This window comes from Quercus lobata, chromosome 11 (genome assembly GCF_001633185.2).
Source record: "Quercus lobata isolate SW786 chromosome 11, ValleyOak3.0 Primary Assembly, whole genome shotgun sequence".
In the NCBI taxonomy this organism is placed as follows: domain Eukaryota; kingdom Viridiplantae; phylum Streptophyta; class Magnoliopsida; order Fagales; family Fagaceae; genus Quercus; species Quercus lobata.
This window is the reverse complement of record NC_044914.1, coordinates 29,817,647-29,889,735: the sequence shown is the minus strand read 5'-3', so window position 1 is coordinate 29,889,735 and position 72,089 is coordinate 29,817,647. Positions and strand designations below refer to the sequence as shown.

Genomic DNA, 72,089 nt, shown 5'->3' with positions numbered 1-72,089 from the left:
AAATTGACGCAATCCTTCCCAACTTGATGCCTCGAGTTGGTTTTCATGAATTGATAAGTTGGAATTTTATTTTGAGTCTTGGAAACTATCAACTCATCTAATCCAACTTGACTCATTATATATATAAATTTAGTTTTATTACCCTTATTTTAATTTTTTTAGTTTGATTTAATTTCATATTTTGAGAAATTGTTTCGATGAATATGAAAATTTGGAATATATTATATAAATTGTAATAATTTATAGAAAGCAGTGTTTTTATTTATTTTTTTTATAAATAATTTCAATATACGGCGTCCGCTTTTAATAATACACTCTTTATTATTAGACCAAAACTCCAATAAGTTTTTGGTGTAAAAGATTGAATTCAAGATCTCTTATATAATCATCGATAAAAACTCAATTTTTTAGAAAACACCAAATATATATGCACAAACTGCATAGCCAAATTACCCAATCCAACCCAACCCAATATAATCCAACCCATGTGAGTTGGGTTGGGCTGAGTTCTACATATATGATAGGTTAGAAATTTCTCAACCCACCAAAATTGAGTTAAGTTGAAAAAAAATCTCCAACTTGACCCATACACATCCGTACCCCTCCGCAAATTACCGAAAGTCTTGTAAAAGACATATATGATTTGTCTTATCTCACTGTCTCAAAAATACATGTCAACAATGACATACTGCAGCAATTTTCATGACAATATATGATTAGGCTTTCATTAAAAGGATCACTCTTGAGTTCTTATTTCATTAAATTGGTTAGGGATAAGAATTTATTAATGTTGATTGTCATATGATTAATTTGCATATACCGTTTTCCTTTGGTAAGTGAAATCATATGGGGGAATTTCAACTATTTAAATGGGTTAGAACATATCTAATTGTCAAAGAAAGTTTGGTCATTTTGCAACATAATATTTGCTAAAGAGAGGACGAGTAGATGAAGGTTGAAGTTGACCTTAGGAATGGTTTGAGTCTCTGGATAGGTCAGGTACCTATAAAAACCTCTCCATTTTAAGGTTAAATTTTAGTTTTTAGGAATTTAATGGTGTTGATGCTGTCACACAATTTAAAATCCCATTCCACCAAATATGTACACCCGTGAATCCCTAAAAAAGTAAAATTTGACTATGGACCTAGACTATCTCCTTATCTCAAAAGCAAATGTAGAGGATTCTCCCCCTCACCTCTATTTAAAATGGATTTATTTTATGTTTAAATTAGATGTTATAAATTTAAAAGGATATTTAGTGTCACTTTGTACATGGTCAAATCCAAAAAATAAAATCCTTTTTTTTTTTGACAAAATCCAAAAAATATAAAATCTTAATAATAAAATATATCCTCTAAATTTCATTTGAAATGAAAAGTATGTTATTCTTGTTCAACTCACTTCTCAATAAGGTTGAACATTATTGCTAGGGAACCATATGTAACATCGTAATAAGAGAAGAAACGATAGATAATGACTTTATGGGCGTGCGCGTTTATATATATATATATATATATATATATATATATATATGTATGTATGTATGGGCTGAGTGTGGGCATTAAATCCTTAACTCATATTGTAACTTGGACAGATAAAACCATTATTCAACTCATGTTTTTTTTTAGAAGAATTATTTATTATCCAACTCATATAATGTACCTAACTATTGTGCTTCACTACCTTATCGCATTTTCTAACCAAACGGTCACTACTCACTAGGCGTTGACAATGTTGAGTACGAATAATAAATTGGACTAATATGGAACTACTTTGTTGAAAATTGAGTTTTCAAAGAATTTATTAGAGAATTTGGCAAATTGAGAGCATTGGACAAGACACTAAGCTGACACATAATTATTTTAATTATGACACCTATCATATTTGTGTCGTGATTACTTCCAAATCCAATACACAAAAACACTAAAAGAAAACCAAACTTTTAAAAATTACGGTCAATTTAAAAAGCATTTAGCCTAAAGCTAACTTTAGTTATATAATGCCTTTTTACTCCTATACAATATATTAAAATAATTAAATAATATAAATTATTTATTTATTTAAATAGCTATATTTGATTGTAAACTAATTAATACCACTAAGTTGAGTTTGGAATCACATGTGAAAAAAAGACTTAAAAGTTAAGACCCGTGTATTTTCCATCACTTTGGATCAAGCGTCAAAAGGTCATGGATTTGAGTTCTAAGTATTGAGCCATACTTCAAAATGCATCAATCGTGGTAATAGGGTTGAGTAGTAGCATGCCATGTTGACGCTGGTGGTACCCATAAATTTATCAAAAGACTCAAGTGGCAATGTATCATGGGGCATAAGGCAATGACTGCACATATGAGCCCCATGTTTTTCTTTCTCCCAAAAAGAAATCCCCATGTATTCTTAATGAGTTCAAGACCGAGTGGAGGGGGAGAAGGGGGGGGGGGGGGGCACACATTTGCTAGCTCCTTTAAGTTCCTGGGTGTGTCTGTTAGACATGGCAAAACGGGTCAGAATTTTCTGACCCAACCCGAAAAAAATACTTGACCTGAACTCGATTTTTTTTTACCCGAAACAAAAACGGGTTGACCCATGACCCGACCCGTGTTTTTTGCGGGTCAACCTGACCCGACTCAAACCCGAACCATTTTTTTAAAACTTTTTTTTCTTGGGTAAAAAAAATAGTGAAATTAAGACAATATTAGTTTAATTTTTTATAGTGAGCTTTAAGGAAACAATTGATACATTTACATAACTGCGTGCAAATTAATTGAAAGATAAATGGTTGAGCATTCTGTAATGAGTAAAGATTTTTAGATATCAAATAGCAAAGTACATGCCAAGATAATTTGGTTACAGTAAAGTTAAAAACAGATTTAAAATTGTAGACATGTGTGAGACACACACTCAAGTATGAAAATAGCATCAAATTAGCATAAATTATGAATGCTTAGACCTATTTTTTAACAATTTATGTTCAAAATAAACGGTTTTTCAATCAAAATAAATTATAATATTTCCTAGAGCGTCTCCTACTTAACAATGATATGATCTTTATAAAAGAGACCATGTATAAATAAGTAAGCAATTAAACTTTAATGTATATCTCAAATTGAAATAGAGTGCTAATCATAATTGATAATAGATTATAAAATTAATTTTCAAAATCGTAATTTTCTTATTTATTTTTATTCTTTATCAAATGAGTTATCCAATAAGTCATTTGTAATTTTTTTTTATATTTTTTTGGGAATGTTGATATTGTGTAAAAATAAAACTTGTGTATTTGTTTTATTTATCTTTGTGTTATTTTGTTTTAGATAGCAATGTTAGGATTTGTATAATTTTAAAATTATTGAATAAGTATTAATATGTTTAACTGAGTTCATTCTTGATATAAGTTGCGAATTCAAAATAATGCATTTTATATCAAGTAATATGTTGCATAACTTTTCAAATGGCAAATACATATTGTTTTCTTTATCATAAAAAAAAAAAAAAATTCATGTGAAAAATACGGGTCAACCCGATCTAGCCCGATCAGCAACTCAAACCCATTTTTAACCCGCTTAAAATGACCTGTTTAACCTGACCTAAACCCGACCTGACTCAACCTGCCTGTTTTGCCATGTCTAGTGTCCGTGTTAGTGATGCATAACATGCTTCGGAAAAGAACAAACAATTCGAAACAATGATGTTATCATTTCATGAGCAAATCCAAATTAAAAAGATAAGACTTAATTAATTAACAACCAATTTAACAAGTTATGGGAAAAGGTAATATAAATTATACATTTTCCTACCATTCTTCACTTCTATTGTCTCTTTGAAGGTTTTGAATGGTAGACACAAAATTTCAAAATTTCTTTCTTTTAGGTATGAGAATTGAAGAGAAATTAAAGTTGAGTAATATACCGATTTCGTAAAGGAGGCCGGAGAGCGCTGAACAACCAGGGCCTCCGGTGAGCCAAAGCACAAGAGGGTCTCTTACTGGGTTTCTTTGTGACTCAACGAAATAGTAGAATAGCTCTAAATCATCTATTTCCCCTACTGCAACATATCTATACATAATGCCATTGTCACAATTGTTACATTTCCAATTATACATACAACCATGGAAAATTAGAGGAAAAAAAGAAGACGACGACAAATGTGCTTCATGAAAATAGTGAAGAATTAATGTATAAACTCACCCAGTTTCCAGTTTGAATGGAAGTGTACCAGGATAGCCTGGTAAAGTGTCCAAGATCGTCTTCGAAGATGTTGCAATGCTTGAGAGAAGTAATACAAGAAGTACATGAAGACACATTAAACCAACATACTTGCCATTAATGCACGAAACTTTTAGAAATATCGATTCAGTTGCCATATTTGCTATGCCTTAATTAGTTGTGGTGGGTGATACGGAAAGCAAGAATGTGCCCAAAAAAATTGAAGGATATATGAATATTACTCATACCATTTGTTTCTAACAGATAATAGTGAATATCTTTGAAACTTAAAAAGAGGCGTTGATCATATCTGTTTGATAGGTACTCTTTCGTATTTGCCACGAAAAAATCATTTTTTTTCCCCCAAACCGTAGGTCCAAGTTATGAAGGTTTGTTAACATTTGCTCCATTGAAGTTGGAGTCAATTCATCAAACAACAGTGGAAAATAGTTTCTTACCTATAAAATTGCAGCTAACTTTCACTCCATTCAAAAATGAAAATCTTCATGAATTTTATGTTTAATACGTAGGTGAACTAATTGAGTAAGGTCAACAGTACTACATGCTTTGCTTTGACTTTCAGGCCATTAAAATTGATGAATGGATGTACATAGAAGAAATTCAATTACAACCAACTTTCAGTAGCCGCCAATAAAACGGGGTACGTACAACCTAACTTAAATATTGTTCCACGTGGTACACATTTCATTTGCTTCCTACTTTATTTATATATATATTTATATATATATATATATATATATTTTGTTACACTTAATAGAAATTACACCATTTTTACACTGTAGATATCTAAAAGATTTAATGGTTTTAAAAACATAGTTGATTATTTATCGATTTCCAACTCATTTACCTAAATAATAGCAATTTTTTTTTCTCTCCTTAATTATTCTTACCCTCCTAGCTTCCATTTCTTCTCCTTCTTCTTTTGGTAGAACTACTCTATTAAATTAGAAGCAAGTTCCCACTTTACATTTTAAAAAACAGACACAACCTTGTAATATTTTGAACAAGCAAATAGTCGAAACTATCCAAGGAAAAAAATTTGAAAGATCAGTTTATATATAGTTGACGCCACTACAAACAATCAAGTTCATGAATAAATACTAGTAGATATTGTTGCCAAAAGGCTAAATAAAAAAATTGTTTCATAATGCGATTATGAGTGAGTGAAAAACTATTGATATCTCCTTGCTAGGAAAATTTCATTGGTACCCTATTAAAACAAAAGCCGCGATATAGTTAAATGCCCTATCAAGCCACAAATTACTAAAGATGACATCTTTGCAATTCTTTTATTATATTTATTTATTTATTATTTTTTTATTTTGGGGTTAAGAAATAGTGTCAATAAGAAAACCTTTCAATCAGGGTACTACAAGGCTAAAATTGGAGGTTTTGGCTATGGCGAGGTGACCTTTAAGGCTTCAAAAGTTTCTTGAAAAAATGGCAGAATGACATTTAATGAGGTGGAAAAGAATAGTATCTCAACCATTAAAAAATAAAAAAAATATATGGAAAGTAATAAATAAGGAGCGAGAAAAAATGCTATTAATTAGGTAAATGAGTTGGTAAGGAATTAATATTTAATGGTGTTTTTTAAACCGTTAAATCTCTTAAAGATCTATGATGTAAAAAAGTGTAATTTTAATAGAGCTTATACTAAATGTAACTTGAACTCATCTCATATATATATATATATAACCTATAATTATTATTGATTTATTATTATTATGTACTATTACCAACGTGCATACCGGATTTCAAAGGTTCCAAAAAATTCTTATATTTTATATATATAAACTATATATCTGCATGGTTTTACCTATATTTAATGTAGATCCCTTTTTTTTTTTAATTTTTTTTTTTAATTCCCTCCTTTTTAAAGGATTTTTTAGGGAGTATATTGAATACACGAGTTAAAGTGTAAATTTCTTTATGGAAACAACTTTTTAAAAATAATTCATATGGAATACAGAAAGAGTAATGAAATCAAAATTAATTCTTATATTTCATTTTATATCATTTTGAATATTCAAATCTTTCTACTTCAAATAAAAAAATAATAAAAACTTTTATTTTATTTTATTTTTATTTTTTAAATTTCAATAGATTGAGAGAGGTCGAAATTGCACTCGAACTATCTGATTAATGGACGCATAGGTGTAAACGTAAGCACCCCACTTTGCAGCCAGAAGTCTATTCACAAATCAAAGGAAAACAGTAAATTTAAGTATGGAAGGGTAAAAACATCCTTTAAATCATTGGATGAGCAATAACTTAATTTTAAAATACATTAATGCTCATAATGCTTTGAACAACGCGTTGAATGCCAAAATTGGACCACCAGATCAATACACATCAACTTTAAACAGTTGATCAGATGCATTCTTATGAACTAGGGTTCAATACATGTGATTAGTATTAGTTACTTTTGATTGGTTTTAAAAAGAATGACTTGAATTAGTTAGATGTCAAAATCTCATTGGTTTAGACATGGATGAAATAAAATGCACCGGATAAATTCTATAGAAAAACATGGCTTTGAATTATTAAATAATTATATCGTAAAAAGAATGACTAATTGAAATATAAAAAACTTTTATTATCTCTAGAGGTAATCTATATATAAAATAATAGGTGAAGCAGAGAGAGTGTGAAATTGAATTCCATATATATAAAATAATAGGTGAAGCAGAGAGAGTGTGAAATTGAATTCCAAATTAGAATTCTAATTTTGTGCCATGTGTCTAGAATCTAAAATTAAAGTTGAATTTTGCATCATGTGGCTAAATGTATGTGGTCTCATTCTCATTAAAATCACTTCTATGTATCGAGTCAAGTGAGTTACTGTGCTAATTAAGTTTTTTCTTGATTTTGTAGTCAAACGCGAAAACCAAAGAGATTAATATCGGTGATAAGAACTTGGTTTGGGTACATTGCATAATTTCCAAAAAGATAGCAAAGCTAGAGTTTGCATCTTTTGTTATAAATTGCTTACAAAGTTTGCATCTTTACATTTGCACTGAGTTTCGGATTAAAGTGTTTTCTTCTTGGTTCTAACATTGAGTTTTGTTTATTATTCACTTACAAAGTTTGCATCTTTACATTTGTTATAAATTGCTAATATGTGATTAGATGCACATTATGCCTAAAATTCACTATCTTTATATTTGGCTTTTTGTTTAGGTTTGTCATCTATAAAATGAAGAAAGCACTGCTGTGGACCAATGGATGATACTTTTTGCAGGCTACAAAGGAACTTAGTGATCAATGGAATCTCACGCGAATTGGAGAGGACCCGGTTGTAGATGTCTGGATGGCAGATGTAAGTCACTATGTTTTTAAAATGTTCAATGAAGGTAAATGTTATGAATAATGTAAATTTTCCGGAGAGAGATTTATTATTCTATATTTATGCAAGTTTGGTTGCCTTCTTGGAGTGGATCACTCCACCCTGTCTTTCTACTGGAATTTTTTATTCAGATTGTTACAATTTAATTTGAAATTTTATTTGAATTTTCCTATTGTTGTTACTATTATATATTATCATTCCAATTGTTCAATTAGAATCTGAAATTGGAGTCCAATTTTACTATACACGTGTACAATCTAATCTATATATAAAATAATAGGTGAAGCAGAGAGAGTGTGAAATTGAATTCCAAATTAGAACTCTAATTTTGTGCCATGTGTCTAGAATCTGAAATTGAAGTTGAATTTTGCTGTCATGTGTAGAAGCCAATGAGATGAAATTAATAACACATTAAACACTCATGCTTTGGGAATCGGTAGTACCAATCTAAATCTATTGGACCTGCTTCGTGATAATACAACTATGAAGGATGTATAAAAACACGCACAAACCCCTCTCTCTATAAAAAGAGATTGGAGAGAATTTCTTTTATCAGCCGTGGAACTTCAGAGGTTTTTTTTTTTCACACAAATGACCATCATGTTACAAAATGACTTATCGTAAAACTACAAAATGAGTACAACTCTGAGGGTTTTTTTTTTTTTAATTTAAAATTTTTTAAGCTGAGAAAATTTCAATCACCAATAGAAATTGAAGATTCAAAAGCGTGAATGGATCTTTTGGATAAACATTGTCACCAAGGTTCATCTTTCTGTGTAAAATATATATACTGCTAAGTTTTGTTAATGAAATTTTCTGGTTAATAATATGAATTTAGACTTAACTGAGCCTTTTAAACATAAATAAACTCATGATTAATAATATATCTATTCCCGTGCGGTAGCACGGGGCTACATACTAGTTTGATCATAAAGTGGCTTGAAATATAGTTTTAAGTTCTTAATTATCCTTGAATCAATTAGAGAAGTGAGTTAAAATCGAGCAAAATTCAAAATTGGAGAAAAACCAAGATTTTAGTTGAAGTGCCAAACAACACTTTAACCTAGAATCAGAGTGTTTGAATGACATATAGGGAATAGAAAATGTGATCACTTTGAAGTGTTGAATGACACTTCTGCTCTGAAACCTCCGATCTTGAATTTTCGACAATATTTTTCGATTTAGATTCTTATCCAAATCACCAAGAGAATAAACATGAGTACAAATACTCTAGAGATCGATTAAAATTTAAATTTCCTAGACCATTTTTCTTTGTAAAATCAAGAGAAAAGGATTAAGAAAATCAATGAGTGAGAGAAGTGTATTTTTAATCACCGAATCTTCTTCCCTCATCAAACAAGCTTTCATAATCATTCCACCAAAACCCTAAACATTGAGAGTTAATTAATTGCCAGATTCAATTCCTAGAGCTCCAATCATTGAAGGCCATAATCAAATCCTCATGATGATGAAATACTGAAGACAATTCAAGAAATTTCCAATTACAAAACAGGAAGGTTTTGGGTTGCACACAATCAATCAAAAACAATAACATCAATAAACATAATTCTCTCTTTTAAGCAAGTGAAAGATTCATGGATTGATCCGGGAGAGGAAGGGTAACATTTGTTTCATATTTTCAAAATATAATTCCTAATCAAACTATTTGCAAGAGGAGATGAAGGCTTATAATTTCTCCTGGAATTTATTCAACTTTCACATTAATAAGTAAAATAGTACAACATAATATTCAATGCCATTTGAAGTGAAGGCTTATAATTTCTCCTCTGTTTGAAACTATATCACATCAATATGAATATACGATACCAATAAAAAAAGGCAAACAAAAATTGAATGGCAAAAATCATATTTGGAAGTCTTTCAAAATGTGGGTTCAACCCATTTGCTTGAATCGATTATATATGACTGGTTCTTTGGGTATGCATATGTAGCCTACCCTAAACATGAGTCTGAAAATTCACTTCAAGTTTCAGGGATTGTAATGGAGAAATTGGAGTGGCCACTTGATTTTATGGTCCAAGAATCGATTTTTGAAACCTTGGGCAAAAGTCCTAACCAAAATTTCAAAGTTTGAAGTTAGTTTTGATGGAAAGTTATTAGACACCTACCCTCTGCTGATTCGAAGATTAATATTCACTTTTATCACCTAACTATTTTCACTAATAAAAACTAATCAATATATATATATATATATATATGTAGGGGCTAGGGCCCAAAATAATGTATTGGGCCTTGGGCCTTGTCCGAGGACACTAACAAGTCCGAGGAGAGAAACACGACTTAAATGATCTACGTTACAAGTCTCATCAGTTGGAGACAAAGAGAAGAAGGTCTGAGGAGGAACTCCTCCTCGGACGCGACAAACGCAGACCAAGTGTATACTTAAGTAGTTGAAGTGCGCCTCCTGAACACGTGAGAGGGAAGAAAACTCAAAATATCTAAAGAAAAGCTGCCACCACCATATTAAATGCACTACAACTACTTTTCTGACCGCATTAATGTGGAGAAGACCCCTAAGCAGTGCTGTCTCGGCTGCCGCAACTCACAGAGGACTGAAATGGGTGTCTGATGGGATGGGTACTCAAGTAGTTATCCATGTGATCAACAAGTGTAAGGCTTAGATGATCAGGAAGGACCTATATAATGTGGAAGAGCCCCCATGAAGGGGAGGCAGAAAAAGAGAGTGAGAGAGAATACTATAGCATGCTAAACAATCCTAATATTGTGATATATATACGTCAAATTCTGGTCTCCTTGGATGAAAGGTCTTCTGGTCATATTAGCTTTTATTCGTGTTTGATTGATTCTTAACTCCATGTTAGCCGTTGTCCAACTCATCTAGACCTAGTTCTTTGACCCATACTCTACAAAATTCATTGAATTGGGCTTATTGGACCAGGATTCCATACATTTGGGCTTGGGCTCCAAACTTTGTCCCTACAATATATATATATATATATATATATGAAAGCAGAGAATATTATGGATTCAGAATAAAATAATACTTACTCCATGTCAAACTTTGATAAAATAATCCCATGTCAAACTTAACCCCTCGCTCACCCCAAGGATAAATGTTATGTTAATGGAAAATTGTATTGATGCAACATATTATTGATTAGTGAATGATATGATTTGATAAAATGGTATTTTTTTGGTTCCTAAGTTATTTGTTCTCATTTTTCTTTTCTTTTTAAAAATTTAAATATGCAGTGTAGTACCCTTCTCCAACTTCTTTATATTTATTTTCCTCTCACATTCTGTTTCAAAATTCTGTAATAAAATATTTTCTTTTAAATTTCATTGATTCTCAAATATTCTATGTTCTCATTCTTTTATTCATTATGGTTCATAGGAATGGTGGATGAGAATACCACATTTGTTAGGTAAGTTTAAGATTTGGTGTGATTCAAGTTTATAGTTGTTTTGTTAAGGTTTTTTTATTTATTCTTTTTTGTTTTTAGGAAAAAAAAACCCCGTTAGTTGTTTAACTTAGAATGATGTCTCCATTACGTGGGTAGCAACAAATTATATAGTTTCTCCATTATTTGAAGGTAAGCCCATAATCTATATTGAAAGCTCACTTAGTGTGTAAAACACTAGTGAATGTCTAGACCGCCAAATTTAAATTAACCAATACAAAGCTTATATTCAAACAATGTATGTGCAGAATGATAAATATAAGTTATACCTAAATATGCAAACTACTCTAAGCCATAATTTAATCACAACACAGTAGTAATTAAAAGCAAAGAGTAAGGGATAGAGAGAAGCAAACGTAAGATAACACTGGCACGTGTTATCGAAGAGGAAACCGAAGAACTCAGTGAAAAATCTTTCCGCCGCCCTTCAAGCGGTAAAATGATCCACTAGAAAATCAGTTGGGATACATGAATAGCAAGAGATCCTCCAAGCCAAATCAACCCGATGCACCTAAGCCCTTCAAGCTTCTTGCTCCAACAGGGTTACGCCTAACCTTGTCTTTTTTAGCTTACCGGATTCCGCAATTAGCCTATTGCATTAACCAAAATGAATTGGTTTTCTCTTGAATTGCTTCCTAAACACCAATAACCTTCTCACTGCTTTGAATGTGGTGAGGTAAGGATTTGGCTTAAGATCCTCTCATGGGTATAACAATGGAGAGGGTGAAAGTAGAGGAATTTGAAGAGTCAAATGTATAAGTTTGTGGATGAATCAATCTTGTTTTTTTTTGGGATTTCTCTCTCAAAATTCTCTCTAGAAGCTCTCTACATTTTGTAGGTATAAGAGTATTTTATAGTAGGGTATGAGAAGGAATGTGAAAAGTTATTTTTCAACAAAACAGGGTGCACTGGCGAGTCACTCGTGACTGGGATGAGTTGTGAGTTCCAGTCGCTAGATAACTATATGGCCAAACTGTACTTTTTGTTCTGTAGTAATCCAATTATTCTGACCCTTCAATTTCTGGAATGCTCCACACGTGTGACATATTCTGGCGAGTTACAACTCGCGAGTCAGTCGCAAGATCCAATCGCGAGTTGCCTCTTGATTGCACACACTTGATCAATTCTTCACAATCTCTCACACACAACCCTTAAATCATTCCCACCTAAATACAGGATATCTAAATGCTAAATTACAAGCAAATTTGGCATAGAATAAAGCCAACTCATAATTGAATAAATTCAACTTTACATATATTAACTTAGAATCTCTTTGTATGAGAACGTGTCTGCTTCTTGGTATTAAAAGTTTGTTAAATATGTTTTTATAGGTACACCTTTGTTAATTATTCATAAAATATGTTGAATCATTTCTAGCTCAACCAACAATGAAGTATCTTACTTTTTTATTTATTTATTTATTTTATTATACCATGGATCGACTTCATTTTATTATTTTTGCCTTAGTTTATGAAGAACTTTTCAAGTGTGGAAAAGTTCCCCCCCCCCCCCCCCCAACAAATGAGATTTGTTTTGGTTTGGGAGTCTAAACCTAAACTCGACAATGGGTTTAAAGCACGGCCCAAAGGCTATTGGTGAAACTTTTGAGAAATTCACCTTATTTATGCCTTGGGCCTAGGTTAGGACTGGCAAAGATTATGGGATGACACAAAACGTTTCCTACAGTAGACACATCAGCATAATAGAAAATGCCTACTGCAATAAAGAAATAGCCCAGTAGTAAAATATTCCAGCAGTAAAATAAGACAAAACAGAATAAACCTCTAGCTGTCAATTATTTCATAAATTAAAGAGAGTGTCTATATCTCCAAAATCATCATCTGAAGGATCCATTCAAAGAAAGTCCTCCATTATAAAAACATGAGGAAAAAACTCTATAGTAACAAATACATTATAGCCTTCAATAGTAAATGAATAAACAAATAGTACAGGGTCCATTATAGCAAATAATGGAGAAAGTTTAGTGTGACATAAAGGGAGAGAGAGAGAGATTCCAGTTAGCGCAGCAAGATCATTATTATGCTAGGATATACTCTTGAAGATAGTATATTTAGTGAGTAGTGAGGGTTATTTTGGTAGCATGAGTAGTGAGAGAGAGCATTTAGCAAAGCTACTGGGACTTTCTGCTGGGGGATGGATGAGAGCTTATGAGTAGAGGTGTGAGGGATATTTGTGAATTGTCCTCAACCAATGAGATTAGAGCATGTATTAGGCTAATGACCTTAGTTGTCTGCTGCTAGTATCAAAGCTTCCTAGGGCAGATTGTGTCACCCCAAGCCAGGTGTCAATCTTGGAGCTCTTTGTTGGAAACTTTGCTAGAGATCTCCTTGGTGCCCTCTAAACCACATTTCCCTAAGTTTCTTCATTAGGGTTCATGTGCTTGGTTTATGAACCAAAAAATATACATTTTTGGCATGCAAATGAGTTGTTTATAAGTGATTCCAGAAGCTTCTATGGTTTGTTCATGGTTGCCCCTTGTTCTTTGACCGATTGTGTTAGAGAAGAGAGAGAGCATGGCTGGCTTCAACCTCACAGCTTTATGTCTTGTCATCACAATTTTATGTCATATCAATAATCATGAAAATTAGCTTGCCAAGGAAGGGTGTAAGCTCAATTGGACACGTGTCCTTTTCTGATCTGATTTGACAAGTTGAAAGTGATGGTAGTGGGTCCCAATTGTCAACTTAGTCATGTTGAAACTTGACTTGTGGCTGGTCTAACCATTTTAGTTATTCAAGTGAGCTTTAATGTAGTTAGAGTTTCTTATGGAAAAAAATAAGCATAGTTCTCATAAATTTTGTAGAAGAAATAGTTTTGAAATATGGGTAATATGTCATAAGTAATTTATGTCTCCCATGAGTTAGGGAGTTTAGTATATCAAAATATGTTTTTGCCAAATAATAGTTTTGGGTTTTAAGCATAATATAATTCTTTTGCCAAATAATATTTGGGCTTTGGTAGAATAATTGTTTGCCCAATAGTTTTGGGTTTTTGATAGAAGATGTCAAAATAAAGTTGTCAAAATATTATTGAGCTTTTTGTAAATAGTTTTCAAAATAATATTGGGCTTTTTGTAAAAGTTGCTAAAATAATATTGGGCTTTTTGTAAATAGTTGTCAAAATAATATTTGGGTTTTTGTAAATAGTTGTCAAAATAGTATTGGGCTTTTTTATAAAATGTTGCCAAAATAATTGGGCTTTTTGTAAGAGTTGCCAAAATAGTATTGGGCTTTTTTTAAGAGTGTTGCCAAAATAATATTGGGCTTTTGTAATATTTTGAGATTTTGTAAAAATATTGCCGTGTAGCAATGGGTTATGTAAGAGTGTTGTGTAGCAACAGACTTTAGGATGCCATGTAGTAACGGACTTAGTAATAGTGCCATGTAGCAACGAATTTTAGAAGTGCCGTGTAGAAACAGGTTTTAGTAAGAGAGTTTTGTTGGGATTTTTGGGTTTTGCCCATAAGGTAAATGAGTTTGGGCTTTTATAGAGATGGTATAATTTTGTGGCCCAATTTGGTAACGGTATGATAAGTACTTGTGTAGGCCTAAGTTGGGTAATAATATGTGAGAAATATTGTGTAGGCCCAAAATAATTTATGGTGCTTGTATGAGAAATATTTGTGGGAGCCCAAGTTGGGTAATTATATGAGGAATATTTGTGAGAGCCCAAGTTGGGTAACATGTGGGAAATATTTGGGTAATATGTTGGAAATATTTGTGGGGGCACAAAATAGTTTATAGGCTTGTATGGGTATTTTATTGAGTGGGCCAATGAAATTAGGACCTGAAAAATTGTACCTCAATAGACCTTTAACATATAGACCAATTGAACCAAATTATCAGAAAATGGGATGTGCTTGGGTGAAGACATTTGATTGGTTAGCATCCAAATATTTGATCATTCTGCTATGGACTCATCTGCCCTAGACTATAGGATTTAAGTTGGCAGATAATACTTAGGCTTTATAAACCATGTCTTTTGTTTATTTTTCCATTAGGATGATGTCAAATAAAAACAAATTACTATATTTGCTAGATGTATGATGAAAGGCATCCAATTTTATTTTTAATTCTCATTTGATCTGTCATCCTTTCTTTCTACATAGATAAAAATCTCCTGTGGTGGAACTTAATGCTCTATAAAACATTGAAAGAGAATCGCAAGCAACATATGCAATTAGTGCTTCCTAAGTCCAACACATTCTTTTGAGTTTTTTTAGTTTAGTGACAATTAGTGCTGCCCTTATTTAACTTCAGGTGAATTGGTGCTTCCTTCTTCTTCTTTTTATTTTTATTTTTTTTATTATTGAAGTCATTTGCAATTTATGGAGTTGAGGATAAATGTTATGTTAATGGAAAAATGTATTGATGCAACATATAACTAATTTGTGAATGTCATTGGTATAGATTAAGCAATTATGATTGAAAATTCATTTGCAATTATTTTTTTTTTGAATGATAAACACTAAGAAGGTTTTACTTCATGTTATGACTTTTAATAAGTTTAACATTTTACTTAACATTCTCATATAATAGCTTACAAAGTTATCCACCCATCGTGTGGGTACTTTGCCAGTTAAATTAGTAAGAAGACCTTAGCCTTTAAAAAAAAAAACTATAAAAATCTCAAAAAAAGCCCAAAAGAAGAGTCTTTTTTATTTATTTATTTATTTTTATTTTTAAGTGAGAAGATAGAATGATTTATGCAATTTTGAAAGAAAACCGTCTCCTCAAGAAAGCAATCGTACGACCACTAGCGTACATTGCTCGTCCCTAATGGGGGGTGCCACTATGAATCTAGAACTCAGAATTGACTTGGGGACTGAGGAAAATTATAGCTAAAAAAAATCAGAACTTCAAAAGATTTGGAAAAGGCAGTTTCCACCCAGAACAATCTAGGCTTTTCTTGAACTAGGACTCTAGTCTATGGATTAGGCAGAACACCTCTTTACCATTGTGATATAATTTTGGACCAGTTTCCTCAAAAACTTTTGGGGGAATTGCTTTCTCAAGGATTTCCCTCTCCAATTGACACAATTTACATACTTAAATTAGAAAGATTAGTACTGCCGTTTATCCTCAAAAAAAAAAGAAAAAAAAAAAGAAAAAAAAAAAAGAGAGATTAATAAAACAAGAAAGGAAATTCAACTCCACACCAACTGAGCAACTCATGCGGGAATTTTAATAGTGTTCTAGTAAATAAGATTGGGTTATAGGTGTTGGCTTAATTGTTATTGAGGAGTATGGGTTTGAACACTTTCTATTTAAAGACAGAGAGGCTAATAGACACATTTTGTATAAAGTACAAGTAATATGAGTGTACTGTAAGTATTGGATATTGGGCCCAAGCCCAATGAGCTAAATATACTTACATAAAGGGAATTTGGAGTTTAGAGGATGTTCATGTTTATTCCCATGTGGAGAGTAGTTTTTGGTAATGACCCTCAACCACTAGATCACCTTTCAAGTTTCCACGATTTATAATGTTTGAAATCAAATTCCTTGTATATATTGTAGGAACAATGTAGGCTACATCTATAACAGGGTACTCTATTTTAAGGGCAGAGTACTCTGTTTATATCCATTAGCTAGAGCATTTCGAGGTTCAAGAAAAATAAGACCATGTTTGCTTTTTGACAAATCACTATATGGTTTAGTCCAAATCAGTGGTATATGTAGTTTGACACTAGCATGATATTAGGCACAATTACTCTAGGTCTAGAAGTGAGTATGATAGTTATGTGTATCACAATTCACAAGCTCTCCAATGAGATAGTTATAGTTATGTCTTCTTTTGCTGTATGTCGATGAGATGCTCATCGCAGCTAAGATCCTGATTGATATAAACGTGTCGAGGACTCTCTACTTTTAGTGGTGAGGTTGTGATGAAAGATTTTGGTGTTGATAAGAAATTTTTAGGAATTGAAATTCAAAGAGATCAAAAAACAGAGAAGTTACATTAAGAAAATACTAGTACTTCAGTATGAAGTGATCAAAGTCAGTGAGTACTATTTTAACTTTTAACAATTATGTGAGTAGGATGTTACTTTTTTTTTTTGGATGGTGAAAGGGCCATGCCTTTGACTAAAAATCAAATGCATAATGAGATAACCACCTATATTAGAGTAAGATTTCACCTTTAAGCCTTTCATAATTTAATATTCCTATATTTTTAAAAGTTGAAGTGCCTACTAAATATAGTAAAATTTACGACAATACTTATTGGTTGGTTCAGTCTTTTTATTACAAACAACACCAATTGTTTTCATCATCACAGTGGCCATACTTGCAATTTCTATCACCATCTGGCTGCTTACATATCAAATTGTTGCTAAGATTTGCAGCTACAACTTTTTTAGATCAGAGAGAATAGTAGGAAAGCCACCTATCCACCATGGCAAAACACTCTCTAGGCTTGTACTCTGGGGCTGTGTGACCCCCTCCCTACATGTACAATTAGAATAGGAAAATAAAAGGTCAACTTTAATTATTCTTGCATAACATAACATTAATGGAGAAGAAAAATAATCAGGGCGTATTTTTCATGCCTTAACCGTAGCAAAAGTCATATGGTATAAATTCTTCGTAAAGAACCTTGTGTACCTGTGTCATAATAATAAAGTAGCTTTATTTCATACAGGCAAAAAGATAAAATTTGACAATAGTGCTAAAGATATATTAATTCCAAATTTTAGATACCAACCCGGCAATTTGGCCCTCAACAAACCATGGCTGCCAATCATCTGTGATAGTCATATTGAGGGATCTGATCCATTCTTGGGTGCCAACATATGGAACACTCAGGTCTTGGTCTCCACTGTGTGAGAGGAGAAATACTTAGCATGAGGAGTTAAAAAAAATGTCGAACATAATGAGGCTCACATTATTATGTTCGACTCATTCTAACAAATTATGTCAGGCTTTTTGAATTTCAATTTTCAACAACAAGAGAATAACACATATTATTAGCTTCTCTTTAACATTTTGTGTCATGGTCCAAATGAATATTTTCACCATTCGAAAAAAGAATGAAAGAAGAAGAAGAAGAAGAAGATAAGTGAACCAAAAAGCTTAACTTTGATATAATTTCAACGAGACGCTTTAAATATAGGGAAAAAATAAAAGGAGAAAGGGATGTTGTGCATCATTGTCACCTGTAAATCAGAGATCGGTAGGCAGTATTTGTGAGATTTCGATGATACTCAATGGTACTTACAACATCATATGTGTAGGACAAAGTCTTATTACATCTAAACCAGCTCAATTTTGTTCCCTGCGTGTCATCATAACAATATGATGAAGTGATCCATTCGTTTTTGGATTTTGTTAACTATTAAGTGTAATGGTACAATCAGTGTACCTTCCGGATGCCAAGAGCATTTTGTACATTTTCATCATTAGCCCAAATGTATGAGAGCACATAATTATAAACCTGCAAAAGAAATTTTAGGAATTTACTAGACAGTAATGTAAAATTAGTCATGCATTTTAACATGAGATAGAGAAAAAGCAATTTACCCGGCACCATAAGGTAGGAGTTTGAGACCACGAAAGGAGTATATCCATAGGGTTTTCTTCAAAAATTGCTTGATCCCATCCTATTCCTTTTGATTTTGGGGAAATTACAGGACAATTTGGTTCCAGAATGTTGGCAGGATCAAGTTTTGAAATGCACTACAAGCACAGTCATTCAGCCAGTCACACTGAAAGTGAAAGATGAATATCATATGTTATTTAGATATACAGAAGTAGCGATTTTTCTTACATCTGTGTAAGCTTGAATATCTTTCAGACATTGCACATTTTCTGGATCTACCCTCACATACTCGCCATGACAACTTTCTTTGATTGACTGGAAATTTAAGACATAGCTGTTAGATTATTTGTTAGTCTTAATCGTCTAATGTTATCTTTGATGGAGGGTATACAAGTATGAGTAATGCAACATACACAACATTTTTCAATACCAACTTCTACTGAAGTGGTAAGTTTTTTTATTTTTATTTTACACCATTTCAATCTGCCACCACATCAGTTACATAAACATAATAAACTCCAATTTTGCATTTTGGGGGGAATTGAATTACCTCGTAGAGTTCATCAGATATAAGTGCCACACGATGAGCATACTCAATTTGTGTACTAACATCACTACGTCGATCTGTAACTGGGTTGCCAAGACAGTATCCCTGTTTTCAATTTAAACGAATCTTGATTTATTTGCTAGTAGAAACCAAAATCCAGAAGACATTTGAATGAATAAGATAGAACTAGCTCTTGTGATCCAAGTTGTGTGATAAAAATTGTTTACATTTAGCTTCATGAATGGCACATTTCCAACAGCGTTACCTGCAACGATGTAAGATAGATTAAAATTAAACTGACCTTTATGATAATAGAAAGGGGAAATGGATGCAAATAAGAAAAAAGTGTTAACTCTGATTGTTTTGAAGTTAACCACTCGTCCTATGCTTTCTCTGTAACCGAATTGGATTGGATTTGATACCAAAATTGGGTTATCATAAGTCATCACAAATTACCATTATGTATTTCTTGAACGACGATTGGAACAGTAATGCCTGAATATGAATCGCCACCAACATAGAGTACATTTGTCAAGAATTTTGGGTGATCCAATAGCCACTGTGACAGATCAAAAGTATTAGCTAGCATGTGCTTTTCACCCCTCAAGGAAAAAAAAAAAAGGGCTAGTATGTGCTTTAATTTTATATGAAAACTATGCAACGGGGGAGAAGGGTTAGTTCATGACTGGACCCTAGAAAACCTTGAACTCTGAAGGTGAAGATTTGGATTCCACCAAAATAATAATAATAATAATAACATAAGTACTAAAATTTTTATTGATAGAAAAAATTACAAAAAAAAAAACCTATTCTTAAATAAATCTGAATTAATTTTCTACCACATAAAGAGTTAATTTTGACCAAAATACTTTGAAAAACTCTTCAAAACAAGAAAATTAAATCATATTCTAGAAAATTTCGAAAATTACAACACAACAAAAAATAAAATTCTTTCAATGACTAGTATTTACGTCACAGGTTAGGAGAGCAATTGGGTGGATTTAAGTACAACAAAAGTAAAGTAATTGTCATAATAAAACCTGCCTGGGTAATCTTAAAAATTTATTTTCCATTTGCTAGAGAATTTCCCGTTTGATTATAAAGAGAGGTGAGCGAAACGAAAATTTTTCATTATTTTGTAGAATTTCACTCACCTTCCTCAAGAATTCATAGGTTTGTGCTGCTGATAATGTATCTGTCATATTGTAACCTTGGGAGGTTCTTGAATAGGAGAATCCTGTGCCAACAGGAGCATCCAAAAATATAATGCTAGCAACCTGGAAATAAATCAATAATCACTATGATTGAAGTGGAGCCGAAAGGAAGTCTTTACAATCGAAATCACCAGTTACATTGCAAAGAAACCGATTCCACCCATAAAAAAAATATAGGAGTATATGATGACATACCTTTGTCCATGAATATTGGTTCAATTGGAATGTTGGTTCATTCCCATCGAAATTTTCGTAATTAAATGACAGTGGACCTACATTACAGTGCAAATTATCAAAAAAAAAAAAAAAATTAGTCTACAGATTACAAATTTTTTTTGCTGATTAAGTTACTTTATATGAAGGTTATGAACATCGTTATTCAATTAGACACTGTTAATGAACATAATTCCACATCAAATAGTGAGGGTGAGAAAGCATTTTAGAATTATAGGCCATAGAAGTAGGCTAATAGTAGCTTAATACCATAAGGAATAAGAAAAAAACAAAAGGAGTGAGAACTGATAAGTCAAACCAATTTCATAAACCAGTCCCGAGAAGCCAGAACAACCAGGGCCTCCAGTAAGCCAAAGCAGCAGAGGGTCCTTCCTTGGATTCCTCTCAGATTCAATGAAGTAGTAAAATAGTTGCACATCATCTGCTTCACCCACCCCCACATATCTGAGAATTAACAGAGATGCTAAGCAAAACATATAAATCCAAGCATATATAAAACAGAGAGAGAGCTAGATAGAGAGGAAAGATGGCATTGCAATATGACTTACCCTGTTTCAAGTTTGAATGGAAGTTTACCAGGAAAGCCAGGTAGAGTCTCGACAATCGACTGGGACTGGGCCATGCACAACATAGAAAATGCAAGCAGCCAAAGCAAGGTGATGACAGTGGAGCTGAACATACTTTCAAACTTTTGCTGCCGTGCTGCCATGCCTAAAAGTTATCCATTCACATCATAAGAAAAAGTATTTATCAGAAGAATAATAGAGATCATTCTTTTCAGGTTTCTTGAGTTAAATTCATAAAATTTAAAGACATATGTGCAAGACAAAAACAAAGAAGATGTGAGTCATTTATTGAAATTCAGACACATTTAGTAAGTAGTTTTGAATATCCATGCTGAAGAAATGCATGTTACCTCTTTGGAACTTGATGAAGGGTGACTTTTTTCGACCACGAAACTTGGGAAACTAACAAATTTATACTTATAGTAGCGAATGAGATTTTGGATAAGCAATTAAGCAATTTATTTTTATTTTATTTTATTTTGAGTATAATTTTTTTAAAGGTTTTCATGTAATTGTAAATATTAAAGTTCATAATTTTATATAATATAATACTCCAATTTATTGTTCTCTTAATAGGAGGGATTGACCAAAGAGCCATGTACTTTAACCGACCCTACTTGGTGTCTAATTATAATTAAAAAAAAAAAGAAAAAGAAAAAGAAACGAAAGGAGGGCAATTCTATTGAGATTTGAATATGAGCCCCTAGTGTTCTTACGGGCTTATCTCTTACCTGTTAATTGAGAGATGTCTATTATACTATTTCTGGCGTGCATATTAATTTGTGCAAAAATTCTTATTTATTTTAGTTTAAAAACTTTTTTTCAATTTTATTTAATCATTTTTAAAAATACTTACATTGGATTATTTGTTCTAAATTCTATTTTATTAAAATATTAATTTTTCTTGATTTTTTAAATTGTTTTTGAAATGCACAACAACACTTGTGTATATTGGCACAAATAATGTAGTAAAAATGTATTTTACACAATAAATATATAGGTTGATGTGAGTAATTTTGGGGGTTAATTAGGTAATACTTGACATTTATACCATTTTACCATAATTTATGCTCAGAAAAAAACACTTCAAATCTCCAAATTGACCTATGAGTGGCCCTTTTTGTTCTTTTGTTCCATGATATATATTTTTTCAGTAAAAAAATGAAAAAGGAAACCTCCAAATTCTATCTACCTGACAAGTTGTTATGAATAAGTAAAAAAATAATAGTGGTAAACTTAAATAAGAGAACCAGAAAAAAATTACCAACTCAATTTTAAAGTTTTTCTTAACTATAATGAAAAAGTAATTATAGGTTTACATTTCAGTAACAATTTAAGTTTTAGTTAGCTTCTGCAAAAAAAAAAAAATAAATAAATAAAATTAATTAGCTTATAGCCTTATTTTTACTCCTAAAATATGTAGTCATGTACTGGACCATAATCATCTGACAAAACAGCAACATATGTGTCACACATCATGACATGAGGTCAAATCTGTCCAAATAAAGAATGATAGACCTTCCAGTCCTATCTCTATTCTATGGGTTTGTCCAAAAAAATTAGATACCATGGTCCTCTGTCACTGGTTCACCTTCCAGTTCCAGATTTCGAGTCACGTGCATGAACTGCTTCCTTTTCCAACTAAATGTCCGAAGCCTGAAGGGTAGAATGGAAATATGATGGTAGATTGCCCCATGTCCCTGACTGTTGCTAACTTGCTATCCAGGGCGGAGCCACATGTATGAGTTCGGTCTCTCCAAATATTTGAGCTATTTCAATAATACTCTTAAAAAATTGTCTAATTGATTTAGTAGTTATAAAGAATGTTTTTTTTTTTTTTCCTCACATTCATTTTTTATTGTAAAATATGTTCTTATGCTGTTAAATTTTTGGATCAATCATGTTTTTGAATATTTCATTAGTTCAATTGAATTTTTTTTTACTCACTTTGGTAGACAATTTGATAACTTAAATAAAAAATGAAAACTTTAAAAATTTACTATGAAGGATACTAAGTTATATGTATGTATGTGTTTGTGCATGTTTATGAAAATTTGTATAAGCTAACAAATTAGTATCATAAGTTGATCTCCTAACAAAAGTTTCTGGCTACGCCCCTAGTGCTATCAAATGTAATATCTTTCTCTATCTCTGGTAAACATATCTTGGAGCCACTTCTTTTTCTTTCTTTTTTTATGTGGTTTTTAAGTGATTGTTTATGTGATGTTGTTGCCATATCGCAGTCTAACCTTTATGAGAGTTGAATTTTGATGTTGTATTAGAGAGTTGGATAGTGATGGGTTATTTTGAAATTTGAATTCATATTAAGGGTTGTAGGTCTAAATTTACCTCTGACAAAGTTCGAAGAGCAATTTTGATAGCAATGATAATTATTGAATGTGAAGAATGTTGTAACTCAATTAGCTGGTGCATTTTGGTGTTTTTAACAAAGACATTTAAATTTAAATTTCCATCCCAAATTATCAAATTAAAAAAATAATAAAATATGGAAAATTACAGGTGCCATGTAATGCATTACTAAGCTAAGGTCAATTTCTATAACATATAAATCCAAGTCTTTAATATTTCGATGCTAAAACTAATGTAAATAAACTACCATCAATGATCTGCTATATAAAACAAACAAATAACTACCATTGATGGTTAAAACTGTACCAATGAACTTGCAATGAATTAAACTATAATGAAACAAGGACTTGCATCCATTAACGCACTAGGAAAATCATAAACCAAAACAGAGTAGTAAATGAATTAACCTTGGTCACTTATTAATGTTTTCAGGTTTTGCTCGAAGTAAAACTTTAAATATTGTGACTAGTTTTTGGTGAAAATCTAACTTCGTAGATTAGGGTTTAGGGTTTGGAAATGTCTCACTTAAGAGGACATTTTGGGAAATACGTGAGTTAATGATAAGAATAAGAAATCCTGGATAACTAAATTTCTAAATGACTAAGTTGAACTATTGAGCCTCGATTATCAACTATCAATAGTTGTAGTTATTTGGAAAAAATTGTTATTTGTTTTTTGTACTTGATCATTATTTGGATGTATTGGGAGTTTTAGGTTATGTGAAAGTGCCTCTACACCATCTTTGTTATTTGTGAGTGCTCCTATGAGTGAGTTAACATTGTAATATCTCTTTAATATAGTAAATTCATCCCCTTCTACCCATGGATATAGACTATTGCTGAACCAAGTAATAGAAATTTTGTTGAAGTAGATTTTTAAATTTCTTAAAACTTAGTTTAAAATTTCTTTGAAATTTTGGTAATAGAATGTTAATTTGAGTATAATTTTAATTTGTAGGATTTTTACCCAAATTAAATATTAACAATTAACAAGATAATAAATTTTAGTTGAAGTTAATTTTTTTTGCTAAATTAAACTATACTAACAGTTAAAAAAAATTAATTTGAAAACTAATGGAAATGTAGGAATACAAATCATCTATACCACATTTTGTGTTCAACTTTATGTTCCACCAATCACAACTTGTCATGTATTTATTTTTTTCCATTTTAAACTTTGGTTATTTTATAAGGAAATTTAAACAAATACATGGCAAGTTGTGATTGGTGGGACATAAAATGTGCACATTACATGAACCAAGGCACGTGAGAATGCTGACGTGATTGGATCTAGACCCTACACGTGGAATAGATGTGAGCAAAGGAAGGGAAATGTTGGCTGAAGAAGAGTATCTTTGGCTTGTGTCAATGGCTTGACCACCTTGGGGAAGAGTGAGATTTGCACCTGAACATGTGAATGCGTGTTCATGGCCTCAAAACAAGAAAACATAAAACAAACCCTAATTTAAACATGTGAAAAAGCAAACAAATAACAAGCATGTGAAACAGAATATTAAATCCACAAATATATGAAAAAAGATCTAAGACAGAAGTATTGCATGTGAAATTAGAAACGAAATCAGAAAAATTAGGGTTTCTAGGCAGGATCATGCGCATGCATGAACAAGCCCACGTGCGAATAATCAAGCATGCGTATGCAGCCAAAATTATGCGCACATGGGTTTCAGCCTAGAAAGCCTAGCAACACATAAACTAAATCAGAGCTTCAAAACGATAAACCTAACATCCTAACATGCTTCTAATATAAATCTAAACAACCTAAATTAAAACAAATATATCAAAGATAAAAAATAAAATAAAATCTACTCCTAAACATGCATTGGATCTAACAACAAACAAGAACAACACTTAACACATCAAAACATATTCATTAATGGACAAAACTTAGGTATAATACCTTAGGTGCTGTTCCTTAGGTTCCCATTTTAAGATTCAGCCATGTGGCTACTTAATTAGAAAATACGCTTCCTTCCTATGAGAAAAAATTCATATGGCAGAATGTTAAAAAAGGAACCTAAGGAACAACACCTAAGTATTATACCTAAGTCTTGCTGTTCATCAATATATCAAATCATTCAACTCTCCAATAAAAACATGAAAAGACACAACAAAACAAAATTAAACAAAGTAAAACATATTTCTAAGCATGCAGAACAAATAAATCAAATAAAAACAATAAGAACACAAGTTATAAAAGATCCAAATCAAGGAAAAGCCAAAGACTCACTTTGCTATGGAACACAAACTTGATTGATGTTTAACCGACCTCTCAGTGCCTACACAACAAGATCAAATGGCAATCAAAGGAATCAGATTATTTCAACAGTTCATAAGTGATCAAAAATTTAAAAAAAAAAAAAAATTGAAAATATTGTTTTGAAAAGGTTTTGAAAGGATTTAGAAAGTAGTTTCGGCCTTAAGACTACTAAAAAGAGGTTTTTAAGAACCAAAAAACGTTCATGGTGGCTGTGTGTGCAAAAAATTAGAGTTAGAAAAGTGTTTTGGGAAGTTTAAGTGAAAAATCAACTCTCTCTTGCTAGGGTTTGAGTTTGGGGGCATAAGGATATATTTATAGGTTTAAACTAGGGTTTTCAGGCTTATTTTTAGGGTTTTGGACATTCCAAAGGGTTTAGGGGCCGGGCCCCATCAAAGAGAGAAGCTTTCAGCCCTAAAACATGAATTTTTGGACCTCTGGAAAGCAGCCTGTGTACGTAGGTTTGGGGCTGTGTATGCATGCATACTCCCCGCGCACATGCATCCCCAGAAACCCTAATTTTGACAGCTCTAATGGCTTAACTTCAAATGGCCATAACTCACTCAATATTAATCAAAATTAGGAAAAATATATATTCAAATTGAAGCTTAGGATGTCTAATTTCCAATGAAATAAACCTCACTCAAAAATTCTTTATGGATCAAAAGTTATGGCCAAAACAGTGAATAAAGGTCATTTTTCAGCATCGTTTTCAGAGTGATTTGAGCACTTTTGAGTTGTGATTACTTCCAAACTATCAAAACAATCTCAATTACCTTTCATAGACATGTCAAGCTCATCATTGGGACCAGGGACTAAAGTTTATTAATCGGGTACAAAATGAGGTGTCTACAACACCTCCACAACCTGAAGGATCTCAAGCATCTCCCTACCTAGCTAGGGAGGATGTTGCAGCTTTTTTACTTGAGGCTAGAAAGGCGGAGAGTTCTACTTACATTGACACGAGACCTCCTTATCCTGAGGAGATGGCTAGGAAACCCTATCCCACTAACTACACACATCCTATCTTTCCTAAGTATAATGGTATGATTAGGAATGCTAGAGAGCATATTAGGAGGTATGTGGATGCTTTGACAGCTCACTTTCATGACCATGAGTTGAGACTTAGGGAGTTTTCCAACTCCCTAGAAGGTCAAGCCTTTACTTGGTATACTAGCCTTTTGCTAAGATCAGTTTTAAGCTGGAATGATATGGCTACCTAGTTCATGAAGAAGTTCTTTGCTTTAGATGAAAAGCTTTCTCTATCAATTCTATAACAAGAAAGGTAGAGGATATCTGGGGGGTTACTGGACTACATCTGTGCTATGATCCTTTGCTATAGCAAGAAAGGTAGAGGATCCTTTGCTATGATCCCAAAAAGAAGCAAAGATTGGTGGATATTTGTGTTGCTGGTATGTTGTATGAGTACCACCCTTATTTGGAGAACTTGTAGATAACAAGTTTCATAAGGCTAGTGGAAGCATCCAGGAGAACAAGCATGTCAGTGAGAAAGCCTTTCAAGAGCTCAACTACACAAGCCACGAGTGCTCCTAAACAATCTTGGAAGCGAGAGAGCAAAAAGATAGAAATAACTGTGGTATATGAGACAAAGAAGGTTACTAAAGGCAGGAAAAGGGAAATAAGTGGTATTCCTCCCCCTTTTTCTATCTCAACAGAAGAGCTGTACAGCATCCTAGAAGCTTGGGTGAAGGATGGTGTGATGGTCTTGCCCGAGTGCAAATGAGAGCCAACAGAGGAGGAAAAGCGAGGTGCACTTTATTGTAGGTATCATAGAAGGAATGACCACGATACCATGGATTACTACACTTTGTGAAACATCTTTCATGAAAAGGTGGTCAAAGGTGATTGGTCATCAAGAATAGGAAGTGTACAGACCGAAGGATACACAGACCCAAGGTAGTAATGACCTTTTTCATAGGCTATGAGAGCCCTATGGAAGATGAGGCTCGGAACATGGTTAATTGTAGTGTTGCACCCCTGCCATTGCTATGGGCGCAATGGTTATCTCCTAAGAAAGGAGAGTATGCCTTAGCTGAGTGGACTAAGGCGGAGAAAAGATGGAGTCGCCACCTAGAATAGGCTTAGGGACTATTTACTTAGTATCGTTATGTGGAAGGACTAATCTTACTACCAAAATATGTGTTCAGAGTTTAGGTACGATTTTGGGAAGGTGTTAGGAACCCAAAATCACCCGACTTGTGGGTCGGCTTCCACTTATTGTGTCTTACATCTTAATCTCATTAAAAGCTTATTTAACATTGCATTCTACACACACACACACACACACACACACACACACACACACACATACATCTAACAATTAACATGACATCAATCATTCCAAAACCCTAACATATATATATCATGTCATCATATCATCATAAAACCCTAGCATGTTCCTATCTCATTACATCCAAGACAACAAGTAAATCATGGAAGAAACAGAGGCATGACAAGATCAAATAAACATGTGATAGATATCCCTACATATCATTCAATCAGGGATATTCATATCCATCACCAAAGCACAAGATAAATGCATGTTCATATGAATGCATACCTTACCTCACTTACATTACTACATCTCATCACCTATGCATCAATGCATGGACATTTGAATGCATGTTCATGGCAAAAAAAAGAAAAAAAAATCATTAAAGAGAAACCCTAATCTAGCATGTTAAAGACAAACAAACAATCAAACAGAGAAACAAAGACTCAAAAACATAAAAGATGGTCAAAACAGAGGCATATTATGTAAAAGAAATAAAGAAACAAAAGTAGAAAAACTAAGATTAGGGTTTTTGGGCACGAGTATGCGTGTGCATACATAGGCCTGCGTATGTAGCCTAGTTATATGCGTATTCATACTTCGAAGTTGCGTACACATGCAAAAAGCATGCGCACATAGACACACCTTAAAACCCTAACCTAGAAACAAAAATGCAGAAAACAGAGCAAAAACAAAACTAAAGAAACTAACAACCTAACATGCTTTAAAACTAGGAAACTATGTAAACATGTACTAAACAAGCATATTATAACCAAAATAAACAAAAGAAACAAGGAAATGAAGATCAAAACAAATCAAAGAAAAGAAAAAGAGACTTAGAACATTACCTCAAAACAAAAGCTCCTAAACTTGATTTTGACCGTTCCCCTCAGTTAAATCTATTCACAATCAAATATTAGAGTGATTATTAATCTTAAAACTCAAAGATCAAGGCCAAAAAATTCCCCAATCATAAAATATTGACCTGAGGATGTTTTGTGAAAAACTTCCTCTTTGATTCACTATTTCTAGTGAATCTTGTGTTTTCCCTTCGGATTTTTTATGTCCTCTTGAAATATATCATGTAAGGCTTTATATAGTTGAAAAATGGGGGTTTGGAATGACTCCCAGACGTTGTGGGATTCATTCCAAATCTCAACTTTAATGAAAAAAAAACTTGCATTTCATAGCTTTTGGAACCCTAGCTACGTACATGGGTCTATGTGTGTATACGCATATATCAAGCTTGAATATGCATATGTGTGTATACATACAAAGCTCTAGGGTTTCTGTAGTCTTTTTTTCCAAAAATAGCTTTATTTTATTCATAAAAGAGTTATATTTTCTATAAAAACCTTCCTCAAGTCAATTTATAATCTAATCGGACCTAAAACTAACCTTGGGCTTTAGAATTTTACCGTTATTGGGGAATGGGGGCCCAGGTTGTAAGGGGTACAAAATGCGATGTCTACAGTTGCAAGATGAAGAAATGACATTGAGAATCCAACAGGATAATAAAGTTCCTTCCTTTCTTAAGAGAATAGGTCTTAGGCCATCAATTAGAAGGGAGGTAGCACAGGCCTTGACTTGAGTGGTGGAAAGAAGCCAGGGGTTGACTGCTTCCAAGGGAATCTTATTGCAGGTAACATATCAAGAAATCAGGGAATCGATGACCTTCTCTACTAAGAACTTAGCCAACCAAGCAGTTGATGGCGAAAGGCCATTGTATGTCATCACTTTCTTGGGAGCCTCTTAAATCAAGAGGACCTTAGTGGATACTGGTGCTTCCACCAATATCGTGCACCTTCTAACTTTGGATGCCTTATGTATCTTGCATAAAAGAATCATTCAAGAACCACTTCAAGTGGCAGGGATAGGGGCTTTGCAGTAATGCACTTTGGGACATGTGTCTTTAGATTTGAGGGTAGGACCCATTAGGGCACGTACTCTCATGCATGTAATGGATGGTGATACTTTGGGCCTTCCTTGGCTCAAAGTGCACAAAGCTACTGCTTTTACATATCACCAATTTGTAAAGGTTATTTGGAGAGGCAAACTTATGATCATTGAGGCTACCAATATGCCTGATGACAGAGCAGAACTCCACTATGCAAAGGCAGTTTTGTATCAGGAGTTTGAGCCTAAAAGAGAAAACAAGATTCTTCCTTTCAATGCCATTATCTTAGAAAGGGAGGAAGAAGATGATAGAGAAGTTGTAAAGCCCGAGAGACCTCCTAAGATAAGGAGGATCACCAAGCCTGATGGCAAGGTGGTATATAGTTCAAATGGTCAAAGGAAAGGGGTCAGGAGAATGGTGGGCCTAAGCCCTTTAGCCTTACTCGACAGCCAGAATTGGAGCATGTGGTTGAAGAATCTTTAAGAGAAGCCCTGATTGTTTGAACGACATTGTCAAGAACATCTAACTAGTGACATACAAGCTTAATGTTGGTCCCAAGGCCAAGCCTATGAAGCAGCTAGCTAGGAAGTACTGCTTGGATGTTGAAGAAAAGATCAAGGTTGAGGTGGACAAGCTCTTGAAAGCAAGGTTCATAGAGGAGATCAAGTTTCCAAAATGGTTAGTTGACATAGTTCCTGTGAAGAAGAAAGGCAGGTAGAAAAGGATATGTGTGAACTTTAGAGATCTTAACAAAGCCTGTCTTAAAAATGAATTCCCACTGCCCAACATTGACATTCTAGTGGATACAACTACTAGTCATGAACTCTTCTCCTTTATGGATGGTTATAGCGGTTACAACCAAATCTTCATGGAGCCAGCAGATGCTCAAAAGACCGCCTTTTGGACATCCTTTGGGAATTATTACTACAATATAATGTCTTTTGGGTTAAAGAACGCTGGTACTACCTATTAGAGAACCATGACCTTGATTTTTGCTAACATGTTACACAAGCAAGTGGAGGATTATGTCAATGATCTGGTGGTAAAAGCAAAGAACCTAGTTGATCATTTATTGCACCTAAGACAAGTTTTCGAAAGATGCAGGGAGTATAACCTGAGGATGAATCCTTTGAAGTGTGCCTTTGGGGTGTCCGAAAGATGCAGGGAGTATAACCTGAGGATGAATCCTTTGAAGTGTGCCTTTGGGGTGTCCTCAGGGAAGTTCCTAGGGTTCCTTGTCCACCAAAGAGAGATTAATTTAAATCTCACTAAAGCTAAGGCAATAGCTACACTCACCCAGCTAGCAACTTTGAAGGAGTTAAGGAGCTTCATGGGAAAAATGTCCTACCTGAGAAGTTTTATTCCATGGTTGGTTGAAATCTTAAAGCCTTTGGTTGAACAAAACAAGAAAGGGATCGCTTTTGTGTGGTGTGATTAATGTGAGAGGGCATTTAAGAAAATACAATCTATTCTGCCAGATTCTCATATCATGGTTGCTCTATCACCTGACAAGCCTCTTTTGTTATACATAGCCATCCTAATGTCATGCTATGATATCAAGTGCATAAGACTATCTACTATTAAGGGCCAAGTAGTGGCTGATTTGCTAGCCAACTTCCTAGGGACAAGTGATTTCTCACTTCCCCAACGGGAAGTTTTGGCGATAGAGGAGCAAGAATGATCTATGCACTTCAATGACTTATCTTCATTCCAAGGAGGGGGAATAGGAGTGGTGTTGAAGTCACTAGGGGAAGAACACATGTTTGCCAACAAGCTACCTTTCCCCTGTTCAAACAATGAAGTCCAAGTAGTGGGATTGGAGGTTGCCAAGAGACTTGGCATAAAAAAGTTAAAAGTATTTGGGGATTCCGAGTTAGTCATTAAGTAGATTGATGAAACTATGGGGTGAAGAATCCTAGCTTGGCCACCTACAAGGCCACAACACAGGAACTAATGAAACACTTCACCTCCATAGAATGCAAAGTGATTAACTGGAATAAGAACAAGTTGGCTAATTCACTGGCCACCCTAGCCACCAAGTCTGTGTTGAAGAAAGAGAAGATGACACTTTGGGTGAAGAAATAGCTCAGCCTGATCAAAGGCAGGTTTTGCCTCCTAGAAGATTGGCGAGAGCCCTTACTAAAGGCAATGATCCAAGGTAGGGACATTGAGTCAAGTTTGCCATCAAATGTGAATGACTTCCTCAAGATCAATTGGGACTTGTTTTTCAGAGGAGCAGAAGGGTTGCTAATGAAGTGTGTCTTAAGGCAAGAAGGATTAACATAACTACATAGGTTACACCACAATATTTGTGGGGTAAACCTAGATGTCAGCCTATACAGAAGATTGTAGAGGCTAGGGGTCTTTTGGTTAGAGATGACTAATGATGTCAAGGAAGAGGAAAGAGACTATTAAACCCCCAGATCAAGCAGAAGTGTTAAATGGCGAAGTACAAGAAGAAGATTGGTAGAATCTGTACTTGAGGTACCTTTTAAAAGGTGTACTGCTTGCTGATTGGTTGAAAAAGAAAAGGCTAAAGAAATATGCAACAAGATTCAAGGTGGTGGATGGGAAGTTGTTCAAGAGAAGCTTCCAAGGGAAATGGTTACTGTTCATTTCCAACATGGAGATAAAGGTGTTGGAAAAACCATGGTTTGTATCACATAAAAATCATATGCAGCAGAAAATTAACGGATCTTCTTCATTCGCAATTGATAACATGTACTATTTAAATTTCAGAATTTAAGAATAAGAGAGGATTCCTTGGTGTAGTGAAATTCAAAACCAAAAATTAGAAGTACTTTAGAACACTTTTAATCTTCACTCTTATTCCTTTTATACTCAAGAAGTGTGGTCTCTCAATCAGTTTATATGTATGTGTTCAAGGGAGAATAAGAGAGTGGCCCACACTCACATACACACCATTTCATTCAATATAAAATTTTGTATGTTTCTCTCCTTATATATAACTAATTATCTAATTGGGCTAGCCTTTTAGGCCATTTCAATTGGGCTTTACTATATGGCTTGGAGTGGGACCAAAAGGGACAAATAAGACTCTAGCTCTAATGGGTTTTGGGCCTTTCTGTCAACTCTTAACAAGCTCAAAATTACTATTAATTATATTTAATATCACTATATAAATATAATTGCACTCTAGGCTCTATTAATAAATTATATTCCAAGACTTTATTATACATTCAACCCCTTCATAAAATTATTTGTAGTTATACAAAGTCAAGAATGCTGACTGTCACTTTGAAGATTACTACATCTTAATCCTTGAGTATCCGGTTTAATTCTTTAAGTTATTTATCATATATTTATGAAATCCAATTTCATAAATATATACTATAGTAACTTCTTACTAAAATGGTTAGACCTAACACTCTGAATAACCAAACCCATTAAACTTATCTCAAGGGAATATTTTATATCTCCATTAAGAGATTATGAATTCCATCATGAGAATATGTGTTTGTTCAACATTAAATGTGGCTGCCCAACATACTGAGATTTTGATCGTAACTTTAGATCTCACCCTTGATATATCAAAGCAACCTACACTTCATAATCAAGTTCATTATTCTCTCAGGATTAAGAGTTCGTGTAAATAGAAGTCATGAAATTTATTATTCATTTGATAATCGTTAGTAGAATAATAAATCTCACAGTGATCCAGTTCAATATGTCTTAATACTTAAAACATATCAACTAGAAGTCTCCACTTTCATGACCAAGACAAATCATCTTAGTTGATATGTTATAGTCTTCACAGATGAAATGCCCAATTTCATCACTGACTACGAACTAAAATTCTTAGTTTATAAAGAACTTGTGATTTATATCTTTTGTGAATAAATCACATACTATGTATCTCATGGACTATATGATAATGTCCAAATATTCATGTTGCCATTATTTTAGATAATAATAAAACAAGTTTATTAATCACAACATAATGTCATACAATAGGATTTAAATGGCACATATCCTAACAAAAGGGTATTCTTTTGGATTTGCATGAGGGGGAGCTAGTAGGACACCCTTGTTGCAGAGAGTTATGGCAAATGGCTTTGCACCATGGATACTACTAGTCTACCATGCAAAGAGATACTTAGGATTTCACTAAGAAGTGTCAAGAATGTTATAGGCGAGGAGATGAGATACATATTAGCCACGAAAGCCTCTACCTAACTATGGCTCCATATCCTTTCCACAACTGGGGGCTGGATTTCATAGGTCCCAAAATCCCCCTTCTGAAGGATGCATATGGATCTTAGTAGCCACTGAGCTATTTACCAAGTGGGTGGAAGCTGTGGCCATAAAGAAAGCAATGGGAAGCTTAGTGGCTAAACTTCTAAGGGAAAATATAATATGTCGTTTTGGGGTACTAAATAGATTCATTTCTAATAATGGCACACCATTCTTAAACAAGGATGTGCGTTGTTTAACATAATGGTATTCCATAACTCACATGACATCAACACCTTATTATCCCAAAGGAAATGGCAGGCTGAGGCCTTCAACAAAAAGTTGCTAAAGATATTGGGAAAGATGACTAAGGAGAATGGAAAATGATGGAGAGAGGAACTTCCTACAGCTTAGTGGGCTCACAAAACAACCAAGTCACAAGTTACAGGAGCCTCACCCTTTTCCTTAGTTTATGGCATGTAAGTTGTCATCCCAATAGATTTTGTGAGGCCAGTAGTGAAATTAGCAAAGATAGCAGGATACCTAGAGAAGCCATCTTAGAGATTGTTAAAGAAAAGCATGACAACGCTACCTTTCATAACTACCTTTACTAGGCAAATATGAAGGTGAGGCATGAAGGCCAAGTTAAAGAAAGAAAGTTTCAAGTGGGAGAACTTGTTTGGAAAACAACCCCCTGAGTATGAGATGTGACTGGAACCATCACACACAAGTTTTCATCAAAATGGGAAGGACTTTACATTGTTGAAGAAGCATACCAAATAGGACATTATTGGTTGAAAGATCAGGTAGGTACAAAAACATATAGCCCCATTAGCGGAGCTCACCTTAAGAAGTACTATGTTAAATTTTTAACCTAATACTTTCTATTCCACATTATTTATACTACTATAAATAAAACCTTTTCCATTTAGTTACTTCGTCTTTCACTATTCATGATATGCATGCAATGTTCAATATCCTAACTGAATAAAAACATAATAGAGTTCATAATAGTTGGGTCTCCTATGACCATAAAATATTACAAACTTGAAAATTAAATAATGTCTGTAAGAGCACTAATATTCTCAAGAGAAAAATCCGGATGGCTCAGAGCACCTAACTTGCCTTCCAACTTTTCAATTTCCTTGTCCAAAAAACTTTGTTTTGCTACAACACCTTCTAGCTGAGTCTAAAAGGCAGAACTAGCTTCCTGCTTGGATGACAAATCCTCTTGCAGCTTGGCTATGGATTCCTAGAATTGGGTGAATAAAGTGTTGTGCGCCTCTATGGCCAACTTTTGTCTCCTTTGCTTTGTTGATACAAGAGGTTCTTTTAGCTCCCAATTGTTGAAGCGAGGACAAAGAAGAATTGGGTGAAGGTGTTACCTTCTTTATGGCCAACTTTTGTCAATTTGCTTTGTTGATACAAGAGGTTCTTTTAGCTCCCAATTGTTGAAGCGAGGACAAAGAAGCATAAACAAAAGGCCCTACCTTCTTTAGGTCCTTCAATACGATGACATGGCTCTTTAGCCACTTGACATTGAAACCCATGCTTTTAGCATCACCTAGTGTGGAAAGGAATTCATCAAATGAAAGAGTCAGACTATCCTCTTCACCATTATACTGTAGTTGGAATACTACAAACCCAATTTGCTCTAATATAAAGCTCCTAAAAGGTAGTATCTAGTTGTTAGTATCTTCCATCATCTCAGGATACTTTGAAAGTAGTTTGGAACACACTACTTTCAAAGGGGAAGAAAGCAATAAGAACAATAGATTGAGGTCTGCCTAGGTTCTTTTACTTTCTCGATCTTTGGAAGTTACTTTTGTAAAATCCTTTTTTTCTTAGGGATTGTTGGTGTACACCCAATTAGAATCCCCCTTTCAGCATCAGATCTTGTTTCCTCCTCAAAAACCATTTCCTGTACAAAGGCATGTTGTGCGAAAGGAGTGGCTTTTGCTTTGGTTTGAGTTTGAGGAACAACTTCTTTAACTTGTCAAAGGTCAAAAGAGAAAGAAGAAAAGAAAGCCACATACGCCATTGATCAAGAAAAACTTTACAAAAAAATAAGATAACGAAGGAAAGTACATACTCTTGGTTTCTTTATAGCAGGAACCTTGACGTTCTTCCCTTTTCTTTTGCTAGCTGAAGATTTGGCTTTGGTAGAGAGTTTCAAAGTCAAATCACCTTTGAAGATAGGTGGAATGTCCACACGTTGAGACTCACTCTCTCCAAAATTCTTGACACGCTTCCTAATACTAGACCATCATGCTTTAAACCTTGGTGAAGGTAATCCAACTCTAGATGGGGAGGCAAGAGGAACTTCGGAACCAGGCACCAACACCTTAATGAGATTCCTACTCTTGAAAGCTAATGATGCCACTATAGCAGGTAGGGCTAGAGTGGAGAAATGCTCCAGTACACTTTGGTCAAAACCAAATTGGTGAGCAAATCTCTAAGGTTGTAGGCTTGGGTTTCAAAGTCATCCTGAAAATGTGCCTAAAGAAGCAATGAGCATCTCTATAACAAGAAATAGTTTCATTTTTCAAGGAATGGAATAAAGATGGAAGTCCACTCTCGAGGGGGGAATAAGGTCTAGCTGTCCAATCAGTAGGGCCATCCAACACCTTGCAAAGGAAGCTATTGGAAGATACCACAAACTTATTCCAACCCCATGATTGTGGTAATCCTAGAGATGATGGCAAACTGGTCTTTAAGGAACTTAAAATTTTGGGGACAAGAGCATAATTTTTAAAGTGTTCACCCAGCTAGATTTGTAAGGATGCTACATGCACAAATGTTTCTACTTGGAATCTACCCTAAGAGTGTTGTAGGTCAAGGGTGAAACAATCTAAATAAGAATATAGAGTTCCTAAGAAATAAGGGGCAAAGGGGAAAGAATATCCTTTGGCCAACTTGACAATTATAGGGAAATGTCTACCTAGGATCTTTTCATGGGGATATCCTTCAAATAAATGATGGGATAGTAAGAAATTAACAAAAGCCTCGAGTTCATAAGGGCTAGAATTACCTTCTCTCACAACGAAGTTTGTGCCCTTCTTTAAAGAATCTGAGTTGGCTTCTTCATTCACACCATCAGCATACTCCCTCTAGAAGTATCTAATCCATCCCCAAAAGTTGGCCTTGGAACTTTTGTCACCACCAACACTAGTGTTTTCTGGCATTTCCTCACTAGGGGCTTTCCTTTTCCTCGCTGCCTTTAGAACTAGTTTCTTCAAAGTTTTCTTTACTACAACTTCAAGGAACTTTACAGCTTTGGCCTCATCAGGAGATAAGGAAATGTTAGCTACCACTCCATCACCAAATAGGGGGAGTCTTAATATCTCATAAACATCCTCAAGAGAGAGAGATTCTTGACACCCTATAAAGAAAGTGTGGGTAGTAGAATTCCATCGGTACAAAAGAGAGAGAGAGAGATGAGGCATTCACTATCCTTGCTAATGTCCAAGCCAGAAAACACCAATATAGTGTGCACTATCTATAAGATATCCATGAAAGGAGGGTGTGTTATCACTCTTAAACACCAACTTCTCCAGCCTTTGGAAACAGAGGTGTGAAATATCCTTTGTAAGTGCCAAGCCGAGGGATGTGCTTCAACTCCAAATCCATAGTTAGAAGACCATCAGGCTCTCCACATGCTATGTGGGGAGGATCTGTGGAGTAAGGAACAGACTTCCAATCAAAACTCTTATCGAACAACAGCCTATTGGTTTTGGGGGTTGAAGGTTTTGTGGCCTCTGAAGAACTGGATCTCAAATTGCTTTTGACACCCATGAGTTTTGTGCTTGTGAAAAATTCTAAGATTTGGGTTCGAAAAAGAAGAAGATAAGAAGAAAATGAGAAAAAAAGGGAGAGGAAAGCAGTTTCTTTCCTTTTATACCTTGGCCAATTATTCTTTTCCTTTTAAAAAGAGCCGTTCAAAGGTGAGACATCTTTTGAAAATTATTGACACGTGTTAGTAGGGGGAAATGTTTGATCCCTGACAAGTCAGTTAACAAAAAAACTGCCATTATAGAAATTGTGAAAAGGCATGACACATCACCAACAGGTTCCATTTTACACCTTTGCTTTGTATTTTGATTAACTGATATGTTTATGTGTTGTTTGTGTGTGCAGAAGCCTCTTTTTCACAAATTTAGTTTTCTTTTAAGTGCATTAACAAAAAGGAGGAACAGAAAAATAAACATATGAATTGTGCAAAGAATTTTTAGAACAAACTATATTGTTTTAATATATATTCAAAAAGGAAAAGGGGGTTGATATTTCCAAGAAGACTCTAATTTAGGGAGAGACTCGGATGCTTACAAGCCTCATTGTCCTTAAGTTACTTGCCTTCAAAATTGCAATCCTCTTCTTTTCATTTTGTAAACATGCCATATTATAGGCCATAGGTTGTAGTTTATTTTGTTTTGTTTGTTTGTTTGTTTTTTTTTTCTTAAAGTGTAGAAAAAGGGGTGATAGGCCATAAAGGCCAAATCAATATTTTGTAGACTCATTTGAAATGAATGGCTGATATTTCCCCAGTTGTATACTCTGTTTTTACATAACTTTTTATATTAATAAACATTATATCTTTGATTCCATAAGAAATAGCATATGGAACATAAATCAAGATAGTAGCCAATTGTGGAATATAGGGTTGGCTTTAAAAATGATGGCCCACAAAAAAGCCTGTAAAGCAAATTGAAAGGGCTTTATATATTAAAGCCCAAACTACTAGCTGTGTATATTTAACTGAGAGTAGGGAAAGGAATTAAACTATATATATATATATATATATATATATATATATATATACTAGTTGCTTACCCATGCGATGCACGGGAATAGCTATAAGATGAGTTTTTTTTTTTTTTTAAAAAAAACCATTATTTTTGAGTTGGAGTGTTAAGCAAAAATACATGAATTTTATTTTATTTTATTTTTATTTTAAAAATGATATTGAAAGAAATAGTAAAAAGGTTTATTAGTTGTACAGAAGAAAGAAATGTTTTATTTATTTGTTTTTTGAAAGAAGAAATAAGATGCAGAATGTTAAGTCTCTAACTTAGTCTGTGTTGTACATATAGGTATATATAGGATATGTTGTAATGTATACACCAAAAGGTAATTATTGAAAAGTCATAATCCTTCAAATTGGATATACCAAAAAAGATCAATAACTAAAATATAAATGGACCTTCTTATATTAGAAGGAAACTCTCACTCCTTTATTGCAATAACATACAAAGCCTAAGAGGCTTGAGAGAGTTGATATTGATTGAGTTCATGTTTCAAATTGCAAAAAATATTTGTAGATTTCATAAAGTTTTTTTGCCCCATGTAAAACATTTGATCATGGAAATTCTCTCCTATCAATTTTGTTAATTAACTCTTTAAACTATAAAACTTATACAACAAATGCAACAGAGATGCATTGGTACGGAAAATTTCTTATAAAAGTATTGTTTATACATAAAAGCTTTCTAATTTTACATGAACTATCATAATTTTAATAATAATTGTATAAAAAAAAAGTGAATATTCTACATTGTATGAATACTATATTCAAAAAATTATATAACATATTCCAAAGGTTGAAAAAGAGCACTTGAGTTAATTATTTCAATGATTGTTTTGGCTTTTTCCATCACACAATAGATAATAATGTGTCACCAAGGACAATAAAAGAGATGAAAAATAAGATTCATGCCTTCACAAAATCATTGCTAATTGATTTAGCAACAAACACAGCAATTCAAAAAAACTCTTCCAAACTATTGCTTTCAAGTCAATAACAATTTGCCAAGGACAATAAAAGAGATGAAAGATAAGATTCATGCCTTTACAAAATCATTGCTAAATGATTTAGCAACAAACATAACAGTTTTAAAGAAGAAACTCTTCCAAATTATTGCATTTAAGTCAAGAACAATTTGTTTGTGAAAGCAAAAAAACATGTACATAACAAATAAAATATTAAATACTTTGCTGCATATGCACATTACACAATAATCAACCATGAATGACTAACCTAACCTATGCACTTTTACTTACTATCTTTCCTTTTGCATATCCATTGTCCAGTTGATATTTGGCCCCAAAAGAAAACACCACCACCAACAAAAAAATAAATCAGCTGCAACTACCCCACATTGTTATAGATTTTTGGCTTCAGTCTTCTTGGAACCAAATCCCTCAGGCATAAGCACCATCAACCAAAGGCTTATTTAACATCAGTTTACTACAGCAGGCCACAACCTAGTTCCAAAGAAAAAAAAACAAATAGCAATCATAAGTACTAAGTACCAATGGTCTATCTTTTACTAAACGCTAACATAGTGATATTTTAAGGAAACATTTAAGCTTACTGAAATATGTAATAACAACTAACTAAAATTAAACCAAAAGAACCAAAGAAAATTGACGGTATAAAGAGTTCTATAGCCTAAAAATTATGGTAGAAAAAAATGATAGTAAACTCTCTACTCTAATGAAAGTAAGATAGAAATATTAAAGATGAAACAAATTAGCCTCTAATGATGAAGAAAATAAAAACATAGGGAAACATAAAGTAAAATTGTATCTAGACACAACTATTCGATGTATCTTACAGCATTAGACTCACATCCATCTGTCAGTTTGATCCAGTAACTCTTCTTGCAAAAAACCAAAGCGTCGTATCTGGTAAAGAACGTTAGAAATCTATGTTTAAACAAAAGGACAGATCACAAAGCATAGCAAAAGAAGAATGCACTATATGAAAGAGAGACTACAAAAAGAAGCTGAAGCAATCGTTGTAAGTGATTCGATCACAAAGCATAGGAAAAAAAAAATCATAACAGTTTTACAGTTTAGTTGAATACAAAATAAGAATTCATTGAATTAAAAAAAAAAATGAAGAAAAAAGCACATTAAAATATGCAATTTAGAGGCAAATCAAAACCAAACAGATCAATGGACAAAGTTTAATTCAAATTATGTGATAAATAGAGGGAAAATCAGGCTATCCTAACCTCTTAGTTTGATGTAGCAACTCTTCTTGCAAAATACCCATGTTGTACCTGTTAGGATTAGTGCCCTTAAATCCTATTGTTTGATGCTATATGTAATATTATGTATAACATGATGTATGACTTAATATTGTAATTAATAATGTTGTTTTATTATTATCTGAAATAATGGTAACATGAATATTCGGACATTATCATATAGTCTATGAGATGCATAGTATGTGGTTTATGTGAAAAGTCACAGAAGATATAAATCACAAGTTCTTTGTAAACTCAGAATATAGTTCGTAGTCAATGATAAAATTGGGCGTTTCATCTGCGAAGACTATAATATATCAACTAAGATAATTTGTCATGATCATGGAAGTGGTGACTTCTAGTTGATATGTTGATATGTTTTAAGAGTTAAGACATATTGAACTAGACCGCTGTGAGATTTATTATTCTCGTAACGACTGTCAATTGAATAATAAATCTCACGACTTATATTTACATGAACTCTTAATCCTGAGAGAATAATGGACCTGATCATAAAGTGTAGGTTGGTTTGATATATCAAGAGTGAGATCTAAAGTAACAGTCAAAATCTCAGTATGTTGGGTAACCACATTTAGTGTTGATAGAACATGTATTCTCAAGATGGAATTCATAGTCTCTTAACGGAGATACAAAATATTCCCTTGAGATAAATTTAATGGGTTTGTTATTCAGAGAGTTAGGCCTAACCACTTTAGTAAGAAATTACTGAAGTATATATTTATGAAATTGGATTTCATAAATATATGGTGAATAACTTAAAAGGATTAAATTGGGTACTCAAGGATTAAGATGTAGTACAAAGTGGTAGTCTACATTTATGACTTTGTATTACTATAAATATTTTATGAAGGGGTTGCCTGTACAATAAAGAAGGGGTTGCATGTATAATAAAGTCTTGGGATATAATTTTTAGATAAGACCTAGAGTGCAACTATATTTATATAGTGGTATTAAATATAGTTAATGGTAACTTTGGACTTGTCAAGAGTTGATAGAAAAGCCCAAGACCCATTGGAGCTAGTGTCTTATTGGTCCCTTTTGGTCCCATTCCAAGTCATATACTAGAGCCCAATTGGAAAGGCTCAAAAGGCTAGCCCAATTAGATAATCACTTATTAAGAGAGAAACATACAGATTTTTAAAACGAACAACTTGCATGAAATGGTGTATGTGAGTGTTGGACACTTTATAATTCTCTCTTGAACAAATTCACATTACTGATTGAGAGACCACACATCTTGGGCGTTGCATGTACAATAAATATTTTATGAAGGGGTTGCATGTATAATAAAGTCTTGGGATATAATTTTTAGATAAGACCTAGAGTGCAACTATATTTATATAGTGGTATTAAATATAGTTAATGGTAACTTTGGACTTGTCAAGAGTTGATAGAAAAGCCCAAGACCCATTGGAGCTAGTGTCTTATTGGTCCCTTTTGGTCCCATTCCAAGTCATATACTAGAGCCCAATTGGAAAGGCTCAAAAGGCTAGCCCAATTAGATAATCACTTATTAAGAGAGAAACATACAGATTTTTAAAACGAACAACTTGCATGAAATGGTGTATGTGAGTGTTGGACACTTTATAATTCTCTCTTGAACAAATTCACATTACTGATTGAGAGACCACACATCTTGGGCGTTAGTGGAATTAGGGAAAGTATTCCCAAGTGCTTACAATCTTTGTTTTGAAATTCATCACACCAAGGTACACTCTCTTGTTCTCATATTCTGAAATTTACATAGCACATGTTATCAATTTCGAATGAAGTAGATCCGTTAATTTTCTGCTTCGCATATCCATTTATCCATTAGTACCTGGCAAAGAACTTAGTATTCAACAAAATGGCAGGGTAAGAAGTTTTCTAAAGTCACATTAAAGAAAGATGAAAGAGAGACTACAACAAAGTGGAAGCAAACGTTGTAATATGGTTTGAGTTGCAAAGATATGAAAGATTTTTCCCATAACAAAGGTAATTTATCAGTCCCAAAAATTATTTAAGCATTAATGTGTAAACATACAACCATATTTAGTGAATTGTCCGCACAATGTTTAATATTTTGTTGGTTAGTTTTAACAATCTGTTGGCTATTTCCCATATGATGATGGCTAAGGATTTGGCTTCCATTAGCCAAGGATATATAAAATAAATACTTAAAGCAAGATTAACATCAAACAGCAACACTTTTTGGCACAAACTTGAACTGGAAAGTTTGTTTTCGTCTTATACATAAAGAATTTAAACAATCCAAGGTCAAATTTTACTTTTAACTACAATAAATCAAAGGATAAGTCCCAAATGTTACCAAAAGAAAAAACCAAACCAAAGCATCTGAAGAAAGAGAATCAAACAATCTGTTTTTTAAAAAGGGTAAAAGAAGAACCCTAGACAATTAAGCAAGGGAAAAAAATTAATATAGATATATTGAAGAAGACAAATTGTAATTCGAGTAGTATAAGCATCAGATTTTAAATTAAAATATACATATATTGAAGATTGACAATGCTAATTCAAATAGGAGAAGAAACAGTGAGATGAAGCAAACATCAAACACACATTAATTTCAATGCTCCCAAAAGAGAAAAATCAAATTTGACTAAAATATGCAAAACAGTGGTAGGAGTCTAGTGGTATTTCTCTTTGCGTCTCACTGAATATGGAACCTCTGTTGTCTCTCAGTGTATTTTGCTTGTTCTTATTGTTTTGTTTGTGTTTTATTTATATTGAAAAGGTTTAAAACCAAGCTATTCCTTTTCTTCAAACGGTATTTTAACTTTATCAAATTTTTTTTTTTTTAAAGCCCCACCACATTGCCACAATTCTACTCCCACGTTTAGATTAAAAAGAAACACTCCCACCCAAAAGACACACTCCAATTCCCACGTTTAGACTTAAGAAAAGAAAAGAGAAAAAATAAAATAAAAACCCAATCCCTAATTTAACTTGAATACCCCAAACTAAAGCATTCTTACCTAGATTCCTTAATCAAAATCAAATTTAATCCAAACACCTAAATCAATATCAATCTGACCAAAATAACCAAATCTAAATAACAATTAATCCATAAATTTTAACAATGAAAAAAGAAAAAGAAAAAAAAACTTTACTGAGTTTGATGGTGGTGTGAGATCAGACTTTGGTAGGCATACGGCCTAGTGAACTCCCCCTCTCTATCCTGGTCTTCTTTTCTTTTGGTTTGTACTAGAACAATTATCCCTCTTACGAAACCTAAATTATATTCAATTCCCAGATTTGAAAACGAAAAGGAAAAAAAACAAAAACAAAAACAATAACTTTACCGGTTATGGGTACACGACCTGTCTCTCTGATGGTGGCAGATTTTTCAAGTTCCGTGTGGTTGTAGTACCGACGGTCTAAGTTTGGCGAGCGACCCAAATTGCAGTAAACAAAAATCATAGTTATCGCAAGATTTAGGTTTTTACTTATAAAAGTTTATAAAAAATAAAAAAACAAAGAAAGCAAAAAAAGAAAACTCACTTTGTAACAGTTCATCGCCGGTTGGGGGAAGCAAGAATTTTGGTGGTCAAAGTCTGACACCGGTACTGGCCTGAGATGTCTCTAACTCTGCCTCTTTCTCCAGGTCTTATCGCCTCTCTATTTTTATCTCCGTGTAGCAATCTTTTTATTTATTTATTTATTTTTTTAAGCGGTTAGTTTCCTTTTATACCAATAGGGCTCTCAAACAGTGTTTTAACGTAATGAAAACAATGTCTCTCTAATTTATATAGGCAAATTGAACACAAACGTGAGTAAAAAATTCACGAAAACGGTTTGTTTAATCAGTCAATCCAATAGATACAATTTTTGGTGTTTTTAGACGTAATCGTGTCATTAAATTATCAAGCCACGTTGCGCAATAAGAAGTGGTCAACAAAAAGTCAAACGTTTCGGCTATTAGTTTTATATATATATATATATATATATATATATATATATAGTTGTTCCCTAGCCCTTTAGTTTTAGATCAAACCCTAACCCTTTATCTCTCTCTTGCTCTCTTTGTCTCATCCTAATGGAGGAAGAAGGATCAGTGATAATTTTTGGGGGTTATAGAGATGGAATACTCGACGAAAGAAATATGGAATGGTATTCCATTAAGGCCCCAGACCCAAACGCAGAGGCAGACTCAGAGGAAAAGCAAAAATTCGAATCCTTTTCGGTATTGAACTTCAATAATTGAAGCACATTTATAGAGAGTTCAGACGACTCTCAAACAGATTTTACACCTCTGTAATAAACTCAATTCAGTTTAAGTGCGATGTGAACTTTATGCAAATATCATTGGTTCCAGACTTTTGGTCAACAATTTATCATATAATAAGTGGCTTAAAGGAATATAAGGTTATAAGGGTGATAACTTGCCCTAATCTTCTTTAAAAATTATAATGAAATTTTAGTGAGTTGTGTGATGTGCTTTTATGTTAACACTTCATTTTCATTCCTTTGTGTGTGTTTGTTTCTTGAAAGAAAGAAGGTTGTAAGGGTGGACTAGATACTTGATGATTTGTTAGGTTTCCAAGAGTTGCTTTGAGCCGGTTGTTTAGGCATTTAGAGAGCTCAAAATGGAAATAAAACGCGATTTTGATGATACATTTGGCTAGGTGATATCTACGGGATTGCATTTTTAATTTCACAGATTTTCACTATTCAAGAAATTGCATTTGGCAGATTTTCACAATTCAGAAAATGTCAACATCATGCAATTTGCAAGATTGAGTTAACGCTAATTTTTTTTCAACACTTCATGCTTAATGATCAAAATACTAGCCTATCCCTTCCCCATATATATATATATATATATATATATATATATATATATATCCTCAGTCCCTGGTTTTCTATTCATTAGTTTCACGATATTTGGTTCTCTTTTCTCTGTTCTTGCTCAATTACTCTGCTCCGATTATCGTCATCGTTCTTAATCATGATTTTTGGGTAACCGTTCTCCATTACCCATCTATGAATTTATGATATTGATTTGGGCTAATAAGAGAATATTTTGCCATGTGATATTTAATAGCAAATGCTACTCTTTTATTTATTTATTTTTTTTTTTAATTGAGTTAGTTTTCTACTTGAAAGTTAGATGAGCAAACAATAATATGATGTATCTCACATATGCAATCTCTTACATAATGTTAGACCGTGAATTGTGTTATTTCACCTTAAAATCAATTGGTGATGAAGAAGAGATACTTAAGTCTTTTATGTCATTCAACATCGCTCTTAGGAAGCCAATTGTGGTTCCACCAACAATCTCTCTCATGATGATGCTCTCTCAACTCCAACCCATGACCTTGGTTCTAATACCACTTGTCAATTGTGAGCTGTGCCACTCCACATCAAAACTAATTAATGATGAGAAAAATACACTAAAGTCTTTTAGGGCATTTGACATTGCATCCGACCGATTTTTTTTAGAGTGATTGTAGGGAGTTGATTTGTGGTTTCCCAACACATAATGTGGATTTAAGTGTTGTAAGAGCCAAGTTGTGTATCCAGGATACAACATATTATATACCTTTTCCAAATAAATAGGCTTCGATGCATTCTTTGTGGCATGGAAGTTATAAATGATTTTACTCAGTTTATGCGGGTAATTATATCTCACCAGTCACCAGGTTCACCTCAAACAAGACGTTGCAGCGATATAGCACTATTATTGACATACACTTGGACATGCAGATTGTAAATTCTCCTAATAATTACTTCAAAATATAAAGGAGATCGCTCAAAGAGGGCAGCCGTTAGATAATTTGGAGCCACAATTATGTGCTATATAAGGTAATAAGCAAACCACATTTCCATCATGGCAAGAGTTTCCTTGGGCTTGTACTCTGGTGTCGTGTGACCCCCACCCTGCACAGGGAAAAATGACAATACATTTTACTTTGTTTTACTTGAGTTCGTCGTAAAAAAGAAACTTGCTAAAGCTGAGAGTGATTCTTGCCTTTACAGTTGCAAATGTCAAACTGTACTTTTTCTCTGAATATATTGTGACAAATCTGCAGAAAGCAATTATAATTAAGATCAATATGGTATTTGTACAGCACCGAGATCCCAAGACCCATATTGGCCCTTGGGCCCAGGCCCAACGGGAACAGCCCCATTGCCCTAAGCCCTTCTTGGATCTGCCTTAGCGCAAAAACCAATTTTGGGCCTTGAATTTTGATGTGTGCTCGGCATAAGCTTTCCCGAACAAGCGTATTGATCGTGCCCGGGTAAATCATGATATGCTCGGTAAACTGCATTACCGAGCACTATCAATTAAGCTGGAACCAAGTTCCAAGGCCATAATTGTTGCACTCCACTCTCACCTAAAAATCCATTTAAATCAGATAATACTGGACATTCAATAGCACTAACAGAGGCTGAAATCGTAATCTCACCACTAACCTTGGCTATAAATAGCAGAAGTTTGGAAGGAAGAGGGGGTTCAGAGAAATAGAGAGAAAACAGTCAAGTGAGAAAGTAGAAACTGAGTGTTGCTTTGAGTGTCTCTGCCGAGAACGACCCAAAATAGGAAATCCTCAAGCCCACTACAAATAAATTGTGAGCCCAAGTGATTTAAGGCCCAATAGCCTCATACCTGGTTCCCAGAATTGGCGCCCACCGTGGGGCTCTCCTACGAAGCTGTTGTTCGACTGAGACTCAAACAAGGGAAATGTCTGAGGAGCGTTCAGGAGGGCGCGCACCGAGCAGTTCCATAGGATCTTCTTGGGGATCGACGTGGAGGGAAAGAAGGCAGAAACGGCAGGAGGATAGGGAGCACCCCAGAAGAGAGGAAAGGTCTGGATTGGGAGAAGGGTCGGCCTAGATGCACCGAACGGTTTCAGGCATCTCGGCGCATCGGCAGTATGATGATAGAGACCAAGAGCTGGAGCGGTTGCGCAGATTGGTAATGGATTTGGAGCTGGAAGCAAGGGGTTGGCGCCAAGAAAGGAATCGCAACCCCCAACAAAGGAGAAATCGGGGCGAGGAGGGCTCCAGCCGATCTGGTACGCAACGATTCCGAGACCGATCACGCTCTCAAGAGTCACACCGGCACTCCCGGGAACCACGTCATCAGCGGGACCGTTCACGGTCGCATGGATACGGGGACCGAGGGTCAGAATCGCCGGAGGAACGGCAGCACCACAATGCTGCCATGGACGCCATGAGCCGAGCCTTACAGATGGCAGCTCGGTCTCCGTTCTCCAATGAAATTGAACAGGCTCCTATGCCGAGCAGATTCACACGACCGCCATTCAATTCCTACGAGGGGAAGACAGACCTCGTGGAGCATGTCAGTCATTATATCCACATGATGTCTTTGCATGTACACAATGATGCATTGATGTTTAAGGTATTCTCCTCTAGTCTCGGCTCAACGGCCTTGAGATGGTTCAATGGGTTACGGAAAGGCTCCATACATAGCTTCGCTGAGCTGATTCAAGAGTTCGGCAGTAGATTCGTGACATGCAGCCGAGTGCAACAGCCGGTTGACGCGCTTCTTTCCATGAAAATGAGGGTCGGAGAAACCCTTCGGAGTTATGCCAGCCGATACTGGAACTCTACAACGAGATTGGTGGAGGGAATGAGAAAATTGCGGCAAGCACCTTCAGGATGGGGCTATCCGAAGACTCTGAATTATGGGAGTCATTGATGAAAAGACCCCCCGAGGATATGAGGCAACTGATGAGACGCATAGAGGAGTACAAACGCCTGGAGGACGACCGGCTGCAGAGCAGGGGGAAAGCTCCACTAATTGGGAGATCTCGGCAAGTCATTATGCCGACAAAACCCAAAAAAGACTTCAGAATGCAGGAACCAGAGGTACGAGTCGAAGGGGTTAATGTGGCGTTTAAAGAACCCGTGCACAAAATCTTGGAGCGGATCAAGAACGAGTCATTCTTCAGGTGGCCAAAAAAAATGGGGGGTGACTCGTCTCGGAGGAACCAAAACCTATACTGCACATATCACAGAGACAAAGGACACACCACCGAGCAGTGTCGGGTATTAAAAGATCATCTCGGGCAGCTAGTAAAAGCAGGGTACCTGAAAGAGTTTGTAGTAGACTCCACTGACCGAGAAGCCGGACAGGGCGTCCAACAGAAAAGGAACCCCCTCCCGCCTCCACTGGGGGTAATCGAAGTCATCCATGCTGCACCAAGAGGAACGGCAGCAGCAAAAAGGGTATTAACAGTGGCTTGCACGGGAAGAGATTCAGCCGAGAAGAAGAAGAAAGTTGAACGGCTGACCATCTTGTTCGGAGAGGACGATTTGGAAGGAACGGTCCAACCTCATGACGATGCTTTGGTGGTAACGGTCCAGATAGGCAGGTTCCTAGTGAAGAGAGTAATGATCGACCAAGAGAGCAGGGCTGACATCATGTACCCGGACCTCTTCGAATGGCTCAGAATGAAGACCCAGGATTTGGCGAAGTATGACACTCCGCTGGTCTCATTTGACAAGAGAGTCGTAATTCCCGAGGGACAAATCTCTCTCACGGTGGACATGGAAAGCAAGGAAGTTATAGTTACCTTCATAGTAGTCCGATCATTCTCACCGTACACCGCAATCCTGGGAAGGCCGTGGATTCACGCCATGAAGGCTGTTCCGTCCACCCTCCATATGAAGGTAAAATTTCCCACTGAGTATGGAGTTGCCGAGGTGAGGGGGAACCAACAAGTGGCGAGGCAGTGTCTTGTCGCCGCGGTCAGATGGAAAAATGAACAGCTCGGACAAGCTGAACATGCCGAGAAAGAAACTTCATAGCAATTACAGAAGCCCCGAGGGGAAACGGGGGCGGACGTGGCCGAGGAGGTATTGAAGGTTAGAATTCTTCTAGATACTGACAGGTATTTCCAAATAGGTACAAGCATGAATGACCGGGAAATGATAGAGATGTTGTTGTTCCTTTTACTGAACGTAGATGTTTTCGCATGGAACCCATATGAAGTGCCCGGCGTAGATCCTGAGTTCATTGTCCACAAACTCAACGTGGACCCATCATTTCCCCCGAAGAAGCAGAAACTGAGAAGAGCATCAAAGGAACACGTCGACGCAGTAAACCTGGAGGTCCAGCGGCTGAAGGAGGCCGGAGTCATAAAGGAAATATTCTTCCCGAGATGGCTAGCGAACACTGTCGTAGTGAAGAAGAAGAACGGCAAGTGGAGAGTTTGTGTGGACTTCACAGACTTGAACAGGGCGTGTCCCAAAGACCCATTCCCAATGCCCAAGATTGATCAACTAGTAGACGCTACGTATGGGCACCCGAGGATGAGCTTCCTAGATGCCTTCCAGGGCTACCACCAGATTGCCTTGGCGCCCGAGGACCGAGAAAAGACAGCATTTATATCCCCGAATGCAAACTATCACTACGAGGTCATGCCGTTTGGATTGAAGAACGCCGGGGCCACGTACCAGCGAATGATGACGAGAATGTTCCGAGAAAAAATTGGATGCACGGTTGAAGTATATATTGACGACATGGTGGTAAAAAGCAGAAAAGAGTCACAGCATACGGAAGACCTCCGGGGAGTATTCGAGATACTACGACGGCACAAATTGCGCTTGAATGCCGAGAAGTGCACTTTCGGAGTGGGGGCTGGCAAGTTCCTGGGTTATCTGATCTCTACTCGGGGAATAGAGGCAAACCCCGACCAAATAGAGGCCGTGAACCGCCTCAAACCACCAAGCAATCCTAAGGAGGTGCAAGTGCTCACTGGAATGTTAGCCGCCCTAAACCGATTCATCTCCAAGTTTGCCGATCGCTGCCGGCCGTTTTATCAACTTCTGAAGAAGTGGAAGGGGTTTCGTTGGGACGAGGGATGTGATGAGGCTTTTAGAGAGTTGAAGGAATACTTGGCAAAGGCGCCGAGGTTGACGGCCCCGGAGCCCGGGGAGGATTTGTTTATGTACCTCTCAGTCACCGAGCATGCTGTAAGTGCTGTGTTACTAAGGGACCAAGGAGTACAAATGTCAGTGTATTACATAAGCAAAACCTTGGTAGATGCCGAGACAAGGTACCTGCCTTTGGAGAAGTTAGTTTTAGCCCTGGTGCATGCCACTAGGAAGTTGCCACATTACTTCCAGGCACATACAGTATTTGTCCTCACCGAGTATCCATTACAGTCACTGTTAAAGAGATCAGACTTCACAGGCCGAATTGCCAAATGGGGGACTCGGTTGGGATCGTTTGACATAAGATACCGACCTAGAAGCTCAGTGAAGGGACAGGTTCTCGCAGATTTCATCACAGAATTCACACCCAAGAATGATGGCAAGGTAATCTGTAGTGCAAAAATTCGCCCATGGAGGGTATTTATGGACGGCGCTTCAAATGCTCTAGGGGCCGGGGCTGGTATTGTCATAATCACCCCTAAGGGCATACGATTGGAACATTCCTTCAGATTGGGATTCAAAGCCTCGAACAATGAAGCAGATGTTGAGATTTACTCGGACTCTCGACTGGTTGTTTATCATATCGCGGGAGACTTTGAGGCTCGGGACTCTCGAATGAAAGCTTATCTGAGTGCGGCCCAGCAGATCATTGGTCAATTTGGAACGGTAAAGGTGTCCCAGGTAGCTCGGTCGCAAAACAAACACGCCGACTCACTTGCCACGTTAGCCTCATCGGCTACCGAAGACACGCCACGACTAGTCACAATAGACTTATAAGGGAGCCAAGTATCAGTGTGAAGAGTATCCCCGACCAAGCCAGAGTAGAGGTGGCGCAGGTAGCAGTGGCTAATCCGTGTTGGATGAACCCGATCATAGATTTCCTTGCCGAGGATAAAGTGCCGGAGGATGAAGACGAGGCCAATAAGATTTGTCGGGTGGCTCCCCAGTATTGGCTGTCTTCGGACCACAAATTGTACCGAAGGTCCTTTGTAGGCCCTTACCTTTTATGCTTACATCCCGAGAAAGTCAGAGAACTTCTGACCGAGCTACATGAGGGGGTATGTGGTGGCCATGTTGGGGGATGATCTTTAGCACACAGAGCAATGACCTAGGGGTTTTGGTGGCCACAGATGCAGAAGGATGCCGCTGAGTATGTTCAGAGCTGCGAACGGTGTCAAAAGCACGCCCCTTTGATCCATCAGCCTGCGGGCCGTCTAAATCCCGTGAGTAGCCCATGGCCGTTCGCATAATGGGGGCTTGACATCCTCGGACCATTCCCCCGAGCAACGGGGAACCGCCGTTTTGTATTGGTGGCTGTAGATTACTTCACAAAATGGGCGGAAGCTGAGGCCTTGGCCAATATCCGGGATACTGACGTGAAAAAGTTTGTATGGAAAAACATAGTCACAAGGTTTGGGGTGCCAAATTTGCTAGTAACAGACAATGGGCTACAGTTCGATAGCAAAGCTTTTCGGACCTTCTGCAGCGAACTCGGCATCAGGAACAAGTATTCAACCCCGGCTTACCCACAAAGCAACGGCCAAGCTGAGGCAGTGAACAAGACTATTTTGAACGGGTTCAAGAGAAGGTTGGAAGGGGCGAAGGGAAGATAGGCAGAAGAGCTACCCAGTGTATTATGGGCTTACCGCACGATCCCCAGAAGATCCACGGGGGAGACCCCGTTCTCTTTGACGTACGGAGCGGAGGCAGTGATACCAACCGAGGTGAGCTTATGCAGCGTACAGGTCACAGGGTTTGACCTCGTCCAGAACGCCGACCTGATGATGGAGTGTTTGGATTGGCTAGAAGAATGCAGGGAGGCCGCGGCCATACGGCTCGCCGAGTATCAGCAGAAACTAGCCCAAAGATACAACCGAAATGTAAAGGGGAGGGAATTCAGTGCCGGAGAACTGGTGCTAAGAAAAGTGGTGGGAAACATGCGAGACATAGTTGTAGGGAAGCTTGCTCAAACTTGGGAGGGACCGTACGGAGTTACCGCTATCGCCGGTGCAGGGGCCTACTACTTGGAAGACCTTGACGAGAGGCCACTTCCCCGGCCATGGAACGCCAACAACATAAAGAAGTTCTACGCGTGACCATCCGTGTAAGCCAGAACTTGTATTTTGCTAAAATCAAGATTATGATGAAGTTTTTTGTATATGCTGTTTTTGGTTCCATACTTGCACACCAAGAGAATTACAACTAAAATCTCTAAGGACAGAAACCTGGCCCTCGGCTCGATTGAAATCGCCGAGCAGGTGGAAACCTTACAACTAAAATCTCTAAGGACAGAAACCTAGCCCTCGGCTCGATTGAAATCACCGAGCAGGTGGAAACCTTACAACAAAAATCTCTAAGGACAGAAACCTGGCCCTCGGCTCGATTGAAATCGCCGAGCAGGTGGAAACCTTACAACTAAAATCTCTAAGGACAGAAACCTGGCCCTCGGCTCGATTAAAATCGCTGAGCAGGTGGAAACCTTACAACTAAAATCTCTAAGGACAGAAACCTGGCCCTCGGCTCGATTAAAATCGCCGAGCAGGTGGAAACCTTACAACTGAAACCTCTAAAGACAGAGACCTGACACTCGGCTCGATTAAAATCGTCGAGCAGGTTGAAACCTTATGACTAAAAACACAAAGGACAGAAACCTGGCTCTTGGTTAAGCTAAATTCACCGAGCAGGAGGAAAACCTTATCGCCACCAAGGAATAAAAGGGTAAAAAACAAAAACGTCACCCTCAATAGGATCACGATCACCGAACATACGGGAACCCTGACCCTTTACAAAAGCTAACTCCATTGGCGCTCTCGGATTTTCCAAAGCACCGCGCAATAGGTTTTGGGAGTATCATTCCATTAAATGGCCAAAACACTGGCATGATCCAAGTGAAACATGCAAATAAATAGAAATTCATTCAACGGATTAAAACGAAAGTCAAACAGAAAGCATTTTACCAATCAAACAAATAAAGGTAATTGTTTATGCACCACATCCCGATGACTTAGGCAAATAAACCATTAAGTTAGAAATATGATAAAAACAAGTAAAAACATAAAAGTACTGTAAGAAAATCAGCTGGAGGGTCGGGCCGGGTCCGTTACTTCTGGCTGGTCGGTCAGGGGGAAACGCAAGTCTTCACCGAGAAGTTCCTGCACAGTCGGGATGCTGGTGGCCTCCATGTCCTTTGGCTCGGCATGAGCGTCAATTTGTTCAACCAGCTCCCTCATGCTTGCCGTTTCCTCCTCGTCAATAGCAGCCGGGGTGTCCTGGATGGCAACAACAGGGCTCGGAAAGGGAATTTGGCCGGGGTCTCTCAGGTGCGAATCCTCGGGAACACCCAGTGCTTGGAGAGCGGCGAACCACCTAGCCTCAAAACCCAGGTTCCGAGCCTGAGCCACTACCGGCTTTGCAGACTTCTCGGCATCAGCGAAGCCTTCGTTATACCATTTTTGCTTCGCGGCCGCTAGGGCTGCCCTAAGGTCGGCTAACTCCTCGGCGTTGGCAGTATTGAGGCTGATGGCTTCAGCTAACTTGACCTTCATCCCATTCTGCTTGGCCAAGAGCTCCACACACCTCTTTTCGGCCAATGCCCTGTTCTTCTCCGCGGCAGCAGCCTTCTTCTCGACGGACTCAGCTACCTTGAGCTTTTCCTTCGCCGTTTTGGCCGCTGACTCCCGCGCTCCCTTTTCGCGCTCGACTTCCTCGGCGAGATCCCGTGTCCGGTTGGCTACTATGTGAACCAGTTGGGCAGCCTAGCAAGCACAAAAGTTAATAAAGAAGTAGACGTGTATGTATGGAAAAAAAAAAAAAAACGAATAAACTAAGTAATTACCGCAATGGCGTGCCACTCTAACCGGCGCCTCACAGACTCCTCAGATCCCTCCTCGAAGGCATGCACGTCCTCGGGGAGAAGAAGACCTTCGGCCAAAGTTTGGGCAATACGGCCACCCTCGCCCTTCTCCCACATCCGAACACAGGCGGTTGAAGGCAGCGGCTTGCCATCCAATAAGAACTTGGGCTTCCACGCTGGAGCCACTTGGGAGGAGGACGCAACCCCCGTACTAGCCTGGGTTGGCGGCTCACAGATAACGATTCGCTCTGTTGGTTGGGGAGGAGTCTGGATGGTGGCATCCCCAGGGCCCATGGAAGGTTGATCGGTTACTTTCTGTTTCTTACGGGCCCGTCCAGCCTGAGAAGAGGGTGGAAGCTGAGGCCCCTGACCCCGGCCTTGAGAAGGTGGGGGCTGGTTGGGTTGCTGTGCACCGGGCACGAAACGGTCAATGGTTATGACCTTCCTTGACACCATCCTTCCGTCGGGATGGATAGCTTCAACCGACAGGGCAGCTGCTTCAACCACTGGTTGCTGAGTCTCGGTCGGGGGATTCTCGGGCTGCGGCTGCTCTTGAACAAGGCCCTCTTGTTGGACAGCTTCGTGGGCTAACTCCCTAAGGTGCCGAGACACCCGTTCTGCGGACTCGTCTCGCAATGGGGCTAGCTCGTCCGAGCAGGTGAAGTGCTGTCCAAAATCTCTCGCCTCCCCGATTGTAAGCGTCAGCGGTAGGAAATTCGCATACCGGACGTCTATGTATGACAGCAGGGGATTGTCAACCAGAAGTGCCTGCTTAAAATTCTGCCACGTGGAGTAAACTGGCTCTATCCCAAGGATCAGGTGCGAAGCTCGGAGTTGTCCGTCCCAATGCACGAATATCTCGGAGCGAAGGATGAAGTTCAAATCCTTGGCATGGACGGTTCTAATGTCCGGAACAAACACTTTGCCGTCTGCAAAAGAACAGGTGTCATATCAGTATCTGATTATAAAGATTTATTCCATTAAAAGAAAAGGAAAAGCGGAGGAAAACAGTTAGATCAAGGGATTGGTACAAACCCACTTCACGCCGTGAAAGGGGGCAAGGGACGTCCCCGGCAAACCAATTGCCGCGCACCCGAACGAACTCCCCGGAGGAGTTCCTGTTCGAATTAGGCAGGCATGATATCAGCCGTACCCGATTATCTCGTGCCTTTAGGTAATAGTTGGTAGCTTTGTTCCCACAGAGTCTATACATATGGTTAATGTCATGGTAATTTAACTGTAAATCGAAGGTATGGTTCAACACACTGACGCAGCTAACTACCCGGTAAAAGTTGGGGGGCAGCTGGTTGGGACATAGCTCGTAGTACCTAAGTGTATCGGTCAAAAGGGGATCCACGGGGAACCTAACCCCGCCTTCTAAGATTGCCATCAGAGGAAAAAAGGCTGTACCAAATCCTCGGTGGAGAGCAATATCACTCTCGTGGCAATAAGCCACATCCACGTCATCGGGAATACTAAATGTGCTCCTAAAGGTGGCCAAGGCATCCGGGGACTCTAGAAGGTAAGAGTAACCCATCTATAACACCTAATGCTATGAAAGGGAACTTGAAGAAATAAGCTGAAGGAATAGAAAAAGGAAGAAAAACTTACTTTGGGTTCTAAGGAGTAAGAGAACACTAGGCAGGAGAGTAAGCACACAGAGAGTTGGTCGGCAGAGAGTAGGCGCGAAATATCAGAGGTGGAGGAAAAATGAGAGAATGTTCTATGGGGAACTATTTATAGAGTCAGAAAGGGGGGGGGGGCAAAGAAGCGTTTAATCAAGCAGTAAATGGGCACGATTTACGAACGACCCTGCGGATGCCAAACGTAACCAGTACGCGCGCCGCTTCGGTTCACGAAGCATCAGGCAATAATGACAACTGTACCTGGTGCCGTGAAACGGCGCGTCTTTTGAGATGAGCATTAATTAGGAACCATAACCACGATTCCCAGGCCATCAAAGTCTCCGAGGTCAAAAGGCTCGGCCAACTCCTTGATTCTTCCCGGCAACCGGGTATGAATCAAGGGGGGGCTAATGTACGGCACTGAGATCCCAAGACCCATATTGGCCCTTGGGCCTAGGCCCAACGGGAACAGCTCCATTGCCCTAAGCCCTTCTTGGATCTGCCTTAGTGCAAAAACCAATTTTGGGCCTTGAATTTTGATGTGTGCTCGGCATAAGCTTTCCCGAACAAGCGTATTAACCAAGCCCGGGTAAATCATGATATGCTCAGTAAACTGCATTACCGAGCATTATCAACTAAGCTGGAACCAAGTTCCAAGGCCATAATTATTGCACCCCACTCTCACCTAAAAATCCACTTAAATCAGATAATACTGGACCTTCAATAGCACTAACAGAGGCTGAAATCATAATCTCACCACTAACCTTGGCTATAAATAGCAGAAGTTTGGAAGGAAGAGGGGGTTCAGAGAAATAGAGAGAAAACAGTCAAGTGAGAAAGTAGAAACTGAGAGTTGCTTTGAGTGTCTCTGCCGAGAACGACCCAGAGTAGGAAATCCTCAAGTCCATTACAAATAAATTGTGAGCTCAAGTGATTTAAGGCCCAATAGCCTCATACCTGGTTCCCATAGTATCAAATTTATTAACGTGAATCTTTAAACAGGTAGGGTGCAAAAGTTATAGAAGTTAAAAAAAGAAACCAACCCTGCGACTTGACCATCAACAAACCAAGGTCTCCAACTATCTTCAACTACTAAACCCAGTGAGAATGTCCATTCTTGTGTGCCCACATAGGGAATAACCAAGTCATGATCACCACTATGAAAGTATAAGTACTTATTAGATATCGAAAGCTTAGAGAATTCAACAATAACTTATAATACATTTAATAGTCATACTTGGGCTTGTGTGAAACACTTAAAATACATATGATTTGGAGTACTCTAGTGCTTAAAAAAAATTGTAGTAAAAAAGTAAAAGTCACCTATATTAGGAAGCATTATTCTATACTAGTTACCTGTAAACCAAAGCTCGAAGGTCTTTCTTGGTGAGGTTTCTTTGATATTCAATACTAGTTATGATATCGTGTGCATAAGTTAAGCTCTTATTGCATCTCTCCCAGTCTGTTATTGTTCCCTGATTGTCATCTAAATAAAACTTAGTGAATCTGTAAAGAATTTAAATTCTATCTCAGTTATAATTAACATACCTCTCGGACGTGAAGAGCAGTTTGCACAGTTTTATCATTAGCCCAAATGTAGCAGAACAGATAGTTATAGTTCTGGAAGAAAAAAAATACCCGTTAGTGTAATTAATCTCTTTTGCTTAAAGATAGTTGAATTTGTGCACGACATGTGTGTTTGTATGAGAGAGAGAGAGATCAGACCCGACACCATGGTCCCGGAGCTTGAGGTGTTGAAGTGAGGATATCAATGTAACTCTCGCTGAGAGAGCTCGAACCCCACAATTTTGTTGGTTTTGGAGAGAGTGCACTACACTTGGGTTCCAATATATTGGGTTGTTGTACTTTGCTGATGCACTACAAATTCCATTGGTAAAATTTTCTCTTTCTCCACTTAAACTTGAGGCCATGGCATATATAAATGTAAAGCAAGAAATGCTATTAATCTTACTTACCTCAGTAACTCTTTGAAGATCGTCTATGCATGCTGCATTGCTTGGATCTGGACGCATATATTCGCCCTTGCAGTTTGTTTTAGTTGACTATAAACAAAGATAATATTTTTGTAGCCAAAGATGAAATGAATTACAACTTATCCGAAAAGTCGTGTGAAAACATCATGGAATCCAAATATGTTGTCAAAAACGTAAAATATAACGTCTAGAGGAAAATTTGGGTGAACTCCTATGTTTGCTGCATTGGTTTGTCCAAACAATATTGACTTTGTTAGACTGTTAGCATACAAGCCTAACCAGTTTAAGCATATTGTACTTTACTTATAGTACACTCTTTCTCAGTCATTACATGAACATGGTAACAGAGTCTAAGCTCTCAAAAAACTCTCTACTACCTCTATAGCATTCTGCCCATATCAAACAACATTGTCATCAATCCAAATTGCCAACACCGTTTGGTTCTATAAAAAATCTAAACTGATCATTCGATTCTTTCTATTGATTCAAGAAACAAACCACTAAAATCACAAGATCAAAGAACAACGAGGCCAACCACATTAGAAAACAGCCCAAAACACTGCCACATATGCCCCCATAGGCCAAAAAAAGGTTTTGGATTGCATAAAACAAACACTCCATATTAATTAAAAATTCTACTCTAACCTAATCTATGTGTATGTGTGTGAAGTATACTGAAAAATACAGGGGAAAAAGGTAAACTGAAAACATTACTAAAGAGTTCACCTTATAAAGCTCATCGGATATAAGTGCTGTTTGGTGTGCAAATTTTACCCTTGAATTCAGGTCATATTTCACATCTGTAAATGGGTTGCCTAACACATATCCCTGTGTTCAATTCGAAGAAATTTAAGCCCAGCCGCGATGAAAATAATACAAATAAATAGATAAACGCTCAAAACCATATGTAAGTAATGCATTGATGATGAACATAATTTTATTAAAGGTAACCCAAACGATTCAACTAAAATTACTTACTTTGAGATTCATCAGTGGCTGTAGTCCAATTTCGTTGCCTACAGCATGGTGGTAAGACTAAACATTAGGCAAATGCCACAACTAGATACAAAAGAATATCATGTTTCCTGTGCTCAACAATCTGGTTATTATGATCAATCGTTATATATGAATGAGTTCCTTCTAGCAAGATGATATCAACCACAACCAAATTTTAGCTTCAATGTTTTGGCATTGGATGGATCCTTGTTAGACTAATTGATGTTAATCACATGTTTTTTTTTTTTTCCTCCATTTTATTATATTTGACATATCTGAAAAGCACTTTTAAATTATTTTGAAACATTTTCCTACTCTTTCCAAATTTAATATAAATTCCAGGAAAAAAAATTGAAAAAGAAATAAACAAAATAAGTTACCCTTCCATATTTCTTGAACAATGATAGGAAGAACTATGCCTGTGTAAGAATCGCCAGAAACATAGAGTGGATTTGAGAGGAAAGTGGAGTGAGTCATGAGCCACTGCACCATGATAAGAAACGAATTCTTGCAATTAAGTATGCATTATGATAAAATTAATACATGGTACTACTCATTAGTCAATGACATGGGTTAGAAATTGTGATTGGGGGGTGATCTTTCAATGACCAAACTGTTTTCTCATTTGGCATGAGTCTTCTTACCTTCCTCAGAAATTGATTAGTTTGTGCTGCTGATAATGTATCACCAGTGTTGTATCCTTCTGAATTGTTTGCATAAGAGAATCCAGTACCAACAGGCGCATCCAAAAATATTATGTTGGCAACCTAAAATAAAATGTTCCATACTACTTTTCCATAAATTTGTCTAACGGGGAAGTCATGCCATCAAAATTAGTTATATAAATTTCCATCAAATTCTCATACCTTTGTCCATGAGTAGGGGTTCAAAAGGAATCGTGGTTTATTCCCACTGGAATTTGCATAGTTGAATGATAATGGACCTACACAGAAACAGAGGAATTAAGGTGATCTGTGAAAATGAGGGCTGTTTGGCAGTGTAACTAGAACAATAGTTTTCAATATTTAAACAACATTACACGTATTTTCACACATTTTTTCATTCACACGTATTTTCAAAAAATACAAATAATATTACTAGAACAACGTTACCAAACACCCCGAAATGTGCTTTGTCACAAATTTGGAAATCACCTATTATTCAATTACATATTTTTCAAAGAAATATATTGTAATTTGTAAGTGCAAGGTCATCTCATGAAACATTTCTTGTTTGATTCAACTTATTAAAAAAAAAAAGTATTAAAACTATTAAGTATTAATGAATAACTCAAAACTTTTGGGCCCCCCATGTAAGCCTTTTTTGCTTAATAATTCTTTTGTTAAAATTTAACAAAATAGCACTATATGAAACTTTTATGGGAAAATAGCATTTTCTAAATCTCATCTTGTCAAACGATTTCCCTAAACAACATGCTAATCTAGCTAAACTAATGTGAACGTTTTAATTTTTAATTTTTAATTTTTTTTTGGTAGATTACATTTTAAAATTTTTATCCACTCGATCTTGTCTCTTAAATAGACAAGTTTCACTTAAAATGCGAAACACAAACTTGGATGGTCACAATGGATTGGGATTTAGGACTTCATGGAAGTGTTTGACTCTCTTGGCAATGCTGCAACCAAAATTGCAAAAAAATAAATAATAATAATAATAAACCCAATCGACATTGAGTCCCATCACCCTTAAAACCTTTGCATCACACTCTTGAAACTATCAAAACCAACCTAATCCAACAAACCTAATAAAACCCATAAGTCGAAGCACTAAAAAAAATCGTCACTAACTTATTCACAGACTACTTGATTAATTTATTATTTTCTTATATATAGTAAAACTATGATTAAAATTTGTTACCTTCTTAAATTTTGCTACAAAAGAATTTTTTTTATATTATCAATTAATAACACAATAATTTAATATTATATTAATTTATCTACAAATTTATATAATCCTATTTCAAATATATATATATATATATATATATGTGGGGCCCAAACGATTTACGGGCCGGGCCCATTTACCTGGGGAAAATCCAAAGGCCCAAGCCGAGGAGGGTTATGGCCCAAACTCGACCAAATAGCCTATGGACATCGCCGAGGACGGCTCAGTCCTCGGCAGACCCAAAGTTCCCCCTCTGAAAGGAGGGCAGAAACGATATAGGATCGAAACCAGGACAAAAGATCTAAAATATCCAGGGAAAGCTGCTGTTATTGCCATTTAATGCTCTGAACCTGACAGAGCCGCATTCTTTGGCTTTTACAACCATCCCCAACGACTTTGGGGGATAGGCTGATGGGACAAGTATCAATTTTGGAAAGATTGACCCTATACGTGGACGAAGGACAATGAACGCAGGCGAATATAAAAGGAAAAAGAAGTAACCTAAAAGGGGGGTTGGGAAAAATGGCCAGAAACCAGGGCCTCCCAGCCCACCTCCAGGAGAAAGACTCCAGGGGTGTAGGAAAGTTTAAGTTCATACGAACACCGCGAAAAACCCACCGCCTATCGAACCAGGCCTAGCCTTCCAAACCCACGCTCTACAAATGATATTGTTAGGGGTCTTTTCACGTGCGAACCCGACACTGTTACGGTCCGTCACGAATCGCGTCCTTACAATATATATATATAAACTTACCTATAAAAATATATTAATATTATACATAATTAAATGAAGTCTAATGTTCAAGAACAAAGTATTATGTATGATCTTGATTTGTTTGACATTCAATCCTAAATTTGAACTTAAGGGTTGATTTAGTTTTGGCTGTTTTTGCTAAATATTGAGGTTGGAATCATCATTGTCATATCATGAATCTATTTTGAAATATTACAGCAGCGGGACCTCAAGAGTCAAAAGTCAACTACTACCAACCAAATTAGCTACCCGACTGACTACCTTCACCTACCTCTTTTCTTTGCCTACCATTCATTCTTAGTTGCTTTCCATGATCCAATGGGTAGATGGCTAAAATGGGCCCTATGAAGAGGGCCGATACTAAGTGTCACGAACTGGTTCACGGTGTAGTTTATTATTATGTGGAAATGGGCCCACAAAGTTACATAAAATGGGCCGACCAAGGTGTCCCGAACTTGTTCACATTGTATTACACTCTGTGACTTGTGTTGTGTGTGACGCTAAGAGAGAAGGGAGCGTCTTCAAAAAGAGGATACTGACAGACCTCTCTAAAACATAATCTTAATTTTTTTACCATTTTTCTAAAAGACCAAATTAATATAATAAGATAAAATAACAGTATTTATGCTTCAAAATAAGCAATAATAGGGAAAAATAAAACGCCCATCAACCTTGATTTCTAGTTATCAAGAATTTTTAATGACACTTGTTCTACGTCAAATTCTTCAGTTCGTGATTTTGTTTTCCTCAACTTCTTATTATATTACTTCCAAATGATTTCAAGAGGTCTTTTCTCTGAAACACTAATAGTTTTTATTTATTATAGTTTCTTAGTACTAATGTTTAGTCACCCAAAAATACTCCCAAATTTTGGGTAATTACACTTATAAGTTATAAACCTTTCGAGATAAAAATGTAAAAAGTAAAAAAGTTTACAAAATGGACGAGAAAGAGAGAAGTAATATACCAATTTCATATACAAGGGCAGAAAATCCAGAACAACCCGGGCCTCCGGTGAGCCAAAGCATGAGAGGGTCATCCTTAGGACTCCTTCCGGACTCGATGAAGTAATAAAATAGCTGCACCTCATCCATTTCACCCGCTCCAATGTACCTTAATTAACTCAAATATAAAGCAGGACTATTACTGTCACACTCCACAATGATTAATATCATAATCTCTTTTATTTATTTATTACATTTTTTTGGGGGTCTAACTCTAAGATAACGACTAAGTAGACACGTGATTTATTTATTTATTTATTTTTGAGTTTGGTTAAAATTACTTACTATTACCCAAACCCTCTTCCCCTTCCCTTCAAGTACTTAGGGTCCGTTTGGTTGGAGAAGTGAAAAAGTGAAAAGATAAAAAATGTAGAAGGAATTGAAAAGTGGGTGGGAGGATAGAAGAAATTTCGGATATATTTGGTAACTATTTTTTTCCTTTATTTTCTTTTTCCAAAAACAATTTACTATCTTTGAAACTAAAAAACTTGTTTGAAAACTCAAAATAGACAGAAAATAAAAACTATTCTTAAAACTCAATTTATTAAGGAAACTAAAAACATACAAAATACTGTTTTTAGTTTCTAATTTTCAAAAGTCAATAAAAATATACATTTAATTTAATGAATCTATCTCATTTAATGAGTTAGCATTAGAGTTCAAATCCTAGTAACAACATATTTTAGTATTTTCAATTTTTTTCTTCAAAAAACTATCTTTTTAATTTCAACTAACCAAACATGTTTTTTTTTTTTTTCAAAAATACAAGAAGATTGTTTTTTCTTTATATTTCCAAAAACAGTTTTTAAAAAAAAAAAAAAAAAAACTGTTATCAAACATACCTTATTTTTTTCCCATTTGTATTTGGTTGGGAGGATAGAATAGTGAAGAGATGAAAAATCTATTTGTTTGATTGAGGAAAAAAAAAAAGATGAAAAATGAAGTTGGTATAAATTTACAATTATATCCTCATTAAATAAAACAAAAAAGTAACACATTTTTTTTTTATAAAAAAACTATGTATACTTCATTTTTTTTTTTTTTTTTTAATAGCACAAGCCAAAGGAAGATGACCACCCCAAAAAAAAAAAAACTACTAAGAAGTACAAGAAAAGCCAAAAAAAAAAAAAAAAAGCTAAGAACAACATTTTGGGGAGCTCAAACATTGAGCTTTTCTCCCCCCAGTTTTCTTCCCATTTTGGAGAGAAAACATTTTGGTAGGCTCAATGAGAAAATATCCGGGCTCTACTACTTTTTTTTCCTCTCACCCTCCCAACCAAACACCCACTAAAAATACTCTCTCCACTTTTCTCTCCTCAATTTTTCATCATTTCTAAAATCCCTCCGAACAAACATACCCTTAAAGAGGTGCCACTGCCAATAGGCCAATTCAGCGATTGGCAAACACATGAAATCTTGATAATGAACCAACATTACACAAACAATACATAAAAGTTTAGAACTAACCCAGTTTCAAGTTTGAAAGGGAGCTCGCCAGCAAAGCCAGGTAGAGTCTTGATGATTGACTGAGATGCAACTAAGTTGGAGAGAAACAAGAAAACGAGTAGACACAACCACATTGTGCAAGTGTAGGTGCTGGACTTGAAGATGTATTTTAGTCGCTGGACATCAGCAAGTGGAGATGATGATGGTGCCATATTTCTTGCTTTTTCGTGCTAAACCCAAACTAGTGGAGCGGATTGAAGCCTCTGTTTCTCCGAAAGTAGTTCATTTATATAGCGCATTTTAAAATCAGTGATCGAAAAAACATGCAATATCATGTGTTGTTGGGACTTGTATCTAATTAAAAACAAGAAAGAATGGTAGCTAGCTAGGTTAATATATAAAAACGAAAACAAAATTAAGAAACAGTTGTGGATAGGACTGGTGATTGAAAATTTGAAATACCTTTTTGGTGAACATGAAATGACGTTGAGGGGTGCATTTCAAACAGAATATGCTTCACCATCCCATTGGCTTTTATGCAGCAGCTGCTCTATGAATTTTTTTTAGGATGATTACTAAAACTCTTAAATGATACAAAATCTAGTAAGAGATAATTTGAATTTTTTTTAGGATAATTACTAAAACTCTTAAATGATACAAAATCTAGTAAGAGATAATTTGAATATATTGACGTCACCAAAAAAGCACGCAAATACTTGAAACATTACAATTTGTTTGTATTAACAAAGAGAAAAAGAAAAAGAAAATTAGACTAATAAGAGATAAAATTGAAATTGAAAATTAAGAGATGAGAATATAAGTGAAAGAGAGTTTGAAATGATAATAGAGAAAAAGAAAAAATGGAGAGAGAGAGAGAAACGAATGATATTTGTTATGACTGTGAGTCAGACCACTAAAGAGAGGAAAATTGTTGCAACTCTAAAGTCAAAGAGGGTACAACTATCAACAACGCCAAAGAGAACTCACAACTACAGTATTTCTCTTAGTACATTTTTAAAGGAAAAAATGAAATTAGAAATTATTTTGATGTAATAAGTTGAACAAGATATAAATTTGAATTACTAGGGATTTTTTTTTTTAATAAACTCTTTGTTGAATAATTTTTTTACTTGTTTTTTTTTTTTTTTTTTTGGGGTTATTTGGGCTATTTTTATTATTGTTATTTAAATCCTTTTTTTTTTTTTTTTTTTTTGGTTTAAGAGGTTAAGAATTATGTTTGGAGGGCCAAAATTATTTTTGGAGTAATGCTACATTCACAATATTTACAACAAATCTTATACAACAAGCTATTATTAGAGAATAAAAAAGTAATATCAGCAATGGGTCCAAATTAGAATACCACATAAGATTTTTTGTAAAATTATTATGAAAATGTTATGGATGTAGCATTATTCTTCTTTTTGTTGAACTTAAAATCTTGCTATTCTCAAGAGTATTCAATATTTTTAATTAAGTGGTCAAAATAAGATAATTTAGTATATAATTGTTTTTTTTTTTCAAGTATATTTACATACACACACACACACATATCAACCTAACATCAGATTTTGATTTCATTAAGAAAATCCAAGTTGCTCTAGTTGCATCATCAACAATAGTCAAAAAATATTTGAAGCCATCTAAGGTAGGTGTGGAATATGGTCCTCAAACATCCATATGGAGTAAATCAAAAGTAGAATTGCTAAGATTATTATTGAAAGGAAAAGGCAAACGTTTTTGTTTAGCCAAAGGACAAATTCCACAAGTACTATTACAAGAATTTTGTAGAAAATGAAAAATATGACTTAGAGCTTGCAATCTAGAATCTAATGGATGGCCTAATCTGGTATGCCAAAGAGACGAAAGAGTACTGTTTGATGTTGCAGCTGAGAAAGAGTTGAAGACTGTGCTTAATTTGTGACTGGCCAAAAAATCAACAAGAGAGTTTGGAGAAGTATGTTGAATGCTACCAGACTGTAATAGGTACAAACCATCAGTTGCTTGTCCCACTCCAATCGTTCTTTAAGAAGTAAGGTACTGGACAAAACAAAAGTTAGAGAGGAAAACAAGGCGACATGGTTGTGATTTAGTGATGGTACTAACAAAAAGAAAGTTAAAAGTGAATGATGGCACACATAAAACATTATGAAGAAGAAGATAGAGTAATAGTAGACAAGTTATGGAGGCAGTTTCTCCATGGGGCTGTTCAACTATGGACTGAGCAATAGCAGTAATAGTAGACAAGAGACTCACTGAACAAATAATGTGGTCAGTTGCTCTAGTATCAATGACCTAAGTGTCAGAACTATAGGCCCTTATGTTCACAATTTTTGCAGAAAAAACAGAATAGGAAAGGTCTATACTTGACATTGCAGTGGTAGGAGAAGATACTACATTTGCTAAGGATGCATCCTTTCCTTGAACAATAGAGACCAGAGGAGAACAAGGATTGATCAGTGCAAGAAGCTACTGACACTGCTCTGGAGTGAAAATGAGTTACTTGTACTTGTGCAAGGCATCAATTCATGTGACTGAATGGCTGACACCTGATGAGCCATTGAAGGCTTGTTCTTGAATTTGAAGCCAGGAGGGACACCATGCAACCTATAACACTTGTCTATTGTATGACCAGTTTTACCACAGTGGGTTCAAACTAGTTTGTCTTTACCCTTGCCACCATTAGCATTGCTACCAAGATTAGCACCAAGATTAGCATATCTTAGCAACTAAAGCAATTGACTCAACCTTTACACCAAATGAATTTGTAATGGATCTCTACATTTCCTTTTGAATCAACAAAGAATAAACTTTTCTAATGGATGGAAGAGGATCCATGAGTGAGACTTGTGTCCTAACATGTGAAAAGGAGTCATTCAATCCCATCAAAAACTTCATCATTGATTCTCGGACTTGCAAATCACTAAGCCTTTTGTTCACATTGCACACACACTTCCTATATGTACATGAAGGAAATGGGTTGTAATTTTGCAACTGATCCCAAAGCACTTTTAACTAAGTAAAGAAATCAGTCATAGAAACTTCACCTTGATGAAGCTTTGCAATTTCCTTTTGAAGATTGTAGATCCTTAGCCCATTGCTTTGAGCAAATCGATTCCTTAGATTGTTTTAGATCTCTAAAGTTATGTCTTCATAGATGATGCTTGCTTCAAGTTTTGGTGAGACTGAATTGGTTAGCCAAGTTCCAACCATATTGTCACACTTGATCTAAGCTTGAACAGCTGAGGGAGAAGACACCAATGGAGATGATAAGGTACAAGAAGCATCAATGAATCCCAATTTATTCTTGGTGAGTAAAGCTTTCCTCATAGCTTGAGCCCATGCCGAGTAATTCTCTCCACCAATCAAAGGTTGTGTAATGAGAACTGTACTTTGGCTTTCTGCATGATACAAGAACAAGGGATCATCCATTGGTGAATCCTGTGAGGACGAAGATGATACATTCTCTCCAACAAGAGCATTTGAAGTTGTAGTGGAAGCCATTGTTAGCAAGAAAGAATTTTCTTAGAGAAAAGAAAGAGTTTTCTCAGAGAAAATTGAGAGGAAGTATATACCCTAGACAAAATTTGGGAATTTGCTCTAATACCAAATCAAAAAATTGGAAAATACTTCTCAAATCTCATTAAGAATCGAGCTGTACAACTTATATACTATACAAAGCAAAAGAAAGAAAGTAACTGCTAAGAGAAACTAACTAACTAACCTCTACACGTGTGAACGGAATCCTAACCAACTATCTCATGTGTTGCAACTAACATATCAAATAATAAATACAAAAGCTACATGTAGTTTGTCTTCTTAAGCTACTATTGTCTTCTTCAAGTTTAATTCTGCAGGTTCTTCAAGTCTTAATTCAGCAAGTTCTCTTGTTCCTGTTTTTGTCAAGTCCTGCTCTAATTCTTGATAAACCTCTTCATGCTTCTTATGCTTCTTCTCTTTATTCTGATATTATAGACTATACAAATGTGCACAATGATTTAGTCTACCATGTAGGATTTATATTGTTAGTATAATGTGAACTTATAAATTACCCATAAAATTAAATGAAACTATGATCGTTCATAAAAATTTAGAAAAAAAATGAAACTATGATCACAAAATATGCTCACCCAGTTTCTAGTTTGAAAGGAAGATCACTGGAAAAGCCCAAGAGGCTATTGATGATCCACTGTGATGCAACCAAGTTGATTACAGCCAAGAAACAAACTATGCACAACCACATTGTGCTCATGCATGCTGCTATTGAAAATGGTTTGGTTTGTTTATTTAAACCTTGTTTAATATAAGTCTATAACCTAACAGCAGGTACCAATGGGTCAAAGGGCCCTCTGCCTCTATCCAACTTGTGCTTAATTTATTTATTTATTTATAGACCATGTACATGTGAATCATGGCAATGATTAGGGGCCTAATTTATTAGCAATTACACTTCAAGGTCAATTTTGAGATATCTCCCCAACTTATTATTAGAATACAAATTCTCTATCTCACTTAGTCCATGGATTTTTAAAATTTAGGTAGAGCATAGTCTTATAAGTTATAACTTCATTTGTGTGAGTGTTTAGCATCAAAATGTTTGGTTTTAGTTAGTCTTAAATCGATGACAATGGGGGCCATATTTCAATAGATTAATGGTGAGAATAGAATTTATTAGTATTTTTATGAATATGGATCATACATAAATTCTCTTGATTAGTTTATTGAAAATTCATAAAGACCTCAAAATTAAGAACTAAAACTGTGTTGATGTTATTGTTTTTTTTTAGGTAAAAGATAGAAATATTATTGATATGAACCAAAGTACAAGTAAGAATAAACCCTATTCAAGCACAACGAAAACAGGGGAAGAGAAAAAACAACTAACACAAGCCTAAAAATTATCATGTTGTATTGAAGGGACACAGCAACATTGAAGTCCTGATACCATTTGTGCACCAAGAAAAAACCAATGTCTCAGGTGTGCCTTTGTGCTGCCATAAAATTCTGGTACTCTTACAAGAACCTGAGAGCCCCATTCAAAATTGATTTGGGATGAATTTGGATCCTTTCAAAGTAGTACTTATTCCTCGCATTCCAAATTGCCCAAGATGTCACCGCCCACCTTTCCAAGTCTAGCATAGATAGTCTGTCCACCAACATCCAAAAGGCAGGAAAAAATCACAGCAGTTGTTTGGGCACTTTTGAATTCCACCATAGCAGAGTGCCCAAACATTTCTTACAAGAGGACACTCCCACAACAGGTGTCCTACTAATTTGGGTTGCTGGCAGCACAGTTCACAATGGGGATCCACCTGCACTCTTCGCCTATGTAGATTTTCCCCGGTTGGTAGGAGGTTGGAGCATGCACGCCAAAGAAACATTCAAACCTTAGAAGGCACATTTAGTCTCCAGAGCTTCCTCCATAGGGGCTAGTTAGTGCTTGCTATTGAGTGTTCTATCAGTGTGGGCTCCTTCATTCTAATAGCCACCTAATAAGCAGATTTCACCGAGAAAGTTTGTTACTTAGTCTCCTTCCATATTAAGACATCCCAAGCCGTAATTTGTCGCAAAGGAATGGACATAATCTCCATGCGTGTCCTGTGTGCAAAGTGATTAAATATTTTCTCTTTATCCCATTGCACCTTGTCTCTTGATAAGGATAAAAATAATTCTTATTCATTCTAAGACATAAGTTAACGGCTAAAGCGACAGGGCATAAGCTGACGGTTGTAGTTAAACCTGTCGGCTTCCATTGATAGGTGCCGACGAAGGGAGATTTGGTAGGGGCACTGTGGGGAGTCCGCAAGGCATGCCCAAGGGCTGACACCATCAATAGGCTAACACCATTAAAGCTGAAAGAGATGGAATAAGTTGACGACTTTGATGTAGAATTGTTTGCTGCCCACGATTGCCTATGTAAGGAAATGTCTTGCCCTCCACGTTTGATGCTACTCAAAAGGATTCCTATAAGGAAAGGATCCCACCAAATATGCCCAAGAAGACTCCTATAAGGAAAAGACTTCTACACCAAGGAAGAGATGTTAACCCTTTACTACTATAAAAATCCCAATGCCCTCACTAGCCAAGGTACGCATAATTCACCCCTCTCTAGCACTCTAGAGTTGTAAGAAGTTCTAACTTGACCTTCAGAGGGTATTTGGCCGGCACCACACCGGTGCTCTCTGCAAGGACTTCTCTTTTGTGTTGCGCATGTGCTATTTCGAGTGTACAAGTATCTGTGGCTCACTGGTAACTTATTTGGCATCATCAGTTAGTGCCGTCTGTGGGAAAGAAGAATTTGTAAGTCATAGCAAACGCTTCCCGGACAAAGAGTTGCATGATACTTACTCGATCAATGGCGACCACCAACAACGTTCACGAAGACGAGCCGCAACCATCTGCTCTCAAGAGACAATTGCAGACTCTAACTGCGGCAGTGGAATGCCTCATCAAGCAAAACCAGATTTTGGAAGAACAACTACGCCGGAAGGCAGGACACGGTGATCAGGAAGAGGACCAGGAGGGTACCAGTGCCGAACGACGAGACCGAGAGTGACCGGAGGGTAGTAACGCCCCAAGCAGACCGGAGTGACAAAATGTAAGCCTCCCATCCCTCACAGATGTGACTCCGCCGCATGTTGCCGCAGAGATACAGGCTATAAAGGAACTGATGGAAGTTGTGATGAATGCCCTCAAGGGACGAGTGTCCAGCGATCTTGACGATCTCATTAACCGAACTGACTCACTGTTCACCGCCTCCGTCAATTCCTTCCCCCTACCGCATAAGTTTCGCATGCTACAAATAGATAGTTACGACGAAGTCAAGGACCCTCTAGATCACCTAGAGACCTTCAAGACCTTGATGCACCTTCAAGGAGTAGCTGATGAAATCATGTGTAGGGCCTTCCCTACAACGATGAAGGGTGCAGCAAGAATTTGGTTCAGCCGTTTGACGCCCGGCTCCATCAGCACTTTCAAGGAGCTAAGCACTCAGTTTACCACGCACTTCATTGAGGGACACAGGTATAAAAAGTCTACGGCTTGCTTGATAAGCATCAAGTAGCGAGAGGACAAGACGCTGAGATCCTACATATCCCGCTTCAATAAGGAAGCACTCTCGATCGACGAAGCCAACGACAGGATACTTGTAGTGGCATTCACGAATGGGCTGCGGAAGGGAAAATTTTTGTTCTCCCTATACAAGAACGACCCGAAGACTATGTTAGAAGTACTTTACAGGGCCACCAAGTACATGAATGCTAAAGACGCGTTGTTGGCTCGAAAGGAAAAGCCTAGGAAAAGGGAGAGACAGGAAGACACGCGGCAAGACCAAGGGCGGAAGAAGGCAAGAACAGGAGACCGAAGGGATGAAAGATGCTCCAAGCCC

The 72,089-nt window shown here is 36.2% G+C and overlaps 3 protein-coding genes and 1 long non-coding RNA gene across 9 annotated transcripts in view; all 4 read right to left on the bottom strand.

Annotated features, from left to right (window-relative positions):
- LOC115969101 (serine carboxypeptidase-like 18) overlaps window positions 1–4,547 on the bottom strand; it is an 8,378-nt gene extending 3,831 nt beyond the window's left edge. The window contains exons 1-2 of the mRNA XM_031088670.1: window positions 4,188–4,547; window positions 3,910–4,055 (exon numbers count right to left, since the gene is read on the bottom strand). Of these exons, the coding sequence (XP_030944530.1) occupies window positions 3,910–4,055; window positions 4,188–4,363 (322 nt within the window). The 5' untranslated portion in view covers window positions 4,364–4,547. The remainder of the gene's footprint in view (window positions 1–3,909; window positions 4,056–4,187) is intronic.
- Window positions 4,548–17,176: 12,629 nt separating this feature from the next.
- Window positions 17,177–21,598, bottom strand: LOC115969138 (serine carboxypeptidase-like 7). Its single transcript, XM_031088707.1, has 15 exons — window positions 21,490–21,598; window positions 21,122–21,284; window positions 20,872–21,017; window positions 20,535–20,611; window positions 20,280–20,402; window positions 19,582–19,684; window positions 19,353–19,390; window positions 19,129–19,230; window positions 18,807–18,893; window positions 18,560–18,715; window positions 18,402–18,473; window positions 18,196–18,314; window positions 17,745–17,858; window positions 17,590–17,644; window positions 17,177–17,485 (listed from the first exon to the last, which is right to left on the bottom strand). The coding sequence occupies exons 2-15, from the start codon at window positions 21,280–21,282 to the stop codon at window positions 17,402–17,404; spliced, it is 1,437 nt and encodes a 478-aa protein (XP_030944567.1). The 5' UTR covers window positions 21,283–21,284; window positions 21,490–21,598; the 3' UTR covers window positions 17,177–17,401.
- An 18,456-nt stretch (window positions 21,599–40,054) lies between these two features.
- On the bottom strand, window positions 40,055–40,864 carry LOC115967358. The gene is made up of 2 exons (XR_004086440.1): window positions 40,782–40,864; window positions 40,055–40,428 (listed from the first exon to the last, which is right to left on the bottom strand). It is a non-coding gene; the product is annotated as an uncharacterized LOC115967358 (long non-coding RNA).
- A 2,077-nt stretch (window positions 40,865–42,941) lies between these two features.
- Window positions 42,942–65,205, bottom strand: LOC115967356 (serine carboxypeptidase-like 7). 6 transcript variants are annotated; one of them, XM_031086436.1, is made up of 15 exons: window positions 65,168–65,205; window positions 64,727–64,968; window positions 63,223–63,368; window positions 60,463–60,539; window positions 60,241–60,363; window positions 59,977–60,079; window positions 59,579–59,616; window positions 59,327–59,428; window positions 58,583–58,669; window positions 58,332–58,484; window positions 58,155–58,226; window positions 57,963–58,081; window positions 57,650–57,763; window positions 47,194–47,248; window positions 46,097–47,102 (listed from the first exon to the last, which is right to left on the bottom strand). In XM_031086436.1, the coding sequence occupies exons 2-15, from the start codon at window positions 64,915–64,917 to the stop codon at window positions 47,019–47,021; spliced, it is 1,464 nt and encodes a 487-aa protein (XP_030942296.1). In that variant the 5' UTR covers window positions 64,918–64,968; window positions 65,168–65,205; the 3' UTR covers window positions 46,097–47,018. The 6 variants fall into 6 exon arrangements, with proteins under 6 accessions (XP_030942300.1, XP_030942296.1, XP_030942295.1 ...); XM_031086435.1 differs by lacking the exon at window positions 65,168–65,205 and having other exon boundaries at window positions 64,727–65,050; XM_031086437.1 differs by lacking the exons at window positions 57,650–57,763; window positions 65,168–65,205 and having other exon boundaries at window positions 64,727–65,050.
- Between the last annotated feature and the right edge of the window lie 6,884 nt (window positions 65,206–72,089).

Excerpts from the sequence above, each read along its gene's own strand:
- LOC115967356 (XM_031086436.1), bottom strand. The coding sequence starts at position 64,917 with ATGGCACCATCATCATCTCCACTTGCTGATGTCCAGCGACTAAAATAC. Across the intron at positions 60,540-63,222 it reads TGCCCTTGTATATGAAATTG|GTCCATTATCATTCAACTAT; the intron begins GTATATTACTTC and ends GTTTCTGTGTAG. Across the intron at positions 60,364-60,462 it reads ACCCCTACTCATGGACAAAG|GTTGCCAACATAATATTTTT; the intron begins GTATGAGAATTT and ends ATTTTATTTTAG.
- LOC115969138 (XM_031088707.1), bottom strand. The coding sequence starts at position 21,282 with ATGGCAGCACGGCAGCAAAAGTTTGAAAGTATGTTCAGCTCCACTGTC. Across the intron at positions 18,716-18,806 it reads ATATTCAAGCTTACACAGAT|TGCATTTCAAAACTTGATCC; the intron begins GTAAGAAAAATC and ends CTGTGCTTGTAG. Across the intron at positions 17,859-18,195 it reads TACCGATCTCTGATTTACAG|TGGAGACCAAGACCTGAGTG; the intron begins GTGACAATGATG and ends CCTCTCACACAG.